The sequence below is a fragment of the Brassica napus genome, chromosome C3 (assembly GCF_020379485.1).
Source record: "Brassica napus cultivar Da-Ae chromosome C3, Da-Ae, whole genome shotgun sequence".
Lineage (NCBI taxonomy): Eukaryota > Viridiplantae > Streptophyta > Magnoliopsida > Brassicales > Brassicaceae > Brassica > Brassica napus.
In genome coordinates this window covers 73,041,889-73,108,895 of record NC_063446.1, presented here as the reverse complement: position 1 = coordinate 73,108,895, position 67,007 = coordinate 73,041,889, and the positions used below count along the sequence as shown (strand labels likewise).

The window sequence follows — 67,007 nt, the reverse complement described above, 5'->3', positions numbered from 1 at the left end:
TCAATGAGTGCACCATAATCGACTCATTGGCAATGAAGATGTGACTCATTGGCAATGAAGATGTCGAGATCAACTGGAAAAGGGAGAGGGGCATTCTAATTGGTGTCAAGCTGCTTCTGATCGATGAGTAGGTATGCCATCAACTACCTAAACATGAAAATTTTCTTTATGATTCACTTCGAGTTATTCATACAATATGAAATTAACTTGCTAAAACGATATTGTCTCTCATATAGCTTCAGTTACCCTTACTAACTAGGATAAGATATGCGTTTTACGCAGGGTAAGTTTATTTGTATATATTATCGACAATTTTTTTATATATTTGATCATTTTATTTATACATATACAATATTTTTTGTTGTTATTATATCATTTCTTTTCCATGGACCGGATCAATTTTTATTAAAAATTATGGAACAAAACTATAATTAATATATCATGGGTTGATCGGATTGGACATTAAACAAATTATGACACAAAAACCTTATTTTTTTCCACCGAACACATTCTTGAAAAAAATGAACAGTAATGTTTCCACATTTGAAATATTTTGACATTTATCTTCTATATGGTTTTGAAAGGTTTCAGATCAACCATCGAATTGATACATATCATTTTAATGCTTTTAGTAGTATGCTTAAGGAAAACTTACATTTTTTTTAATATAAACTCGTTTAAAAAAAATTCAAAATATAACATATAAGAAAAAAATCTAACATATAAGAAAAGTACAACATATAAGGTTTCCTCATTTTTGTAATTTAAAGTCGTTTTTAAAAAACTAAAATATAACATATAAGGTTTCCTCATTTTCTAGTTTAAAGTCATTTAAAAAAATTCAAAAATAACATATAAGAAAAAATATATATTTTTATTATATGGTTAATGTGATTGTTTAATTTTTTTAATAATATAAAATTAAACAAAAATGAAGAATGATGCAAAAATTGTTATCAAATCTTTCTTATTCATAGTCATTAATTGCTATATATGTTAATCATATTAGGTGATTCCGTAGCTTTTATTTAAAGAAAGAATACACGCTTCTTATATTTTGTGTTAATATAATGTTCCCTAATAATTGGATTTGGACCAACATTTTTTTCAATTGATTTTTAAGCTGCCACGTAAGCTAAATTATCATCCTAATAAAGTGAAACCTAAGCATGGACTCTTTTTGATTAATACAAACTTAAGGTTACAACTTTTTAAATGATTCTCAATTAATATACAGTGGATATCTTTCATCGACAGAGTAATGTTGTACAGCTCACCATATGTTTGTTTAAGCGTGGAACCGTGATCAGTCTTACAAATTCTAACAACGAAAAAGAAAAGAAATGTATCAGTCACCGACCAGAATCTCACCATATATTTGTTTTCTGTGCTTCTCGTAATAATCTTTTTCTTTAATTTGAGCATAGTTTAGAATGGAAAACTAAGGTTCTATGATCTCATGTTTGTATCTACGATTGCAGTTTAAGTTTAGCTTTTATTAGATGCGAGTTTGTCAAATACATGTGGGGAATGCAAGTTTTTGTATTGAATATTACAAAAGCATATGATGATTTTTGAGAAGAAATCATTCTTTCAAGAAGCAATCAATCTTGCATTGCTTATATTCTCATGTCTTCTCGGTTTTTGCTTTCCATACTCTTGAAGATTAGGCAAAGCCAATGTTATATGTGGCTTTTAGTGGCTCACACAGACATCTGTCTTTGTGGCTTTTAGTAGCTCACACATCTTACTTACTTGCTCATCGAACAGAAGAGCCTTCAATTATTCCAGGTCACTGGCGTATGGAGAATGATGATGTATACATAAATGTTTTTTACGTAAGAAAATTATTATTTTTTGTCTATTAACAACACAAGACACTCTAGTGATTAAAACAAACAGTAACTCCAACACACAAGAACCTTGAACATTCTTTTTGCAAACTAAGAATACAAACCATGTGATCTAACATGATTCCAATCCTTCTAATGGAGAATGCAGTGATCAGAAAAAAACTTGCATCATACATATCTACCTTTGTGACAGCAGTGGAAACACACCAAGTGCCAAAACGATTGGAGTCTTAGGCGTTGATAACACAATTCGGAACACACGACCGTAACCCATAACTGAATCTTTTCCGATCATATATGTAAATATATAATAGTAGCTCTTATTGTCTCCACAACTCATAAACAGATAAAGCAAGTTAAAGTCCAAAGACTAACTTCATAAACAGATAAAACCATGTTAAAGTCTAGGGAAAATAAACAGTACACACACAACAACACAACTCATAATCTAAAGCAATATCATTATAAGAAAGCAACACATAAACATTTATTCATCTGGCCGGCTTGGAGGTGAGGACAAACTCAGTGGGTTTGACGAGATCGAAGGTACACATGTCATCAAGCGATAATGGGTACTCTTGTGCGAGTTGACTCCATCCTTTTGAGAAGGTTTCCTGCCACTTCTTCACCATGCAGAGCACATTATGAACATTTTCCTTCTGCATGATGTATCTTGAACATTACGTTGGACTCACTTTTTATGTACATGTCCTGAATTTTTTTTGGGATTCTCAAGTACAGAAAACAACAACAGAAATTCACATATCAACCAATAGATATGTTGTTGAGTCTTTGATATTAATCTTACCAAATACTTAGAGGTATGCTTCCCCAATGGAGATTTTGAATCTCTTCATCTTCTTCATCTTCTTTTTCTTGGATGTTTTGGATTCTTCAGCTTTCTTCTTGGTTGTTTCGAACTCAATTCCTTCCATGGATGCATCTTGTTCTTGTCTCTTGATACGGGACACTACAGCAGAATCCAACTCATAATAGCCCCTGGGAGCTCCACCTCTCTCACTAGTTAGCCGGAATGCAGGAACATAGTGTGAAAACCTCAACAATTCAGACCTCAGGATCGTTCTCCTCACATTCATGCCTCCTTCCACTTTTTCCTTGAACACTGAAATAAACCCATGCAAACGTCCAACATCATAACCTCTATATTGCTCTCATCGTCGTCAAAAACATCAACAACCTCGTAAGCACACTTTTTCAAGCTTCTCACCTTGATTGCATCACTCCAGTTCGTGTACATTGCCCAAATATCACCAGTTTGAGGAGGATAGTGTACTACCTTTTTTTACTACTCTCTTGTGCCTCCATCAGATGTGAAAAACCAATCACCTTAGTGTGTGTTTCGCTCTGGCTTTTCTTCGAGGTGAATTTTCCACAGCTCACCGACATTCTTTTGTCCATCCACCGTGTAGCATTCTCATGAAGTGATTTCAGCTTTAGCTTGCTAATCTACCGTTTAAACATTGGCCTTCACTCTATCTTCTGAATCTTGGTGTAGTACTTAGGCAAGCCTTCTTCTTTACAGTTCAGTGACAATATCTGACCAGCAGTGAACTTCCGTTCTGATCTTTCCTCGCTGAAGTCATGGAACTCGAAGTTAGGAATGATAATACAGTCTGGCTCTGATGAAGGTGGAGAGCGATGATGGGAGGGATTGGTTTGACTTGGCAGCTTCTTCTTTCATCGTACGTGGTAATGCAGATACACTATCTAAGTCTCATGCGTTCCCTGAACTTGAACACTTACGAGAGCCTCCCACTTGATCATCTTTTGCCTTCTCCTTCATGTTTCTCCCATTAGGCAAGGTTTTTGCAAAGACATTGTTTTCTTCTTTCTTGCCATCATCACATTCATTCTCTTCATATGAAACTTTATGCTTGCTACGAACTGACTTCCGTGAATGATGTCCACCAGTTCCTGCAACTTCTTCAAAATAATAGTTATCCTAGCTGAAAAATCTGTCCCAAGATTCCACAATCTTCTTCTTCTTTCCATTTCCATTAATCTTCTCAGCACAACTGCCAAAGCTTATTGATTTAAAAGCCTCTTTCTTTGGGAAACTCAGACAGAACTCCTTGTTTCTTGAGTTTGAATCTTACTCTGTTTGTAGAAGGAGAGCGTCGGCTGAGCTGGTGAAGCAGAAAAGCAGTTTGGCTTTCACTAAAACTAGCTGGTTGAGGAGCTTGAGGTTTTGGCAGGTTTGTGAAGCAGTTCCTCGACACATTAACATTAGTATGAGCGCAGTGTAAAAGCCCTGGGAGGAGGAGCTTATTGTGGGTTGTAAGAAGGTACATGTGGTCCATGCCTCTTGCGTTTCATGTCATGGAGTATAACAATATCAATAGAATCAGAAAAAAAAAATCAAAACTGGGTAAGAGATTACAAAAAAGACGAAGGAATTCAACCGGAGAGCCATAAATTATCTCCGGTCACTGTCGTATGGAGAATGATGATGTGTACATAAATGTTCTTTACCTAAATTTTTTTTTTCTATCAACGACATAAAACACTCTAGTGGTTTAAATAAACACTAACTCCAACACACATGAACCTTTAATATTATTTTTGCAAACTCAGAATGCAAACCTTGTGATCTAACAAGACTCGAATCCTTCCAATGTAGATGCATTGACCAGAAAAAAAAACTTGCATCACACATCTACCTTCGTGACAGCAGTGGAAACATAACAAGTGCCAGAACAATTTGAGTCTTAGTCGTTGATAACACAGTTCTAAACACAGGACCTTAACCCATAACTGAATTTTTTCTGATCATATATGTAAATATATAATAGTAGTCCTTATGGTCTCCACAATCATAAACATATAAAGCAAGTTAAAGTCTCGAGACTAACTTAATAAACAGACAAAACCAAGTTAAAGTCTAGGGAAAATCAACAATACACACACAACAACACATAAGCTAAAGTGATATCATATTGTCTGCATAGATTATAAGAAAGCAACACACATAAACATTCATTCATCTAGCGGTGGGCATATCGGTTTAGTTTTGGGTTCGGTTTGGATTGGTTAATTTGAGTTTTGCAAAACTCAACCCAATCAAAACCAAAGTAGCTTTGGTTTGGGTTTGGTTTGGGTTTATTTTGGTTCGGTTTAGTTCGGCTTGATTTAGATTTAGTTCGGTTCACTTTATTATGGTTTGGTTTTCGGTGTAGTATGATTTGGTTATGAAATATGTTGGTAACGAAGACTTGTAAGCATTCCAAAACTGTTTAACTATTTGAATCTGCTTTAGTCTTTCTTAATCTTAGAAGAACTTATGTTAGATAATCTTACTTTTAGACAGTTGAAATTGGAGAATCTACGATGAATGAGAGAGACGGCGACATGCCTATAGTTTTTAGGTTTTGTTTTTATTACAATCTTTAGGTATTACCTATTAGGATCAGAATTAGAATGTATATAATAGTATTATTTTCTTCATATTTGGGAACTTAAGAAAATATAGAAGTTAAGGAAAAAAGGAAAACATAACTCTAACTAAATAATTTCACAATATGTTAATATACATATATATATATATTATTTATTAATAGATAAAAACATACTGGGTTATCGGTTTGGTTCGGTTTAAAACCAAACCAAACCAAACCATTCAGGTTGAGTATAACATGAACCAACTGGGTTATGTAAAGAACGTTCTTTACAGTTTCGTATGGTTCGGTTTAACTTCGATTGGATTAGTTTGGTTCGAGTCGGTTTGTTTGTTTTGCCTGCCATCTGGTTGTCTTGGAGGTGAGGACAAACTCAATGGTTGACGAGATATAAGGTACACATGTCACCAAACAATAATGGGTACTCTCATGTGAGTCGACTCCATCCTTTTGAGAAGGTCGCATGCCACTTCTTCACCACGCAAAGCACATTCCATGAACCTTTTCCTTCCGCATGATGTATCTTGAACATTACGCTGGACTCACTTTTTATGTACTTGTCCTGAAAAATATTTGGGATTCTCTGGTAAAGAAAAAACAACATAGATTCACATATCAACCAATATAAAAACTGTGTAATATGTTGTTGAGTCTTTGATATTTATCTTACCAAATACTCGAGGTATGCTTTCCTAATGGAGATTTTGAATCTCTTCATCTTCTTCTTCTTCTCCTTCTTCTTGGATGTTTTGAATTCTTCAGCTTTCTTCTTGGTTGCTTCAAACTCAACTTCTCCCATGGATAAATCTTGTTCTTGTCTCTTGATAGGGGACGCTGCAGTAGAATCCAACTTAATATATCCCATGGGAGCTCCACCTCTCTCACTAGTGAAAACCTCAACAATTCAGACCTCGAGATCGTTCTCCTCACATCCATGCCTCCTTCCAGTTTTTCCTTGAACACTGAAATAAGCCCATGCACACGTTCCAACATCAGAACCTCTATATGGCTCTAATCGTCGTTAAGAACTTCAACAACCTCGTAAGTACACTTCTTCATGCTTTCCACTTTGATTGCATCACTCCAGTTCGTGTACATTGCCCAACTATCACCAGTCTTGGGGAGGATAGTGTACTTATTTTTTTATTACTTTCTTGTGCCTCCATCAGATGTGAAAAACGAGTCACCTTAGTGAGTGTCTCGATCTGGCTTTTCTTCCAGGTGAATTTTCCACAGCTCACCGGCATTCTTTTGTCCCTTCACTGTGTAGCATTCTCAGGAAGTGATTTCAGCTTTAGCTTGTTTATCTGTAGTTTAAACATTGGCTTCCACTCTACCTTCTGAATCCTGGTGTAGTAGTTAGGCAAGCCTTCCTCTTTACAGTTCAGTGACCATATCAGACCAACTGTAAACTTCCCTTCTGATCATTTCCCGCTGAAGTCATGGAACTCGAAGTTAGGAATGATAATACAGTCTGGCTCTGACGAAGGTGGAGAGTGATGATGGCAGGCTTGGTTTGACTTGGCAGCTTCTTCTTCTATCGTACGTTGTAATGCAGCTGCACTCTCTAAGTCTCATGTGCTCCCTGAACTTGAACAGTTATGAGAGCCTCATACTTGATCATCGTTTTCATTCTCCTTCGTGTTTCCCTATTAGGCAAGGTTTTTGCAAAAACATTGTTTTCTTCTTTCTTCCCATCAACACATACATTCTCTTCATATGAAACTTTCTGCTTGTTACAGACCGACCTTCGAGAATATTGTCCACCAGTTGCTGCAACTTCTTCAAATTCATAGCTACCCTCACTAGAAAAGCTGTCCGAAGATTCCACAATCTTCTTCCTATTTCCATTTCCATTAATGTGCCTAGAACAATTGTAGGAGATTTTTTCTTTAGAAGCCTCTTTTCTTTGGGAAACTCTGACAGAATTTTATGCCTCTTGAGTTGGAATCTTACTATGTTTGTAAAAGGAGAACGTTGGCTGATCTGGTGAAACCTGGAAAGCGGTTTGGCTTTCACTAAAACCAAATGCTTGAGGAGCTTGAGTTTTTGGCTGGTTTGTGAAGCTGTTCCTCGCCACATTAACGTTACATGGTGTACACCGTCGATGTGTACACTACGAATCAAAGAGAGCTGCAAGTTCAGAAAATTGTGCATTTGCATAATTTGGCAAACCAATTACCAGATGCGTTCACATATACGAGAAGGGTGACGAAATCATGTATACCCGCTGAAAATGTTTCATCCAGAGTTGATGTTCCGAAAAAATAAACTGATGGAAATAAAATGAATGAACCTAGGGTTCAGTTAAAGAGGGGGAGGCCAGCGGGTTCTAAAGATAAAAATTCCCGAAAGAAAAAGAAATTAGATGAGCAAAATAGTAAGGTTCCAGAAGAACTTGATATTGAAAGATGTCTGAAAGAAGACATAAATGAAAAAATTTCAGAAGAACATGTTACTGAAAAATGTCTGAAAGAAGGCATAGATAAAGATGATCCAGATGACGAGAAGGGAACAGAAAAGTATGAGATTTCCATCAACTACATTTAATTATCGTGTGCGTTGACGCGCTATCTGCCAAACACAAATCTTCATCCATAGTCTCAAAGTTTGGCATTTTCTCGGCTGGTTTAAAAACTTTCGGATTGATAAACTTCAGTTGGTCAGAGCTTCGTGTTGATAATGTGTTTTCAGAATATTGTAGTCGGAAGAGCTTTGGTGAACAAGTCAGCCGGATTTTCGCATGACCGTACATACTTGATGTCCACTTCTTTATTTTTCTCGAACTCCCTTATTTACGAGAAAAATCTTGGAGGGATGTGCTTTGTTCTGTCGTTTTTAATGTAGCCTTCCTTGAGTTGAGAAACACAAGTTCTATAATCCTCTCTCTCTCTCTCGTTTTGCTACACACACATAAAAACATCTGATCTCTCTTACTTCTATCGATCAAACACACATATATAAATAATAAATATAAATTATATTTCCTAAGTTATACTCCTTCCGTTTCTTATTGTAAGTAGTTCTTTCAAAATGTAATAGTTTTTAAATATTTAGATAACTTTTACATTTATTGGATATAGTGTAACCAACCAAATAATATTAATTTTTTTATAATTGATTGAACTAATTAATTAAATATTATTTTTCTTAAAGTACCAACTTTCTTAATATTAGTGATTTTAGTCTAAACTAATTACATTGTGAAACGGATGGAGTATTATATAACAAATAAAACATTAAGTTACTTTTTGGGAAACGGTATTCTTGAGCTATGCCTATGGGATACATAGAGTTAAACACGTTTTTACTAGTTGATTAATCTTTCTAACAAACAATGATCAAGACGTTTCTAATCTTTATGGTAAAGTGGTTAGTTACTGCTAAAGTCTCTATTATTGTTAGTTTCTTTTTCTTTAGAATTGCTGTCGACAAATTACAACCACAACGAATATGAAGAGAAAATAATATTAATATTTGTGTGTACTTAACTTCGTTTTCTTCTTTGGCGACAAAATTAATAATTATATAGATAAAGATGAACTTGTACTGATTTATCAGAAAGGATTAATTTGGACTGCTCTACTAACACAAACAACGGCAGCAATTTTTTTTTTTAACACAAACTTACTTTCATTCATACTCAGATTTCTTCAATACAATAATATGAGGGAATTATTCATCCTCTTAGGCAATAAGCATAACCAAACACAGATAAATAAGCTAAATAAGATAGGTCTTCACATGAAGATGACAGCGAATTCGAGACGATGCTTGAATGCGTCGGGGGAGCTTTCACGACAAAGTCGAATAGCTTGAGCATAGTCACATAATGTGACGTTGAGGCCCAGACCCCATCTACGAAAATCACCGAGGTAATTTTGTTTGCATCTTCAGGTCCTGTAGAGACCGCTCCGCAAGATGACAAGACGATGAAGGAACTGAAGCAAGCATTCGGGAACAAGCCCGAGAGAACACCCCTTGCCACTGGAAGAGGATATGGTGGTAAAAATGTGGCCTCAGAAGAGGAGGATGATCGAAACAGAGTCTTGTCCGGTGAATCCACCGGTAAATTCTTCCCAAAGAAGAGATATGTCAATATATAACGGGGAGAGATCCCACTGGAAATCTCTGAAAAGCTAAACCAATCACCACCCTCCATTAGGAACTGTATCACGTTTTCTTCTAGATAATTGGGTTTTGATAGGTAGCTTCTTGGGCTGACTTGGTCAATTTCACACATGGGCCAGGCCCAAGCATAAGGGAGCATCAGCTCACCAAGCCTTGCCAGTACGGACCAAGAGGCAGTCCGTTCGTCGGCGCCGAAAGAGTGGTCGCCGGAAGAGCTATGCCGCAGCAGAATCACTTTAAATGAAAGAGAGGCTGAAGCGTTACCGAAAAGATTCGGATCTGAACTTATGATGTGTTTGGATCTTGTGACGGTTATATGAGGAGGAGCACCACTCGGTGGCTTGTTGGACTCAAGCCTCCCCGGAGATGGAGAGGTTGAGCTCGTCGATTTAGAACGCAACTCCATAAGCGGTTGAAAGATTTTGACAGAAACGACACCGTCTCTTGTCCTACGGCAGCCAGAGGAGGGTACGACGGGATCTGAACCCGAGGACCAGAACAAAGCGGCGGTGAGAGAACCCTCTCGACTAATCGCTGGAGGAGGGATCAAACGAAGGAGAAGAATCGCCGGGAGTAACACAACGAAGAATCGTCTTTGTCGTAGCGTCAGTCGAGATCTTCCTTCGAGATTCCACCGAAATCGAACAGGTAACAGACAGACAGCGCAGTGAACCATGAAGCAGAGAATGTGTGAGGTGAACAGCAATAGCGAAGAGGTCCAGCGCCGGCGGGAACACGCGACGCCGGCGCCGGAAAACATAGATCTTGGATGAGTCTCGAACTTCGTGCCTGGGAGGCTAGAGTAATATTTGTATCCCAAAGATTTTTGGTTTATATTAACAAGCCTTTGCTCACACTTCTTGCAAAACAGAGAGAATCAACAGCAGCAACTATTATTGGTTTCCTGATCTTTCCAAAGTTGATGTATATGGTCAGGTTCCGTTTTACATATTTAGATATTTAGATGCCGGAAATACGAAAATACTCATAACATATTATTAATTTTTTAAAATTATAGAAAATTAATCTATCTCAAAACTATCTTTTAAATATGATATAACATAGGGTTGACAAAAAAAAACATGATATAACATAGTTAATTTAGGTTCTACTTTTTTTTGTCGTGGAAGTTAGGTTCCAACGTTCGATCTATGTAATGTAACGTTTTAACTTTTAATCGTGGGAAAGTTAAATAACAAATGTTGGGATCAATGTAAGAATCTTTCTCCGATATGAACAAAAAGACGAGAAGAATGTGAGACGATAGGGACATTGATACGACGCCGTGTCCTCTTTCAGACAAAAGCTGCAAGTCAGTGGCAATCATCTTCGTGGGCATCCAACAAAACATTCTTCTTTTTACTTTGTTTTTTTCGGGTTTAGCATATGTCACATTTTCACCTTTTTCTTTTACAAATATCGATATTTCTATTCTTATCGCAATTTTTATGGCAAGATTTTTGATGGCAAGTTTTTGTTTTGTTTTTTTTTCTTCCAATACAGCAGCATTTGCATCAAATATTCAAACTCCAAACTATTTAACCACGACAAAAACTTCTGTTTCTTATTTTATTGATTAAATTAAATTTTCAGTTAATTTCAAAAAATAGTTTATTTTATCTTTTATTTTTCATGTACTTTAGCTGTTGAAAAGAAAGTTTAATTTTTTGAATTTTTATTTCAGTTAAATATACATGCATATCGAACCAGTTTAAGAAATGTAAAATAAATAAAAACTTTAACAAAACTATTTCAAACCAAAAAATACTAATTATTGTGAGTAAGTTAATATGAAACAATAAAATAATAATACATATTTAAATGTTTTAAAAATCAGTAAAAATATTTATCTAAATTTAATAGTTATTAAAATTTACTAGCTATATGAAAATGTTTTATAATTTTAGATATAATTGAAACAATTTTTAGTTACAAATATTTTAAAATTTCATATAATTTTTACATCTTTTTAGTTTAAATTGTGTATTTTTAATATTTATATGATAAATTAGATTAGTTTATTCCGTATATAAAAATATTTATCTTGGATCTTGTGGTCGAATGATAAGATGACAGTTTGGGATGCCAACAAGTTTCAAGTTCGATCTATTATATTGTTTTTAGACATTCAAAAATGTATAAGTCCTCACTTGAGACCCATTTGTATCTTTGAAATAGGGTTTATCCTTAAGTTAAATTCTAATTAAAGATTAGTAAGTTAATTCACGTGCATATGATACATACAGTTTAACAAATAATATTTTGTAAATTTTATCTGATATAAATTGTAACTAAAACAAAACAAATTTATAAAAATTAGTTTTATAAAGTGGTTTTTTTTTGTTTAACAATTTTCTAATTTGGAAAAAAATTATATGTAATTAAATTAGATTAGTTAGTATTTTATATTGTGTATAAATTTTTAAGTTATACTAGGTAACGATCTTTTATTCACACATGAGTATAAATATTTACAAAATATATAATTCAAATAGTTGATTAATATTTTATTTTATTTTAGTGAGTTTTAAATAGTTTTGTAACTTATATATATATGACAAAAGAAGATTTAAAAAAAAACAGACATTTGATTCTGCTTATAAATTATTAGATCATTCAACTATTTTTTGGATATATAGAATTATAAAAAAAGACTTTTATAACTTGAACAAATAAATAAATTTATAAAAAAAGGACTATTTTAAGTAATAATATGTAGCTGGCTTAATTAGGCATTTGATTTGAGTATAAAAATCAAGATCAATTCACTTACTTATTGTTTGGATATATTGCATTGTATATACAAATTTAAAATAAAAGCAAATTTTGGTCTAAATAGATTAAATTTGATTAATTTTGTTACATTTATGTAGTTTTAAGTTTTATATTTGAAAATATATTATTTTCTTTTAAATATAAATACCTACATTACTTTTGCGAAACTATGCTTTATGTATAGAATCTGTATATATTATAACTTATATATATTTCCTTTTTTATTTATGGTGGTTTACAAAAATAAAAACACGTTTAAATTTGTTATTTAAATTTAAATTTTATATATATTATAGATATTTATTTTTGCTATTGGTGTTAGTTTTTTCAAAATTAAAATTAAAATTAATATCCAATTAGAATTTTACTAAGTAGAAAGGAAAAAAAATTTAATATTTAAAATTTTGTATAATTATAATTTATTAAGATTATTTTTGTAAATGATTATGAGCGTAAAAACGACTTCTCAAATAATTTTATATAAATTTTATTTTTGAATTTTTATTATTAATAGAAAAATAAGAAATCTAAATATAAGTATCTACACTAAATTTAATGGTTATTACAACGTTTGTTTTTATATTTTTTTTCATTCCAACGTTTTAAAAACCTCTAACTAATGCAGAAACTACCCATATAATACACATGAAACTATATACTTTTGATCCTTTTCAAAATTTCCCAGTCTATAACTGGGGCCACAGGTGACGTGAAGAAAAAGAAAATGTCATAGGGATCAGAATTTTTTTTAAAAAGAAGGGTTCACACGTGTGCATGCGCGACAACCAGTAAACATAAGAGCCCACCCGTCACGCGCAGGCTGAAGTCATATCCACTTCTTTTGGTGTGTACCTGACCATCCACGTGCCCCTTTGAATTGAAATCTCTTCCTCTCCTCTGTCTCTTTCATTTATTTTTTGAACGATGCCCTTCGGTGTCTTTCATTTTTCTCCAATCAGAAACACATGGCTATATCAGATATGTTATGTTCGTAAATCGTATTACACACAGACCATCTCATTTAAGACGCAATTGAAATTGAAAATAGCCTGACAGACACGTTACACAGATAAGTTGTTTTTCGTTTATTCACCATTAACATTGTTTGTTTAGTGTTTCTAATTAACTCTATTGGTACGTGCTACTGTTATTGTTGCGTCACCATCCAAACTCAACACATGCAATAAGATTATCAGCAAAAACACATATCTTCTGCGTAACAAAGCAAATTAATAAGCTTTTTAAAAAAGCAAATTAATAACACCAAAGTCAATACGTACTAGAAAAGCAAACCAAACTTACCTATTAAATTCAGCGCCGTCCCTACTAATTTAGTGGCTTAAAGCACATTAACTTAGTGTGGCCTCATATTTTTTACTATCAACTAATCATATATTAGAATAATTTTTTTTGTAATTGAATAGTATTAGAGCTATATATTATAATAATATTTAAAATATGTTTTTCAATGATGAATCATTATTTAGCAAGATAATATTACATTTATTTTAATTTAGTAGGAAACTTATAATTATGGCAGTTAAAGTTAGTAATATATAGCTTTAAAAATTTAAGCAGTAGTATAATAAAACAAGATTAAGAATTTAATTTAAAATAAATAAAACATATGATATAGAAAATTATTAAGGAATGAAAATAATCTAAGAGAGTCGTATTGTTTTGTTATTTGTCAACAAAAGAATCATATTGTTAAGTAAGCAATATATTATATGAAAACTGACAGAAAGAATAGTGAAAGGGTACGTATGTTTTAAAAAAAATGCATAATAGGAGTTGAACTCTCGTATATCACGAGTATTAGCAAACAATCTGAAACTACTACACTAAAACATCTCTAAAGTTTTTTTCAAAAAAAAAAAAAAAACATCCTTAAAGTGTGGCCTCTGAAGCTATTTATTTGGTTGTGGCCTGAAGCATATGCTTCATGAGCCTTATGCAAGGGACGGGCCTGATTAAATTCATTAAAATGTTTTTTTTTACTGATGAATCATTAAAGTGTTGGTTGCAAGAAATCTGGTTCTGCTCTTGGTTCAAATCATTAAATGTATATAAAATTATTTTCTAAATCAGATTCTTATAAATTAATTTCAATGAGAGATTATGGACCTAAACCCTCTTTCTCAAAAAAACTAGCTATTAATTGTAACGGTGCACTATTTTTTAACTATATTTAAGCACATCTAATTTGGATATCTGAGAAGCTTAGTATTTTGTTCATAATATACGTAAAACAGGGTTTATTGGTCTGATACATACATGAATCCTAACAAAATGTTAAGGTATATGATCCGTGTATATGCGAAGTTAAAATCCGCTATATTGTTTTATTTTCTGAAGTCTGAACAAGTCGACAAGATTCATACGAAATCCTGACCAATCTCCGTCTGCGTTCCGACTGATCAAGGCACAGTGAGAGCGTGAGAATGACGAGTCATGCATGGTTGTTATGGGACATGGTTTGCCCCTTGACTCCTCTATTATTAGATACACGTAAACTTATGGTATAAAACTATGATGTGTACGTGTAATTTGTCCAGTTGCTTTTAATGATTGATATGTTCACCAACTTATTGCCTATTACGTTATAGTCGTCCACCTGCTATATGTAGAAAGACCGAACAACTTTCATTTCATTTATATAATATATTTCATTGTTTAGGGCTAGTTCTCTAAATTTTCTTGATATGAGAGATCATAAATACTGTTCGACATGTTTAGCATTAGCAGTTTTTTCTGTATGGATGCCACTCTTAAACATGAATTTGATGTAGAAGTATGTGGATTCTTTTTGGCAAAAAAAAAAAGTATGTGGATTCTAATAATCAAAACTAAATACGCTTGAGTTATTGAATATTTAACTAGTTTGGTATGTTGAGTGGTGTCGGTCCAACTATAAGGATGCATGATTTAAAGAAAACTATTTTGTGTTGTGAAAATTACAACTGATTAGTTATGTTAACTAAGATCTGGCTATGCTACAGATTATCATCCTTTTTTTCTTTGTACCTTAACAAAACTGTACTTAACAAATTAAAAATGTTTTAGTTGCTTTACTAGTGTATCGTATCATAAGGCTATGATTAGGGTAATATTAAACCTTATTTATTTATATGCATATACGATGAATTCATATTTGGAGTTCAACTGCTGACAAAAAAAAAACATATCTGGAGTTCAACTTACGTGAGTTAGAATTATTTAAGATGCATAGTACAAAAATCATTTGTTGAATTTTAACATTCATGGATCATGGTAGGTTAGTCTTCAAATACAGATTTATATGGAAAACGACGGTAACTTCTATATATAAAACAGTTTTTTTCTTATGACATCAAACGGTTTTTCTATATATACAAGAGTTAGTATGTGTATAAATGACTTTCTTATATTATATGGTATAATCCAATTTCAAGCTTAAAGTCGCACTTCGGACTAAATCAAGTCAATTAAAATCAAATAAATAGAAAACAGTAAAAGAGAGTCAAATTATTGGATACTCTTGTCTATGACATTTGACAGACGAGACCATGTCTCTTTCACTCTTGTCCCCTTGGCTTATTTATCATGATTACTAGTATTTAGTATCATCAAGTCAAATTTTTTACCTATTTTTAAATTTAAAGTAGTTCCAATGAAAGTAAAACAACAGAAACATTGGTAAGTGAATTACATTAGGAGGGAGGGAGTCTAGATTGAGGAAGGCCATGATCGTTTATGTATCGCTGGTCGCTCGTCGCTGGTCGCAAGGGTCGTAAGTTAATGAACAATAGTTAGTCACAAATCATAATTAGTCACAAATCACAATTAAGATCGCGAGATGACAAAACGGATAATACTTCATCGCCTGTTGCAGTTGCAGAAATGAACAAAACCCATGTGCTACAGGTTTGGTGAAGTTTAAATGATATGGTTTAAATTTGAAAAATTAATAATATTATTTTGACATACATTAGTATTATTTAGAACTTAGAAGTTTGGCTAGTGAGATAGGTGAAGACATGTCACAATTCAAAATCTATATACCAAGACATCATTATTGATTGGTTGGTAATTCACTAAAACTATGTATAAATGGTGTAGTTAATTATTTGTACCAAATATTGAAAATAGAAACCATTAAAAGCCATAATATTTATTTTATTTTATGAGTGGATCCCATCAGGTGACAGTAAGAAAAAAATTTCAACCTCCTTTTGCTATCTAAATTAATGACAAATGTCAAATAGTAGAAAAACCGTCTTTTGCATTTTTTTTTTCAACTCAACTTAAAAATTCTACGTTCTTCGTCGCAGGCGCCTCTTAATTTCGAAGTTTGTTTAATTGTCATTAACACATCCAAATAACAATTAGGAGCTAATAAAGCTAAAGTATTAGTAATACATAACTTACAAGTAAATTTTAGTTTTACATCGAGAAAACTGCGAATAAAACCATGAACTTTCAAATTAAAGCAAAAAAAACTCTAATTTGTGTTTGAGCCAAAAAATATTCCTACTTTTAAATGTTAGTCATTTTAACTTTTTTTTTTTGATTGGCCATTCGAAAGTCAACTATTAAACTGTAAACGTTTGTTAACTTGCTAAACGACATCGTTTTAAATACTATTTAAAATAATTTCTTTGACACCAATACCATTATTCGCAGCCTCATTATCATTCTCATTAATTTCACTATTATTTTCACTATCACCTTCTTCACCGACTTGATTTGTTGTTCATTCGTAGATTCTCTAAGAATTCCAATTAAGATCTCTCACTACGACGAATCCGAAGTGATCTTATTGTCCTAGCCTTCCTTTGCATTATTAATGGTTCAAGGTTTTAGAGATTAGAATATCGAGAGATTAGAGAATTAGAAAATTTAGGTTTCGCGAAAGAGGAGATGATTTAAATGTTTAAAGATGTAAAACGACATTATTTCATTAATATTTAATCATTTTTTAAAACGACGTCGTTTAACGAGTTAACAAATGTTCACGGATTTAACAATTGACTTTCTAGGTTTCTAAAATGGCTTGATCAACAAAAAATAAGAGTTAAAATGACCAATATTTGAAAGTTCAAGTATTTTTTGGTTCAAACATGAGTTCAAGGTTTTTTGCTTTTAATTCGAAAGTTTAAGGTTTTTATGGTTTTTTCCGTTTTAAATCCATAAAAACTTTTTAAGTGTTAACTTAAGTAGAACTAGATTTTGATACGTGCAGCCGCACGCGTGTTTACTTTATCTTTTATATAAATATATATATTTGTTGTAAGTAGAGAGTTTTATATAAATATATATTTTTAGGTAATTAGATTATACCATTTTCGTATATTTTAAGTCTGACCCAGATATATAGTTTATATAATGGATTTCTATTTTTCTTAATAACTTAAGTCCATTACTTTTATTAATATACTGCTATCTATGTTTTGAAACAATTTTTTTAACTGTTATCTATGTTTCCAAACATTTTTTAAAGGTACTTCTACTTTAATAAGATAGATGTTGGGGGTGGCAATTTAACGCGATCAAACAACACGGCATGCAAATACCATCACTCAGACAACTGTATAATCCAAAACCAATTAATCCACCCTTAAACCAGTAAGTAGTTACTACATTAGGAAACTAAGCAATTAGTTATACATAATTCGAGAATAATTAATTATTCATCTGGAGATTATACGGTTCGTGTTAAAACGAGTCGTCTCGTAGACGGGAAGCTCTTCTCGATAACTACCGATTCCAATCACCGATAGATGATCCAATTCGAACAGATCGGAGCTCGCGCAGCTCGCACCATCGTCATCGTCGTCTTCATCATCATCTTCTTCTTCTTTGCCGATGATGTTAACGACGTCTTTATTCTTCTGGTAAGTTCTGATAAGTTCCTTGGCTGCTTCAATCACGCGACGATTCTCCTCCATCACTCGGCTCTCACGCTCGTTGTTTCCGTACAATTTGTTGTTGTTAATGTGGCCACTACGCTTCTTGGAGTCGTCTTCGTCGAGGACGACGTTAACGGGACAGAAACGCACAGACCGTTTCAGTTTTTCACTAGACGACGGCGTTTTACTCAAGCAAGATTTGGAGAAGGAAGAAGCTGAGGAGCAAGTGGTGGATGATGACGTGGCGGTTTTATTCGGTTTCTTCGTGTTTCCGGTGAAGATAGAGTTAAGGAAAGTGGCGAGACGTCCGCCTGGAGAATTCGGCTGTTTCACTCTCTTCAAATCGCTATACATCTCCAACGCCTTCGATTTCACTTTATTATTATTATCGTTAGGTCGTTCGCGTCTCTCGACGGTGGTTCGAATCGGCTTCGGATGGGGAATCTCCGGCGGAGAACGAGATCGCCTGTAGAAGGAATCGGAAGAGGAAGAGGAGAGTCCGCTTGAGTCTGAGGAGCTGGAGGAGCTCGAATGCTTGGAGAAAACTGGCTCAGCGGTCTTGAGATTCCTTGATCTAACTGAATCTCCGGGGACTGCGCGGCGGTTAACGAGGATTTTCTCGATTTCTTCCACTGCACGGTTTTGCTTCTTCCTCATGGAGACGTCGGAGAGAGAGGAGGAGTCGATGGAGTTGTAGATTTGGTCGAGGAGAGTGGAGGAGAACGAAGGATGGCGATGATCTTGGCGACGGTGGTGGTGGTCTAATGAGTTAGTTTTATCCCAAGGATCCATGAGTATTGATTTTTTTTTATAGAGAGAGTTAAAGGAGGAGGAGAATGATTAAGAGAGAGAGAGGCACGCTTTGTTTCTTCTTCAGTTTGCTTGGGAGTTGAGAGTAGTGTGAGTGTGTTATGTAATATGAGGAAGAAAGAAGTGGACTTTATCAGCCAAATGGTATTAATGCCACGTGTCTTATTTATTTTTCTTATAAAAATATTATGTATTTACTTAGGTGGAAATGGGTGCCAGACTGGAAAATAGTTGTTGGCAGCAATTTATATTTAAGTATTTGAACTCTTTTATTTTTGGTAACACATATATTTAACTCTTTGGTAAATGAGTAGTTTAATTAATTTTACTTTACCATTTTTTACTGCAGATTTTTTTCAATATAGTTTTGTGGGAAATTAGTTTCCACACATCGAAAAGAAAAGAAAAGAAAAGTGGAAGTATCAAAGCACCGAGAATATGATAATTGGGGATTCTTAAAATGAATTTTTTAGCGGAATATAAGAACATAACTCTTAATTTTTAATAAAAAAATTAAGAACCGGTTCTTAAATAAGAGTTCTAAGAGACGGTTCTTAGTTTTTTTAGTTAAAAATTAAGAAACGAGTTCTTATATTCCGGTAAGAATCTCACTCTAAAAACTTTCCAATAATCAATAATCATGCTATAAAACAAAGGTATAATTTGTAGCTAGTTTTTAGATGTGGACTTAAGTGGAAAGCAACCTTTTAACTATCATTTCGTATATCAATTTATTTTATTTTTCCTAATTCCTAGTTACTAATTAATTATACATCAGTCAGATCCCTCATTACTTATTTTTGTTTAAATAATTTACAATTCACACACACTTGTCCTTATGTTTTATGAATTGGAAAAAAAAATTTCGAATTGTTACATAACTTAGCCGTAGTTGAAGTTTGGTTGCTCACTGCTGGATTGAATAAATTAATCACATACTTGCTTCTTTATTTATATATTTATTTATTTAATTGTGTTTATAAACCAATGACAAGTTTTTCTTAATTTTCTTTGCAAATCAAAGTCGTACTCATAATTTCATTACATATAAAAAACTCCTTGAATTATTACAAAAAAAATCCAGTATTGATCCTTGGGTCCATTACATCTTTTCCTTTTCTTACTTTTATATATTCGTGAGTACTATTAAATATTACACACTAAACTATTCTAACTGAAATTGGCAATTACAGATCATTTTAGTAATCTCAAAAGACTTTTTCTTGGGTTCACCCCCTAGGGTGAACTTTTAGGTTCACCAACTAATAAAAAGTTGTCATTTTAGATCTAGTATCTTTTAATTAAGGAAACAAAATAACTTGCCAAATTATATTATGCTTTTAAAATAAAAAATTAAAAATTAAATAAATAAAAATAACAATAGTTCTAAAAAAATATTTATTTTTAAGATTTAGAGTTTAGTGTTTAAGATTTAGAATTTAGAATTTATCCAAATGTTTAGTGTTTTTCCAAGGGTTTAGGGTTTACCTAAGGGTTTAGGGTTTACCCAAGGGTTTAGGGTTTACCCAAGGGTTTAAGGTTTTCCCAAGGGTTTAGGGTTTAGGATTAGAGTTTAGGGTTTAGTGTTTTGTTGACAACATGTTTAGTGTTTTTTCAAGGGTTTAGGGGTTTACCCAAGGATTTAGGGTTTACCCAAAGATTTAGGGTTTAGGATTTGAGTTTAGGGTTTAGTATTAGAGCTTAGGGTTTAGTGTTTTGTTGACAACATTTTTTTTTTTGAATTCGTTTTTTATATATTATTTTTATTTATTTTTAAATTTTATTTTGAAAAAATAATATAATTTGCAAGTTATTTGGTTTTCTTAATTAAAAGATAATAGATTTAAAATGACAATTTTTTATTGGTTGGTGAACCTAAAGGTTCACCCTAGGGGGTGAACCCAAGAATAACTCATCTCAAAAAGAGATATATATATACATAAAATTTATACTATATATATGTATATATCTTTTTAGTCTCTTAGACATAAAAGTTGTCGTTTACATTCTTTGAGAAGCTTAGGTTTCCATACAAACACATTCAGTTAAAGTTTTTTAAAAACACACATTTATTTCTCCAACATTTTCCCGTGTTTTTGTTTTGTTTATGGCTTACTGTAGTTGATGACTTCTTTTTATGTAAACTAGTGTAGTCAATCCTTTAACCAAAAAAAAAAAGTAAACTAGTGTAGTCGAAGACTCAACCAAAAAAAAAAAGTAAACTAGTGTAGTCGAAGACTCGAAGCTGCAATAATCTATACTAGATCCTGAGCGCGGATATGAATTTTCAGTTTTTAATTATTTATTTTATTAAATGATGTATTTGTAAAATTCATTCATATTATATTCATTAAGTAAATATTTCATTTTTGCATCTTAAACTATGTATTTTTTTACGAATGTGTGATATCATATAAAAAATATTAAAAAAATGAGTATACATAATTAATTAGATAATTGTAAAAACATAAATTTTTCTTTCGTTTGCGATATCATATAAATAATGATCCGTCCAGTTAACAAAAATCATGATTTTTTTATGTGTAATTTTTTTTTTGACCATTTCCTTAAAACTATATTAAATTTTACATATTTTAATTAGAATATTTTTAATATCTTTACCGTTTTATTTGAAATGCAACTCGATATTTTTTAAAAAATTATAACAAAATATTTAAAAAATATTTTTAGAATTTGTTTGAAAAATATGAAAATTACATTTTAAATTAAAATTATCCTAAAATATGATAAGTTTTGATGTAAACGAAAACTCAAATTATGTCAAAATAATTATATTCAATGATAATAACAATTTAAATTGATTATTTAAAAAAAAAACACATTTACAAAAATATTGTTTGAAAGAAAATTCATTTCTCTTTCAAATATAAAATGAAAATATTATAATTAAATAATAAATAATATAAATAAAAACCATAAATTTAGCAAATGACAACTGAGTTTTATTATGCTAAAATTTTATTTCTAACAATTTAGCAAATGACAAATGAGTTATTAGCAAATAATACCATATAATTTTTAAAAACATAGCCATTCTTAAATATCTTTTGAATAAATAAATATTTTTTAATTTAATCAACTGAAAATAATATCCGTACAATTGTGTGAGTCAAATTCTAGTTTTATTGATGCATGTTATTTATTAGTGCTGTATGTTTTAGGTAACATTTTAATGATGCACGTTTTTTAAAATCTTCATTATTAAAATTATGCACGTAAGGATAACTCATGAGTTTTTTTTTGTTGATTAAATGACATTATGTCCAAATTTATTTAAGCATATTTCATTAATGTAATTGAAAAGACAAGTAATAAATTAGGCAGTTTTATTCGTTTTATGATATTTCATAAATGCAACTGAAAAAGACAAGCAAAAAAATAGGGAATTTAATTAATGAAATAAAAACATTTTCAAATGGGTACTTCTCTTTTAATAATATAGATGATCATAAATTTGTATACATATATGATAGAAGTTCCCATTTCGTAACCTCAACCTTCATTTTGTTTACATTCTTACAAAAAAGGAAAAAAAGAAGCGTATAAATGCATATATATAATTACCAAAAATATGCATAAATGCAAGGCCGTCTCATAAGGGCATGATTAACTCCGGTCTCTTAGCTGGGATTCTTAACTCATGATTTGACATTTTTTTGTTTTTTTTGTTTTTTTTTTTATAATTTTTGGTTAAGAGACGGTTTTTAACTTTTCTTAATTAACCGTTTTTTAACCGAAGTTAAGAATCCAAGTTAAGATATCGGAGTTAACGATGGTCTAAATGATAAAGTAGACAGTGTAACCCTCGGTAGATTCAAAACGGAAGCACAATTTGTCAAACTTTGAAGAAAAAGATAGCTAGGGTAAAGAGACAAAAATATTGTAGAATATTTAGAAAACCTTCGAAATAGGAATACCTATATATGATTTTTCCTTAAAATTTTATATACATGGGCATGAAAAGGAGCAAGAAATAGTGTGATGTGAATCAAAATGGCTAAAAGAAAGACTTTAGAGCATGAATAGTCAAGCAATGCGGCTGAGATGCTCGATCACATATATAGGTATATGAAATTATAACACCAACAGTCGGACACTTCTCGTATAAAGAAATTATGTTGCAAGCCACAACCTAGCTACACCGTTTCTTCCATGTAGTATACTTTGTTTAGCATCGAAATTCAGATTATGAGTTCCATAAATGCTGAGTAATTCTTAGTTATGCTTTTAAACGCCTACAATGACTAATTCATATACACTGATTACTTTATTTTATTTGAATAATTGAATGTTTTCAGAAACGATGTTAGTCCAACTGATTCGCTATTTTCTTTTCTTTTCTAAGAAAAACAAGAATTAATTTTATGACTAAAACAGTATTAACCTGGATGTCGTAGTGTTTGTTGGTTTAGTATTTTTTTGTCAACCCTAATGGTTTAGTATTTATTTTAAAATAATTTGTATTTTTACCAGTAAAATTAGGAAATTGTTAATTACTCTTTTAGGTTTCACATATTGTCTTGAATTTATATCTCCATAGTGCAGCGGTGAAATACGTAGTTTCAAAAAAAAAAAACTTAGTACAGACAGCTAATGTGAAATTCGTTACTTTTTAGTTTTTAGTTAGGGTTACGATTTAATAAAAGTGGAAATGGTTATTGAAGAGTTTCATAATTCTATCCTCGTTTACGATAATGATAATGGAAATGGTTACGATTTAAGAATTTTATGATAATGTATGTTGCATGTTGTTATTTTATCCTCATTTACCATATCAAAAAGAGAAAGTACTAAAATAGAAAATGACATTACAAATTTTAACCTTATAATAAGTAGTGTTCATGATTTTTTTGCCAACTTAATACTATCTCCCTCTGTTTCAAAAATATCTATATTTTAGAAGAAAAAAATTGTTTCAAAAAAATATGTTTTATATTTTTAATGCATAAATATTTTATTGGTAAAAAATTGTAGGGAATAGTTGATAACGGAAAATAATGCATTGAAAACTAAATTTTGATATGCTTTTTTAATTAGTGTGAAAAATTTTAAATATATTCATACATCTTTTTAAAACGCAGGGAATATATAAGGTATTTAATTCCGTGTAAATATTTTGGACAAAAAGGCATTAACTTAACAATAAATGTTAACTAGTACGACAAAACAATGAGCCAACAAAGTAATGGTGGAAAATTGGTATGTAAACCGGAATGGAATTACAAGACATAATAGGCATTTATCAAACGATAAATACCATGATTTGTTTAAAATTTGCAATATAAGAAAGTCCAATTTAAATATATAGTCAAATGAGATATGACATATGCAACTTAACCCTACTTAGTAGATTATTTCATGCGACTATTAGAAAACTATGAACAATCGAAAATTTGAAGGTTGAGTAACTAAATTTTCAAATACAACATATAAATGAGTTACCTACTTTGATTAATCAAAATCTATATCTTGCCTTTTATTTCCCCAAAAGTAATTATTAATTCTCACCGCACGATCATGCTTTTGAAATCATACGAAGTGAAACACTATATTTCTTAACGTTTCTTAAAAAAATTACTATTTATGAGGAATATTTTTTTTCCTTCGTTTCTTCTTATTTTTTTTGTAGAGAATTATAATGCAAATTTGTTCTTTGTTAATTTTGATAAGGAACCATCATTCCTCATCGTTCCCAATTTTTTTTTTCATATTCATTATTTTCCTATTCGTTCCTAATGTTCCTATTATGGTTACCGGTCACACCCTCTATTCCCCAATTTCTTTCACCTCCGTTATTCCCCTTTCATATGCTAAATTAATTAATTATTATTTGGCTCATCTTAATTTATAATAATTGAGTTTACAACACTAACTCGTTCTTGGTATATGGAGAAGCCAAATGACTCTTCCGAGAAGAGTCAGTTAATCATAGCTTATTTTTTAGGAAACAGAGGAAGTCTACGTTATAAAGTTTCTGGGGGGGGGGGGGGGGGTTAGTGGGAGATGAATTTAAGTAGAGTTGATTGATTTGACGAATTAAGAGATTTGTTAAAATTTATAAAAAGTTCTAATGAGTCTTTCTTATTTAAAAAGTTTATGAAACTGATTTTAAGAATTTTTGAGTATATATGCAATATTTTGGAAGTCTTATTTTACATCTTAAAATCTTAAATGGCAATTGATAACGGGTCAGGTGGCAGATGAATTTAAGTAGAGTTGATTGATTTGACGAATTAAGAGATTTGTTAAAATTTATAAAAAGTTCTAATGAGTCTTTCTTATTTAAAAAGTTTATGAAACTGATTTTAAGAATTTTTGAGTATATATGCAATATTTTGGAAGTCTTATTTTACATCTTAAAATCTTAAATGGCAATTGATAACGGGTCAGGTGGCAGTAACGAGAAATTTAGTGAGACGGAATATGAGGTGCGATAATTATTGTCCAAGGTGTGGAGAAATAGAAAAATCTGTAACTCATGCAATATTTGAGTGCCCTCCACCTCTACAAGTATGGTCCTTATCAGCAACTCCTACATGCTCAGGTATATTTCCAGTGTCAAGCGTCTACACAAACATGGACTATCTATTCTGGAGGAAGAATGATATCTTACAACCAGACCTAAGACAGGGATCCTTATCCCTGGATAATTTGGTATATTTGGAAGGCTCGTAATGATAAGCTATTCAGGGGAATAGACAGAGACCCTTTGGAACTAGTTCGATACGTAGAAAGTGAATGTCAAGCATGGTTTAATGCAAATGAGATGATACCACCGGTAGTACAGGCCAACGATAATGAGGAAATCCAAGTCTTAAGCTTGGGTAATATTTGCATGCTAGATGGGTCTTGGACAACTTCAGATCGCTTTAGTGGATGTGGATGGGTTTGGATGGATAGCGGGGAGAACATACAACTTATGGGAACACGGAATTTTACTCGATGTGAATCAGCATTGCATTCGGAGGTAGAAGCTCTGCGATGGGCGATGGAGAATATGCTTCAACACTCGCCATGCTAGAGTTTTGGGACTGACTGCAAGGAACTGATTGCAATGATAAATGAGCCCCAGGAGTGGCCAAGATTCGCGACAGAGTTAGAGAAGATAGAGACGCTTCAGATTTGTTTCCCGGAATTCAAAATCACCCATGTGCCACGAGCGCGCAACCAGATGTCTGATTTTTTAGCTAAGACTGCTAGGACCTTTCACAGGGAGTTACTTTTCATTGGTTGTTCTATTCCGGTCTGGTTACCCAGACCACCTCAAGCTTGAGTAATAGAATGGCAGTTAGACGTCAAAAAAAAAAAATGTTAAGACTCCAAGTTTCAACAACACTAGATTTTGATAGAATTAAGAATCCTTAAAATCCAAACTTTTTAAAACAATGGATTATATATGTCATTAAAGAATCATCAAACAAATAACACTTTGGTTTTATAAGAATGTTAGGATCCATTAGTCAAAAACTATAGATTTTTAAAATTCTAACAATTATTATAAATGTAGTTCCCACTAGTTCCCACTAGTTCCCACTAACACCTCCTTATACATGTTAATAAATTCATCTTATACACATATTTTGTATATCTATCTAACATTTCTAAACGATTAAATACACGAAATTATACATGTTAATAAATTCATCTTATACACATATACTAGGTGATAACCCGCGCCTTGCGCGGGATAAGATTATTAATTTCGTTAATTATAAGATAAGAAGACATTAGAAATTTTGAATGTGGACATCGATTTGGTTATAGAGTGAAATTTTTATAAGTTTAATGTGGATATCGATTTGGTTCTTAAAATATAAAAAGTCTTATAACTAAAAAGCTTGATTTTATTAAGATGCATAATTATAAAACTTATAATAAATAGTTCTTTAGCAAAATTCTGAACGGCAAAACAACATTATTAGGTTAAAAGAAAATAGGGTATTAAGCAAACGAAAAAAGTCTTTAAGCTGGATCAACTCTCCAAGTCTAATTGGAGAATATTTTCAAGAAAAACCATAACGGATTAATCAAAGTAAGTTTATTAGAATTGGTCGGTTTTGCCGTCTCATTAATAATTTGTATAAGAAAAACCATAACGGATTCAAATATAACTATAATATTGAGAAATATCTCTCGAAAGTAAGAAAAACATTGTTGCACACTAAAACTAATTGAAGCTCATTGAACCCTCTATAACACAAAATTTGTTTTCAACTTTAAAAACCCAAAAGTAAAATTTGACATAGAACTCCTATAATTCTAACGTCAAAGTTGATTGATTTGACGAATTAAGAGATTTGTTAAAATTTATAAAAAGTTCTAATGAGTCTTTCTTATTTAAAAAGTTTATGAAACTGATTTTAAGAATTTTTGAGTATATATGCAATATTTTGGAAGTCTTATTTTACATCTTAAAATCTTAAATGGCAATTGATAATGGGTCAGGTGGCAGTAACGAGAAATTTAGTGAGACGGAATATGAGGTGCGATAATTATTGTCCAAGGTGTGGAGAAATAGAAAAATCTGTAACTCATGCAATATTTGAGTGCCCTCCAGCTCTCCAAGTATGGTCCTTATCAGCAACTCCTACATGCTCAGGTATATTTCCAGTGTCAAGCGTCTACACAAACATGGACTATCTATTCTGGAGGAAGAATGTTATCTTACAACCAGACCAAGACAGGGATCTTTATCCCTGGATAATTTGGTATATTTGGAAGGCTCGTAATGATAAGCTATTCAGGGGAATAGACAGAGACCCTTTGGAACTAGTTCGATACGTAGAAAGTGAATGTCAAGCATGGTTTAATGCAAATGAGATGATACCACCGGTAGTACAGGCCAACGATAATGAGGAAATCCAAGTCTTAAGCTTGGGTAATATTTGCATGCTAGATGGGTCTTGGACAACTTCAGATCGCTTTAGTGGATGTGGATGGGTTTGGATGGATAGCGGGGAGAACATACAACTTATGGGAACACGGAATTTTACTCGATGTGAATCAGCATTGCATTCGGAGGTAGAAGCTCTGCGATGGGCGATGAAGAATATGCTTCAACACTCGCCATGCCAGAGTTTTGGGACTGACTGCAAGGAACTGATTGCAATGATAAAGGAGCCCCAGGAGTGGCCAAGATTCGCGACAGAGTTGGAGAAGATAGAGACGCTTCAGATTTGTTTCCCGGAATTCAAAATCACCCATGTGCCACGAGCGCGCAACCAGATGTCTGATTTTTTAGCTAAGACTGCTAGGACCTTTCACAGGGAGTTACTTTTCATTGGTTGTTCTATTCCGGTCTGGTTACCCAGACCACCTCAAGCTTGAGTAATAGAATGGCCGTTAGACGTAAAAAAAAAAATGATAAGACTCCAAGTTTCAACAACACTAGATTTTGATAGAATTAAGAATCCTTAAAATCCAAACTTTTTAAAACAATGGATTATATATGTCATTAAAGAATCATCAAACAAATAACACTTTGGTTTTATAAGAATGTTAGGATCCATTAGTCAAAAACTATAGATTTTTAAAATTCTAACAATTATTATAAATGTAGTTCCCACTAGTTCCCACTAACACCTCCTTATACATGTTAATAAATTCATCTTATACACATATTTTGTATATCTATCTAACATTTCTAAACGATTAAATACACGAAATTATACATGTTAATAAATTCATCTTATACACATATACTAGGTGATAACCCGCGCCTTGCGCGGAATAAGATTATTAATTTCGTTAATTATAAGATAAGAAGACATTAGAAATTTTTAATGTGGACATCGATTTGGTTATAGAGTGAAATTTTTATAAGTTTAATGTGGATATCGATTTGGTTCTTAAAATATAAAAAGTCTTATAACTAAAAAGCTTGATTTTATTAAGATGCATAATTATAAAATTTATAATAAATAGTTCTTTAGCAAAATTCTGAACGGCAAAACAACATTATTAGGTTAAAAGAAAATAGGGTATTAAGCAAACGAAAAAAGTCTTTAAGCTGGATCAACTCTCCAAGTCTAATTGGAGAATATTTTCAAGAAAAACCATAACGGATTAATCAAAGTAAATTTATTAGAATTGGTCGGTTTTGCCGTCTCATTAATAATTTGTATAAGAAAAACCATAACGGATTCAAATATAACTATAATATTGAGAAATATCTCTCGAAAGTAAGAAAAACATTGTTGCAAACTAAAACTAATTGAAGCTCATTGAACCCTCTATAACACAAAATTTGTTTTCAATTTTAAAAACCCAAAAGTAAAATTTGACATAGAACTCCCATAATTCTAACGTCAAAGTCTTGGACGCTGTTGCTTTAAAATCAAAATGGATACAATAGAATCATGAAATATAAAATATAATATTAACGTCAGCAGTTATTATATAGCACCGATATTTAGTAAATATAATAATATCACTCATACTAAACTCACATTGATTTGAAGTACTGTATTTCAGGAATTCGAGGATCAAATAAAATATCCGAACATTCTTCAAAATTTGTGATATAGCTCAAGCAACCTATAAAAATCAACAATTCAGTTCCATAACAAATCTTTAAATAGTGACCTATAAAAGAGTCTAAATTAAAAAAAAATAACTGACCTTCGCCCCACTCAATTTGCCATAGCTCCAATACACAAACAACAACCTTTGCGGTTGATAAAAACCAGTTTTCGTATAACTTCTCTTCTACAGTTCCATAGGCAACACAATTGATTTCAACAAAACTGCAAAAAATATAATGTGTGATGTTATCAAATATGAACTGGTGTAAACATTAAAAAAAAAAAAAGAATAGCACTCACTCAAAATTCATGATGGAAAATTGAATTCGACTTTGGTGTCCAGCATTAACCTGGTTGGGTTGCACTTGAATTAAATCTTCGAGAGGGCCTACATGAACCAAAGCTCCGCATAGATCTAAGTGACATACTAAAACGTGGTTAGACATTAATAGACTATCGAATTTATATGATACTACGAAATATGGAAATAACAGAGAGAACAAAGGATGCGAGATTCAAATCTGACACAATAGTTATAGCAGCCATTATAGAAGAATGAGTGAACATTTAGGTTTTGCTTTTAGGAACGTGAGTAAGAAAGATGGGTTATGATATGTGTCTTATATAGGTCTTAGTTAACCTAATGCAATCAACGCCGTATCACGCAGAAAAAACGAATTACATGTCAAATATTTTTGCCTTGCTCAGCACAATACTATGTATATATTGCCACAAACCAAAGTTTTGAAAATATATGAAAATCCCATATCATTAATAAACCTTGCCAATCACTCAAGGTAGCAAAATCGATTTAAATTGAAGATCCAGTGTTTATTTATGTGTTATAAAAATAACAGATATTGAATTCCGGTTTAAAAGTGTTAACCAAAATAATAGGGGATTTCGGATTAATCACGGTCGTAAACTTGAGCCATACCTGATACTAAACGAATCCTCATGGAGATGGGTTTATACGTACAGAAAAACACATATTGGTTGGACTCTCTTTGTGCTCTGTTCTAAGTAATTTAAGTGGTGATAATAGATGTTGCTTCAGATAAAAGCAATCCGAAAAGAGAGTACTCGAAAAGGGCAAGGCGGGTTATCATTTACGGCTGAGGCTATGAAACAATATAAGACTTATATGTTTTGGTATGTATATCACACAATGCCGGCACCGCTGCTAGCTGCATTGCCCACATTACATATGGAAACTGAGTTATTATCATCAAATTATTCAGATATTTGGGATGCTTCGATAGCACCTTAGCTACTGACTTATGTTGAGACCACTCTCCTTTTAGCTTTGGATCAACACACTGCTTCACTTTATCTTCACTTAGGAACGTGAGTAAGTGAAGCTTCGATTTAACGGTGTAGCCTGATAGAAGGAATCGAAAAAGCATTCCATAAAACAATAACAATCATTGTTTTAAGAAAACTAACTAAATCATCAATGCTTACAGTACGAACGTAAATCATTTAATCTATATCGTATAGACATTTATATACACACAATCGTTATAGCTGTACAAAGTTGGATAATACAATGTTATAGCTATGCACATCACTCTTCTGTGTCAACTGTCCCGTCATAGCATATCTGCAAACAGAAACACACGTCTTTAGTTGCTATAATTTCATCTCGATACAATACAACAGAGGTTTAAGGTTTTACAGAAACGTTACTCAGGAGCGTGATAGCCAAAGGTACCCAATGAAGAATTCTCGTAGACTCATCTCTTGATTTCACGTACAACAACAATAACTAAGCGAACATTACTATGGATCTTCACAGCCAAAGCTTCCCAATAATGAGTTAACGTAAACAAGTCTCGTGATTTATACAACAACAGTAACATTGTTAACACGTCTTGTGAGTTAACGTAAACAACAGTAATGAAGCTTGGATTTTGATAAGAGAGGGGATGATGAGTTAACGTAATTTTCTAACGAAGTAAACACGTCTCGTGAGTTTACGTAATGTCCTAAGTTCTAAGAATAAAAGGAAACAAATTTTTGAGAAGCTCTATTAAAGCGACACGTTGGCGAATTTTTTTTTAAGTTATTGTGAGAGCGTCATGTGGCAAAGGTACTGCGAAAGCATTAAAGCTAATGTTTCTCTTTTAATATATAAATTTGTATATCTATCTAACATTTCTTTGACCAAAAAAAATCTAACATCTCTAAACGATCAAATACAAGTAATGTGTTCGGTTAAAAACATGTAGAAAATTTTAATAAGGCTATGATAGAGAAGTATTTAATCTAGTTAGTCTTTCGCATGTGATTCTACCTACATGTAGGCCTGAGATTTTTATCCGAGATCCGGATTCGATTCGAGATCCGAAAATCCGGATATCCGGAGGGGCCGAATTCGGATCCGGATAGTAAAATGTTGCCGGATCCGGATATCTTGATTTTTTAGTCTGGATATCAGGATCCGTAAGTTTTATTAATAACTATTTCAAAAAATAGTAATATCTATATATAAAAACTAATTTTATTTAATATATTTTCATTTTTATAATAGTATATATAAATTTTATGTAAATTTTGTAATATTATACATAGAAATAATTAAAAACATTCTATATAATTTTATTTTTAAATTATTGTTAATATTTTATGTATATTAATATTATTATTTATTTATTTTAAGGATCCAATTCTGAATCCGGATATCCGCCAGATATTACAATTTTTAGAAGGTATTAATATTATTATTTATTTATTTTAAGGATCCAAATCTGAATCCGGATGTCCGCCGGATATTATAATTTTTAGAAGGATATCTGACGCCCGGATATCCGAGAACCCCGTATCCGGATAAAGATAGTAAAATTATGGATCCGGCGGATAAGGATCTGGATCCGGATACCTTAAAATTGTCCGAATATCCGATCCGTCACAGACCTACCTACTTGTATTAAAAATCCAGTTAGCTAACATGAGGAACTTTCTCTATTAAAAACATTTCTTATAACTTTTAGCCGCAATATTTGTGTAAATTTAGTGTGCCTGACCCTGCTGACCTAATAACAATTAACTGAATCTTATTAGATAACGATTTGTAATGGGGAATCATAATAACACCAATGGGTACACCTTGCATGCGTTACGCGTATTCGTACTATTCAGTTATAATAATATAATCGTAAATTTGTGCGTTGTTTTTTTTTCCTGGTTGAGATACCTTTTCCGATTAAAATAAGTAAAAAATTTAAATAAGAGTAATTAAAGGTTAATGAGATTATATAAGCATGTTCAAAAAGTTGATTATGATCATTTGTTAAATGATTACTCTCCTGGGCTAAGTTTTAAGATTGGATTTTTTTTTCAGTGACACAAAATGAGAAACAAGGATAAATTAATAAAAAAAAAGTACATTAGGCGGTGCGTACTAAAAACAATGCACAAATAATTCTATACTCTTGTACGTAGACAACCTAGAAAGCTTCGAATGATTTAATGAGACCATCAACAATAGGCATGTTAAATCATTTCTTCAACTTTTGAAACTAATGTAAGATGAATGTTGAATTGAGAAAAAACATATGTGGATTCACAATACTTTCAAATAGTTAAAACTTGAAAGTGAATATATAAATTGGAGTTCACTTTAACACATGTTCTATTATTATTAGTTATCTAGTTTTTATTACTTTCTATTTTCATCCAATAATTTAAACTTAATTATTTTATAGTAAAATACTTTTCTAAATAATAAAAATTATACCAAAATTCATCATTTGTAATGATCTATAAATAAAGACTAGTTTCATTTTATTTGGATATAGAATAAAAATATTTATTTTTTATAGCTTTTATTTTTTTATTAATATTAATTTTATCAACTCAGTTGAAAATATGTCATTTTTAATTATTGAGTTTAATTACAATTAATTTTTAAATTAATATATTGCTACTCGCTTTGTTTCATATTAAATGTTACTTTAATTTCTTTTCTTGTTACAAAAAGAGTGTTATTTTAGAATTGCAATGCAACTTTCAGCGAAAACTTAATTACATATACATTGATTTTATAAATTATTTCATTTATCTCAAATACTATTAGTTGAATATGTGTAATTAATAAGAACTTTAATGCATTTCAATCATTTTCTTAATCTGTGAGAAAAATGTCAGAATAACATTCGTTACGAAAAGAAAAGAGTATTTGGCATGGAAATAAAAATATAAATTAAGATGTTAAATTTAATTAAACACAATCATTGCAGAGAAAAAAATTATGTATGTGTTGAATTAATAGGTGGAAGAAAGAAAAGATGATGTGGATTATAAAAAAATGTTTATGAAAAGGAAGGAGTATTTGGCATAGAAATAAAAATATAAATTAAGATGTTAAATTTAATTAAACACAATCATTGCAGAGAAAAAAATTATGTATGTGTTGAATTAATAGGTGCAAGAAAGAAAAAATTATGTGGATTATAAAAAAATGTAAATTAGAGTGTTGAATCCAAATGATCATTGTACATAGTCTTATAAGAAAATGTACTAACATTTATCAAAGAGAAAAGGTATTGAAAAGAAGACACTAATAAATGTATTGAAAAATTTTGGAAAATAAAATATATTAACAGAAGTTAAAACATTTTAATGTAATGTTTAACATTTTTATAGTTTGAGTCGTCAGAAAATTAGGCATATTAATTTTTCTAAAATTTGAATACCGAAATGAAAATTATATTGAGTTATATCCAGAACCGGCTTGGAGATTAGACAGGCGGACGCAAGTGGTGAGGTACGGGGCACGTGCCCCCATCTAATTTTGATTTTTCTTCAATAATTACTACAAGACACTAGTTTAAGAAATGCAATTTAAATCTATTATTAGTACATAATGAAATAAAATGATGTGCCCCCATCTAAATATGATCCTGCATCCGCCCATGAGTCACATCCAAGTATTATACATATATATTAGAAAACAAATAAGTTCAAAACAAAAGAACAATTCCCTGACAGATTCGAAAACTCAGTCAGATAAATTAGTTCAAAACTTTTAAACAAGTTTAAAAATGATCATCCCTTCGAATCCACGAAACTTCACACTCATAACATTCTCTTTCTAACCGGACCCATCCTCGTTACACTTTTGCTATTGTTTTTCCATTTTCTACAAAACAGTATTTGCTTTTCTTATACAGTTTAATCTGTCGAACGATATTAATTCTGTTCATATCTTTTTTTTTTTTTTTTTAAAACTGGCCTTTCTGTAATTCTGTCGAATCATATTATAATAAGATATCTCATATGTGCTTAGCGTGTACAATTACATAAACAGGCTCATAAAACACATACAGTAAAATAGATTGGGTTTTAAATTTCACTTGAGAATACGTTTTCCTAGTTCAAATACCATTCACAATACACAAAGAAATATATTAAGCACGTTTACTATCTAGATTAGTTTTCGAAAAGTACAACCATTTTGATAAAACCAAAAGAAAACGACATCTTCCATCTATTATCACAATATACTCCAATTATAAGAAAATATCCTAATATATTGGAAATATATAATTACTCTGTTGCAGAGATTGCACGCATGTGTGGACTGCAGTTATTATAAAATGACACCTTCTCCAAAATCATGTGAGCTTGTGCATGCAATAAAAGGAGATTCCATTTAATCAACTCATCAAGAGAAATAGTTTATTAAAAAAATCATAAGAAAATTTCAACAAGTTCAAACTAGGGTTTAGGATTTAAGGACGTAGGGGTTAGGGTCTTTTAATCCAAAAATCAATCATCATACTTTCTGCTTCAATAACTTGTTTTTAATACATAGAAGTGACTTAGACTTAATATTCCATTACATCAAAGCTTAAAATTCTCTAATGAAGATGGGGTCAAGAAGAGCCTAATTGCCTATCATTTTCCCCTATAAATACTTAATTATTCAAAAGGTAGCGTCAACTGTCAACTAATCTAGTTCTTGACATGAACACCTAGTCTAGAAGCCTCTCAAACATTTCTGAGTAAAATATACTCCTTCTCTTCCTAAATATAAAATATTTAGGAAAAAACAAACATATTAAAAAAATAATTGTATTTAACCAATTACAAAATAGATTATTAAATATGATTGGTTACACAATTTTTAATAAAGTAAAAGTTACCTAGAAAGTTGAAAACATATTGTATATTGGAACATCAAATTTTTTTGAAACATCCTACATTTAGGAACAGGTGGAGTACTGTAATTCATAGACTCAACAAATTAAGATTCTCTAATATAATCCCTAGCCCGTCATTAATTGCTTTTAAGACATAGTAATAAGACTACTATATTAAGTGTCGTTTTGGGTTTGTGCATACGAATTAAAGAAACAATTAATTTTGTATATTTCCTATATAAAAACATAATTACCAATACATCTAGCCATATTTCAACCAATAGAAAAAAGTTATTGAATAAAATTAATAAATTTTACACTGAAAATCGAAAACGACACTTATTTTGTAACAAAAAAATTTTCTACAACTACACTTAATATGAAACGGAGGGAGTATGATCTTAGCACGTATCATTAAAGACAAGGAAACCATAGATGAACTTGGTGAAAGATGAAACAAAAAGAGTACTCCCTCTGTTTTTTATTGTAAGTAGTTTTAGATGAATGCACAAATATTAAGAAAGTTATTAATTTTTCCAAAAGTAGCATTTGATATATAAATTATGTGTAATTAAACTAATCATAAATAAGTATATATTATTTGATTGGTAACACTATACCCAATAAAAGTAAAAATTACTTAAAATTATGAAAGCTATTTATATTTTGAAACAAACAAATTTTGCTTAAGCTACTTACAATAAAAAACAGAGGGAGTATTAGTTACTCCAAATCACTAAAGGGCAGTAGTTAGAACTTAGAATTCCATACAGAGCAATCATTTCTCAAAAGGGTAAGTGAGAGAGGAAACAAATAGGCACTTGATTAAGAGTCTAGACCAGCTTCTTAAACTAACTCCAAAATTTTCGATAATGTCAATAACACCATCAATTAGATTCTTCTTGGCATGTCGTCATAATGACTTAGTGTAAAATGTTATATACCAAAAAAGGCAACTATAAACAAAGAAATCAAGAAGATAATCAAACTTATGAACGTATGAATGTTTAGTTAAAAAGCGGTCCATTTTCTTGATGTAGACGAAAGCTGGGTCAAGCTCAGGAACCAATGGTTCTTTATGAAAATCCGGGAGAGTATATGAAAGAAATGTTTGGGGATCCCAAGAAAAGAAAAGAATGACACAGAACTCAAAGAAGAACAATGACAACACAATCTTTTCCTTGAAACAGCAGTCTCTCTCATTTCAAATCCCCAAACCACTCTCATCAAGAAAAGAGAAAAAGAACAGGTTATTCCAAAAGAAGCACAACACTAAAACGACCACGCACATGGCATTATATGATTCTCTTCCTCCTTTGCAAAATGATTTTGACTTAAGCCAAAACTAACACACATTGATGGTATAAGTAGAGACTGGACGCGTTACAGAAGCAGACAGCGATTCATAGAGAACTGTGAGAACTGAGACTTTTATGCATTAAATAAATAAATAAGCAAAGTTTCAAAAAATTAACAAAATATTTTCCTTGGGCTGTACTTTGATTTATTTAACATATAAACAGGTTAGATTTTGTTCATAAGTATACTGGCCAGTTAAGATGACCAAGCTGTGGATGCTGATAGGCACCTACTTGAACCGGAGAAGGAGATGGAGCAACTCGAGCCCAATGATATCACCCAACCAATAAATAAGATAAATCATAAGTTTAAAGTTCGAAAAGACGAAAAAGATGAAAAAGTATATGTTCAGAATTACTAATAAAAATTGAATTTTTATATTTGATGTAAAAATGTAAGAGATATGTATATACTCCTTCCGTTCCAGTACGTATGATGTTTAAAGGAATTTTATTGTTTTATAATATAAGATGTTTTTACATATTTAGGTAATTTAAGTTTCATCAAAAACTATGTAGCTAATTATCTTTTTCCTACTTTATTTACAATTAAATTAATTAATTTTAAATTATATTTTAATGATATTCATTCCTCACAGAGCTAAATGAAGCAGAGTCTTCTTGGTCCTGTATTTAAAAGGCTCCCATTTTTAAGACTAGGGATCATTACCCGCGCCACGGCGCGGAGTTTTTACATTTTAATCTTTTTTTGTCTCTTGCTTACTAATCTAGCATTCAGTTTTTCAATGCATTTTATCTTCACCCTCTCCTCTTGTCTTGTTTACATTTGTTTTCACGTTTTGTCATTTGATTTGTCTTAGTTTTGGCTTATGTAATAACTTAACCCTGCTCATTCTTTTTTTTATTCTTTATTGATTGATATTTTTATCTCGCTTAGCTCTGTGTTGCCACTAATTTGCTCGAATCATTTTTCATCATCTGCTTCGTATTCTTTTCATACTCATTAAATATTGTCTCCAATCTCTTTAAATCCTAAAAATCCTACGTGTTCTTTTGTTTATTAAATCACATATTAAATATTGTTGAAACTGTTTATTTATTCGAATAAATCTTTACGTTTATAACTAAGATGATAGGATAAAAGACAAATTATAATTTAGTTGAAATTAAAGTCTAAAATAGAAGTTATTAAACTTGCAATCCTTCTTTTTGTTATCCAAGATAGCTTTAGTCAAATCAGTTATATTGATTTAGAAAACCCATAAGCTATTTCAATCCCAAACAACAAAAAAACAGACGCATTTGTTATTGACACTGCGACGGGTTTCCTTTACTATAAACATAATTGCTTGTCACAACTGTTAATAAACCCAAATGTGTTTACAAAAGCTACCCATATAAGAGATTCATACTCATTTCTCTTTCTCTAGTCATTTCCTATGTTAGTAGCTATCATAATACAATCATCATACAAAGGATATATCTCTTGGTTCCATATAGAACATGCAAAAGGACTATTTTCTGCAGACCCCATGATCACTGAGTATTATAAATATCAAACTCTGTCTATGGTCTATTTATATGTTGAAGAAATGCCTCGAATGTAGCTTCCAAATAATGATTTCCAGGTCAACACATTGCATGTTAACCTCCACAATGGGATCATCGGATCTGCATATACCGCTACATGTCAAGTCGAACGCAGCTACACATATGTTCCCTGCTTGTGCCTTTCATTCACAATATGCAATTCTCCCAAGAATCAGAATCAATATTAAATGATGTAAAAGTTTTAGAGTCACAACAGACTTTGTATCGCCAAGCCCAATAAACCAAGCACCCAACGTAACATCCCCACTTGCCTATTTGTGCAGAAAATTACTTGATCATTATATAGTAGCACCGAGAAATTAGATGGAGAATGAGGTATGAATGCAAAGTAGACAAAACAGTTAAAATCTTACTAATTATGGGAAATATAAGAAATCAATTCTCTTGAAATGGCGTATAACTGTCCAATAGCGTGACAGAAGTACTTGTTCATGTTCTCACCAAACTTCCAATTCTAAATGTATATATAAATCTATTAGAGTTATTGCCAGCGCTCTGTTGCGATATTTGTTAGCTAAAATAATTCATCCAACATAATAGGAAAAAGAAACCAACGAAATTGTAAAGCTAACCATCAGCTGAGATGCTTTTGTTGTCCTGACACATTGCAAGCTTAGTGATTTCACTGTCAAAAGCAACAAACTCAGCAGTCATATACATCCGAGACATTTATTTACAAATGGTTCCTAGCACAGAAAAAACATATTATTATGTTACGGATGATAAGTTTGATGCATAAAAACTGTTTAAATATTTTTCAACTGAACATTTTTGCCTACTGAATTACCTTACAACACCCACTGCATTGTGATTTTGGCATGTTAAAGCTGAGAATCAACATTGGAGCTTCCGTTAGCATTTGGAACATGAAATATATCATCATATTCCATTGACAATAGCTGCAAAAGAACTCTGCTAGTAAGGTAATCGTGATTAGTAATTCTTTACATCTTAGTGCCGTGTAACTTCAAACGATAGACACTTACAATCGACGACTCTCAAAGATGGACCGCAAACCATCTAATGATATGTTTACCTTGTCGTATAAGTAATCCATGTCACTTCCTTCCCACGGGTAACGTTGCTGGTGCAGATCAATTCCATCCACCTCTTCCTCGTCATTAGGATGCTCTGCAATATACCCTCTGTAAGGTTCAAATTTATGTCGCTAGGATTATCAGAGAAAGAAATATAAAGTACCCTCCAAATCTTCTGGAGCATCGACATTTTCTTTATTCAATGATCTTCATTTAACCTAACAACCATCAAAATAAAAAGAATGCGAGGCACATAATCTTCAAAATCCAAGTTTAATGAATGAAAAAAAAAACAAAGGAAGACAGAAAATGTCAAACACTTCTTCTTCTTTTACTTCTTGGCTCCCGTAAATGAACTGTCAAAGCTATCATTATTTGCAGAAAAAAGATTAAACAAAGCAACTGGTGAAAAGAAACAAATATGTTTCACAGCACATAAACTCTTCTTGAACAATCAGGCAACGGATAGTATGTCTCCCGTGTGACTCAGCTGAGTCCTCGATGGCATCCTGAACGACAAATGTCTTCTTCTTCTTCTTGGTTTGATCAAAGGGTGCAAGCTAAGGATGACCAAAGAAAATTAAAACCATACAATCATGATTTATCAGGCAAAATAAAAGAACCGATGATGAATTTATTAAAGATGGGGAGATGTAGAGACTAAAGAAGATAAACTGATTCATGGAACTCAAAGAGCCAATCTGTGTTTCTTAGATGAGTCATGAACCGATGATTAAAAATTGAAAACCCTAAACTTCCATTGAAGAGAACGCTTACGGACCAAAGAGGTCTATTGGGCCTTTTTTTTAACGAAGCCCATTTCAAAACGTGAGTTATAAAGTATTTATTAAATCACTAGATAAAAAAAATTAAGTGTGGGTCCCACAGAGAGAACCGAAGAAGCAAAGATTTCCGACCTTCATAAATATATATTAGTTTCGGCCATCAATGTACAAAGTATCCTTTAGTTTAGTGGTATAAATGTTGGTGTTTATAACTCAATAACCCGGGTTCGAGCCACAGTCTTGACACTTTTTAAAAGTGGGACTCACTTACCTGCTGACGTGGCGGCTCAGGAATGAGACAACTGCCTCATTATATTATAGATTTAATAGAAATTTTAGTTAACTTTAATATTTATTCTTAGGTAAAAAAAAAGAGAATAACAATGTAGGTTAAAATAAAATCATCTCCAGTGGCCCACTATTAATATGTCACTGACAAAAACGAAAAAAAAAGAAAGAAAACAACTAAAATTAAAATTGATCCACAATTAGACAGGTCCTCCATTTTTTTATAGCACTATATCTGCAGGGATGCCCCTGATGATAATTTTAAAAATTATTTTCTTAAACTTTTGTGCATTAAGATAAAAAATCATATAATTTAAAACGGAGAGAGTATATAAAGTAACAAGAAGAGGGGACACGGGGCAATAGGGTTATGTTGTTTAGAAAGATTTTTATAAAATTAATTTAGAAGATTTTTATAAAATTAATTTAGAAATTAAAATTAAAAATAAAATTTTATTTTTCTTTTCAAAAAATAAAAACTCTTCCAAAATTTTCTAAAAACTTAAAAAGATCTTTAAAATTCCAAAAAATTGAAAAAATAAAGAAATTTTTTATAAAATTAATTTTGAAATTAAAATAGAAATTTTTTATAAAATTAATTTTGAAATTAAAATAGAAAATAAAATTTTATTTTTTCTTTTCAAAAAAATACGAACTTTTCACGAATTGAAAAGAAAAAATAAAAACTCTTCCAAAATTTTCTAAAAACTTAAAAAGATCTTTAAAATTCCAAAAAATTGAAAAAATAAAGAATTTTTTTATAAAATGAATTTTGAAATTAAAATAGAAAATAAAATTTTATTTTTTCTTTTCAAAAAAACACGAACTTTTCACAAATTGAAAAGAAAAAATTTCTTTATTTTTTCAATTTTTGGAGTTTTAAAGATCTTTTTAAGTTTTTAGAAAATTTTGGAAGAGTTTTTATTTTTTTAAAAGAAAAATAAAATTTTATTTTTAGTTTTAATTTCTAAATTAATTTTATAAAAATCTTCTTTATTTTTTTAATTTTTTTGGAATTTTAAAGATCTTATTAAGTTTTTAGAGAATTTTTATATATATATTTAATATGTACCAAATAAAAGTAAACATGTTAGTAAGTACATTGAAAGTGCATGTAGCCCAGTGGTAAAATACCTTGCCATTTGACCAATCAACCTGGGTTCGAATCCAGGGGTCTACATATTTTTAACTTCAAATCATGTGAAAACGACGTCATTTCACTTAACGCCAACAATAAACGACGTGAAATATTTCAGCCCAAAAGTTCATGTTTCTTTTGTCAATTCGTGCAAAGTTAAGGTTTTTTTTGGCCGAATTCTCGTTTAGGATTGGTGTTTTCATTTCTTTTTCTTTTCCTCCTAGAAAGAACACTGAGATCTAACAAAATATAGTTTTATCATTCATAATCATATCTAGAGTTTGTATTCTACGGTGAAAATCAATTGTGAAAGTTAAAATATATTTTTCTTATGGAACATCATTTGTAAATTGATAAACGCAAACAGGTATGATAAAATATCGTGAAAAAGAAAATAACATATTATGTGATTACTGATAAATATTATATACTATTTCGTATATCATGATATCCAATTGTTTTGAAAATAACATACGTAACTATACTCCCAAGTACAATGTCGGTTTCGTAAGAAGAAGAACGTGTCGTTTTGCTCTCAGGCCCGACTACCGATGCACGCTTCAACCACTCTCTCGAGAACAGAGCTCCGCCTTCTAAACCTCGTACGGACGGTGGTTTAACCTAGATCTACTTTCCTCCGACGATGGTTTCTACAATTTCAGAATTTTATCTTCAATTCCTACCGATGATTCACCTCCTGTAACCCACTTTAGATGTTTCAAACCATGAAATCCTTCAACAATCTAAGGAAAAAACCTAACCAGAGCATGGCTTCCAATATCTCACCTCAGTTCAACTTGATAATCTTCTCAGACCGTTGCGTTTAGTTCGGTTCTGACGAATATTTATTCAAAGTTGTTCCTCTCTATACTGGTACCTCCTATATTTCTCCTTTGCTAGGTCCCAACTCTTACAAAAGACGGTATGCCCGGTGTATCTACAGACCCCCAACCGACTTTTTTCTCCTCACTATAAGCTGCTTCAAAGAACTACTTCCATCAAGCTCAGTGTTACCCCAGACCTCAAAACGTCTCTTGGTAATTTTGAAGATGGCTAACCCTAGTAACTCTCTCAGCTTGAACAACACGCTCCAACTGGAAGAGGAAGATGATGACCTGGTTATCCTCCCTGACGTTGACAACTCTGAGCTCATTGTTCGCTTTCAACTTAGCTTAGTGGGTAGGCTTTTCAACAAAGAGAGAAGGAGTGTGGAAGCCCTCATTGCCCTCCTGCCTTGACCCAACATATGGGATGTTGAAGGCAAAGCTAGAGGTGTGGACCTTGGGAATCACAGATTTCAATTTGATTTTGAGTCGGAGGCTGACCTACAGAAGGTGCTCAGTAAACGACCCTGCCATTTCAACAAATGGTCTTTTGCTCTGGAACGTTGGACTCCTCAAGTAGGTGACTCGTTTCCTCACAAGATGACTTTCTGGGTCAGTGCCACTGGAATTCCGACACACTTCTGGCTTGAGCCAATCTTCAAGGCCCTTGGGAAGGGACTCGGGCTAGTTGGAAAAGTGGAAGAAAAGGCGGCAAAATTTGAACTAGAGCTGGATGCAGAGCGTCCCTTAAAATTCAAGCTCCGTGCGCAACTACCTTCGGGTGAGATCGTCCCTGTAACTCTCGAATACTCAAACCTCCATCGTTGGTGCCACCACTGTCGTCTCATATCCCATGAAATCGATACTTGCCCTCAACTAACTGATAAACAAAGAGAACAGTTAGCAAAAGAGAAAGACCTATCAAGAGACCAAGTCCCCTTTCCTAGAATGGAAGTCAACAGAAATGGAGAGAATTCAAGGAGAGCAACCGCACCTGTCACAAAGGCTCCATTGCCACAGGAAAGGCGACAGGGAGATCATCCTCAACGAGACAACAGGGACAGCGTTTGGAAACGCATTGACTCTCGTTATGCTCCTAGAGAAGACTACCGCTGAGACCACCGTCTAGCTCCTCGTGAACAAGAGAAACTGCCACACCAAAAAGAAACTTACAACAAGAGAAGATATGATGAATCTTTTGCTTCAAGTAAAAAAAGGGAAGAGGAAAGGAAAGAATCGAGCAAGCACCTACCCTCAAGAAGAAACTCGAAGGAAGATCAACTCCCTAAACAACCTGCTCGCTCCCTTGCCCTGCCTCAGCCAGTGACTGGCAAATCCTTAAAGGAGAGAATCAGTACAAACTTGTCTCCTGAACACGTTCGGGAACGGCCTTTTAAGCTTAATCTACGATCAAAATCTATTGAGGATCAAAAGCTGAAAGGAAAAGTGGCTGATTTGGAGAATGTATCTGATGAGGGAAGCTCTGCAAAGAGGAGTTTAAAATTTGATGAAGAAAGGCCTCGGTCTTCAAGTAATCTGCAAGTCGGTCCACTGAAGTTCCAACCTTCAAAGGAAAAAGAAAAGAGTTGGTATGAACAGACTCTAGATGAGGAGGAAGAGTCGGTGGATCGGGAGACTGTTAAACAACCTGCCTTGCATGCGGAGAAGACGAGGGAGAATGTAGAGGACCCTGATGCAGAAAAAATTCTAGAGGAAGAAGACTGGATGGTGGATGAGGCTAACTACGATGACGATGACCTGTTAGAGGAAGACGATCTGATGGAGGAAGACGACCTATTGACGGAGGATCTGGAACAATTGGAGGCTGTGATCGCGTCTGTACCGTTGATCCGGTTGGTAGAAGTGGTGGACTTGCACTTTTCTATATGGATGATCCCTCGGTTACTATTTTGTATACGGACGCACATATGATTGATATTGAAACTAGACTTGAAGGACACGCTATCTTTATGACCTTTGTGTATGGTGACCCTGTTGTTGGACATCGGGACTTAGTTTGGGAACGATTGTCACGCATGAGTACCAACCGTGGAGGAGCGTGGTTTATGATTGGAGATTTCAATGAGATTACGGGAAACCATGAAAAGAGGGGAGGAAGACGTCGTTTTGAGAGCTCTTTTCTCCCCTTCCGTACCATGTTAGAAAATTGTGGAATGCTCGACTTTCCATATAAAGGAAACTCATTCTCGTGGGTGGGAAAAAGGCGATCCGGGAAAGTTAAATGCAAATTAGATAGAGCAGTGGCGAATGAAGAATGGCACGCCTTATTTACCCATTCAGTTGTAGAATTTTTACAACTTTGGGGCTCAGACCATAGGCCGGTCCTAGCGCGCATCCAATCCAATAATCGACGAAAAAAAAACAAGACCTTCAGATTTGACAAAAGATGGATAGGAAAACCAGGTTTCAAGGAGGCAGTGGTCTCGGGATGGGGACAATTTGATGAAATTCCAGTTAGGAATTTTCACCAAAAAGTTACCTCATGCCGAAATAAGATTAGCTCTTGGAAGAATTAAAACAGAAGATAGATCAAGCACAAGATGACGAAAACTCGACTACGGAAGAAGTGGAAGACTTGAGGAAACAATTGATTTTGGCCTTTCGAGAGGAAAACATGTTCTGGGAACAAAAAAGCAGGGACCAGTGGCACAAACACGGAGACAGGAACACAAAATTCCATCATGCCATTACAAAACAAAGGAGAGACCAGAACAGGATAATCAGTATAAAAGACAAACATGGGCGGCTGGTAGAGAGTGAGATCGAGGTAGAGAACGTAGCTGTTCAATACTTTCGAGACCTTTTCTCTACCTCCTCGCCGACAGAGTTAGATGCATCTCTTTGCTTTATTACTGAAAAGGTGTCCCACGCCGATAATAGGTTACTCTTGGGAGAACCGACGGAACATGAGATCAGGAGAGCTCTTTTCGACATTAACCCAGAAAAAGCACCCGGACCGGATGGCATGACTAGTAAATTGTTTCAGAAATTTTGGAGTGAGATGCATCAAGACATCATCAGACTTGTACAAGATTTTTTTGCGACATGCAGTTTGACCCACTTTTGAATCAAACAAATATCTGCCTCATCCCCAAGACGAAGAAACCTCGAGAGATGTCTGAGTTCAGATCGATCAGTCTCTGCAACGTGAGCTACAAGATTATTTCTAAGCTACTATGCAAGAGACTAAAGAGGGTGATCCCACACTTGATCTCAGAGACCCAATCTGCCTTTGTGGCAAAACGTTTGATTACTGATAATATCTTGATCGCGCAAGAAAACTTTCACGCCTTACGGACGAACCAAAGATGTAGGGAGGAGTTTATGGCCATCAAAACAGACATGAGTAAAGCGTATGATAGAGTGGAATGGAGCTTCCTAGCAGCCCTGATGTTGAAGATGGGCTTTGATGAAAGACTGGTTGACCTTATTATGTGTTGTGTCACGTCGGTCACATATCAAGTTCTAGTTAATGGACAACCAAGAGGACATATCCTACCAAGGAGAGGTTTGAGGCAAGGAGATCCCCTCTCCCCCTTTTTGTTCATCATGTGCACTGAGGCAAAACAAAGATTTGGGGGGACTAGGTTTTCGAGATCTTCATGACTTCAATATAGCGCTTCTTGCAAAACAATTATGGAGATTAATTCATTATCCAGATTCCTTATTGGCACGAGTTTTAAAAGGAAGGTACTACAATAATACCTCCCCGTTAGAAGAGCGACGCATATACTCACCATCATATGGGTGGCGCAGTATCATGGCAGATAAATCCCTACTCATCTCAGGATTGCGAAAAACGATTGGTACAGGTCGAGACACAAGGGTTTGGAGTGAGGCATGGGTTCCAGACTCTGTGGCTAGACCCCCCAGACCTGCTAACCATATTGTCTACAGACTACCCCAACTTCTTGTTCGTTCCTTTATTAGGGATGATGATAAGGAGTGGGACATTCAGCTTCTGAGAGAATTCTTTCATCCAGATGACATCCCACTGATTCTTGGATTAAAACCATCTCGCTCCCTTGTACCGGATGGATATGTTTGGAATCATACAAAATCAGGAGTTTATTCAGTTAAAACCGGTTACGACCTACTCCAATCAACTAAGCTGAGCCATAGAAAAGAATGGGCCATGGAACCCAGCATCACGAGCCTTAAGAGTCATGTCTGGAGGATAAACGCCCCAAGTAAGATGAAGTATTTCTTATGGCAGGCTTTATCGGGTTGCGTGGCGACGACAGAAAGACTTACATACAGACACCTGGGCACCGATAGGAGTTGTCCTAGATGTACCGACCCAGTGGAGTCGATCAATCATCTAGTTTTTGAATGTCCTCCTGCCCTGCAGGTTTGGGCTTTATCGGACTATCCGTCCCTTCCGGGTTACTTCCCGAGCACATCTTTATACCAAAACATGAATTTCCTGTTTTGGAAAAGAAAAGAAGTGGCTCCTTTGAGACCACAATTCGACACCTTCCCATGGATCTGTTGGTACATTTGGAAGGCAAGGAACGACAAACTCTTTAATGGGAAAGTCGTATCCCCGATGGATACTCTTCAACATGCGTCTCTTGAGGCAGAATGTTGGAGGAAGGCTAACGAAAAGGAGGAAGCTGACGAGGTGCAGGACGAGTCCCATACTACGGTGATCGAGTCAGAACCCCCTTGGATACCTCGAATCCCTACCTGTCAAATTGATGCGTCATGGATCAATAATGGCAGTGTAAGTGGCTTAGGGTGGACTCTGAAGGATCAAATGGGCTCTGAACTCTTTGGTTTACGGGCGTGCAACAGGAAGCTCTCAGCTTTGCATGCTGAGATGGAAGGTTTACTATGGGCGACCTCATGTATGAGGGATATGAGTATACTTTCGATCCGCTTTGAGACGGATTGTTCGGATCTAGTAGACATGATTACTAATCCGATGGAGTGGCCAACCTTTGCGGCAGAGATGGAGGAGCTCCAGAAGCTACACGAAGGATTCGAGGATTGTGAGTTTATCTCATATTCCTCGGCGTAGAAATGGCCGAGCAGATGCGCTCGCAAAAGAAGCACGAAACAGAGGATACATCTTTTTCCATATAGATCAGACCCGGACAGACGGAGAGACTCCTCGGAGAATCGGCTCGTCTGCCACCATTTGATTTAGCATTCATGGATAGCCGACAAAAAAAAAAAAAAACTATACTCCCACGTATTTGTTCAATCATATGTTTTTTTATTTTTGAAAAGTTCAGTCACATGTTCGTTCAACTATTTATCATATGATTATATATCACGTATTATAGAACAATTAGAAACATATATTGTTACTTACCTGTGAAGAAGAGTTAGAAAACATGTTTGGATATTGCGACAGTGCAGAGGGGCTGATGCTCTCTGTCTCCAGTGGTGGAGAGAACTCTGAAATGTTACGAGATACGTACATACAAACAAATAGATCGTCAGAAACGGAATATCTGTAAATAAATAGTTTATTTATAAATGAAAAGGAAAAACCTTTGATTTAGAGGAAGCTAAGCTAGCCCGAATCAAAGAATACGAGGAATTGAAGAAGATGATAAGAGAAGAAATGTGTGTATTGTATAGGAGAAAGTTGGTATTCTTATAGTAAAACTCTTACCATTTTTTGACCGGGTTACTGTGGTCGAGTGGTAAGGAGATGAGACTGAGACGCCAACACGTTTCAGGATCGATCTACCTGCTGCGCGAAACTAAGTCACAATTATCCTGGTCACCTAACATGGATATGAGCCTATGCTTTAGGGCCCATTAGAATACCCGAAGAGAGGGTCTATCCGTGGACTGCACCTCCCCTTGGGGATTAGTAGGCCTGAGCGTTCGGGTACCCGTTGGTATTCGGGTCGGGTTTTTCGGGTTTTCGGATTTTCGGGTTTACGCTTCTAGGTCTCATACTAAAATTTTATTAGTACGGATCGGGTTCGGATAATAACACTTCGGGTTCGGTTCAAAATTGTATTGCATCATAAAACTCATAAAGTAATCATATATCGTACGGATTCGGGTTATATCGGTTCGGTTCGGATATAACCAAAATAAAAAACAAAATTTTTGAAGTAAAACATAAAGAAAAACATCTAAATTAAATAAAAATTAATCTATCACATATAAAATTGATAAAATAACAATAAAATGTTAAATCAAGTATGAAAACAAACATCATTTGTAAACAATATGTATTGCCTTATAGAGAGTAGACTTTTTATTTCAATGAGTAAATTATAAAATATTTATTTATAACTAATTGTGTACTTAAAGCATTTATTAGAATTTTAATATTTATTATTATATATAATATTACCACAAATATTGAATTTAATAATTGGAATACTTATATATATTTCAAAATATTTATATTGACTATTAATTTTGGATTTTTCGGGTTATCCGTTCGGGTTCGGTTAATAACACTTCGGGTTCGGATATTTTTTGCACCACCCTACAAGATTCGTTCGGATATTTTTACGTTTCGGATCGGATAACGGGTCGGGTTTTTCGGTTCGGGTTCGGTTCGGATTTCAGGTTCCGGATTTTATGCCCAGACCTAGGGATTAGTCTGGGCCTCTCCATAGGCCCGGAATACCTCCAGGTTAATCAAAAAAAAAAAAAAAAACTCAACCATTTTATTCTGGAAACAATAGATATGGTCAAACTTTCTATCATCCAAGTGTCAACAATACTTTAAGAGGTTTTTTATTAGATTTCTTTCGTTTTTGATATTGAGCAGTGTATATATTTTGGTTTGGGTTTATCAAAAGAATACCGAAAAGCTAACCAAACTATACAAAATTCAATTTTCTTTTCCTTTATTTTATATATATGAAGACAAAACTTTTTTCCTTAAAAATAATTAAATTAAGTAAATTAAATTATATTTGGCTAACTTGAGTTTATTTTTTGAAGACTAACATAATTTTATAATGATGTTTTAAATCTTTTCATAGGGAATTTTATTACATTGATTGTTTTATTCCGGTCTAGTTATCCAGACCACTTCAAGTTCTTTGAGTAATAAAATAGTTGTTCGATGTCAAAAAAAGAATATGATCATGTTTATGTTTTTGTTATGCTATATAATAAATAAAATAATTAATTATAAAAATAAATCTTTAGGATAATTATTGAAATATTGGGTTTACAATAAATATCATTGTAACTGGAACATTAAACTATTTTACTAGATTTTGACCCGCGTTTGGAAAGCGCGGATTTTTTGGATTATATTATAATACAAAGTCTTATTATATAAAAAAATATAATTTTTAGCAGTTATATAATCTACGAATTAGTTTATCTGAGATTTTATATGTACACTTTTACGTAAGTTTCTTTTAGGCATGAAAATTATATCCGGATAAAAAAAAACGAACCGACCCGACCTAAAAATATAGGTTTAGTTCAGGTCCAGAGAAGATAACCTATTGGGTTTTTTTTGGACCCGCATGTCTTTGTTTGAGTTCGGGTCTTACCCTAAACCTGATCATAAATATGTTGTGTTTATTAGGTATATTTGGATATTTCAAATATGTTTCCGGTATTATGAATATTTTTTTTAAGTTTTTGGTTTACGATTATAGTTTTTGATTTCAGGTAAATTTTCAAATTAAAAAAAATTGGGTATTTTTCAGTTCATCGTGTCAGATTTTGAATAAGATTTTGAATTTTTTGGTATTTGAATTTTTTGGGTATTTGTTTGGAGTTTCGAATATTTAGCAGAATTTTTAGATATTTCGATTTTTTTTTAGGATCCTAAATACCCGAACATATGTGGACCCATTATTGATATAGATTTTTAACGTTATTGTACAAAAACATGGTTGATGAGATATTTTTCTGAGTAAAGGTATCTTAAGGAATAATATTAGGATCTGTTAAAAATATTTAAAATATTGTATGGTTAGAATGATTAATGGTATTACCAAAAAAAAAATAGTTATACTTTTTAAAGACTATTTCTTTTGTAAAAGTATTGATTCGTTTTTAAGTGAAAAGTATATAAAAGTATAATATCTAAACCAATAATTTTCAAAATCGTGAATAATCAATACTAATATCGTGAAGTTGGGTTAGCTTTAACAGAACCAATGAATTTCTACATTTTTGTGAAGGTAACATGAATATTCAGAAAACTCATTTTTAAATATGAAAATATCTATCAAACTATAGAAGGTTGAAACTTTAGTATATGATATGATATTTTAGTGGGAAAGTTTATATATGATATGATAACTTTATTATAAAGGAAAGAGGAAGTTATAATGTACACATATATGTCGTGTAACTTCTCTTGTTTTAAATCATATATTATATGATAAAAATGATAATATAAAACATTAGTTTCAATGTTTTTATAATTAAAAATAAAATGGTAAATATAGTAATAGTAGTGATTACGATTTAGGAGTGAAATTTGAATAAATAAAAGAATTGAATAAATTATTGTTAGAGAAATATATGGTAACATATTGTTAGTCTAAATTTAAGGTAAGACCAAAAAATAATGAGATAAATAAAATGGTCCAAACAACTTTCATAGGTATATTTTTTAAGACTCTTTCCCTTTTAGTAGTATTGATATAACTAATATAACAGATTAAGCTATCTAATATTATTTATTAATAGTTTATTTTTAAAAAACTTAGCCTAGGTTATGCGTACATTTAAATCAGTTTTAGATTATGCGGTTTTAAAAGTAAAGATTAACTATTTATACAATATACAGTAAACTCTATAAATTAATACTCGATAAACTAATAAACACTATAAATTAATAAATGTTTCATATCTTAAGTTGGACCAGTATAAAATATGAGATAATTCGATAATATAATAAAATTTAGAAAAATCTTAACTAAATATATGGTCTCTTTAAATTACTAATAACCATATATATAAATTATAAGTAAACAATTTAGGGAATTGTTTATTTGTATTCAAAATGAATTTATCTCTAATTTTATTTTTCATTTTCAATAAATTGGTGTCACTTTATCTAATTACATATAAAACACAAATGTTATCATACATATTTAACATACATATAATATATCAAATAATATAATCCAAATAAATTTAAATTTATAAATTTTAAATAATATATATAATATTGTACAATAAAATACTTTTTGCCTTTAAAAGAAATATTTCAAAACTATAAATATAGAAAAAGAAAACTTTATTTAAATTTATAACCGTATGAATTAATAAATTATAATTTATATAGTTTTTACTGTATATAGCTAGTACAACGTTAATTTATGTTTATTAATAATTAGGTGTTTTGTTCGCGCATACATACATAATTATCTTAGAAATTTTTATAAATTGATTTATTACCAATTAAAAGACCATTAAAATAAATTATTATTAATGCATTCAAAATATTTAATAATAAATTATTTATATATAACAAAGCTTTTCAGCACAACGTAAATATATTTTATTACGTAAAATAAACTTGAAAACACTCATATGTTTGAAATGCTTAATAATAAATGAGAGAATTTCATGTTTACCACTTTCATATTACCATTATTCATCTTTACCATCACTAAAAGAACATTTTCAAAAATACATTCTTCATTAAGTGGCAAAAGAATCTTATACATTTGTTCTCTATATATATAATAAATAATTATTTAATTAAAAATTTTAAAAATATAAAATATATTTTTTTTTATGTTTTCGAATTTTACATTTTCAAATTCAATCTTTTTTATAAATTTTTGTTTTTTGAGTTTTTTTTCGAAATTGTTTTTCAAATTTTTTTTTGAAAATCGAAAATTTTGTTTGAAACTATTTTTGAAAAAAATTACATTTTTTCAGTATTTATTTATGTATTTATTAAAATCTTAAATTTCATATTCCAACAACCATACACCACCCTAGGCATGGGCGTTCGTGTCTTCGGATCGGGTTCGGGCCGGTTCTTTTCGGATCCGGATCCTTCGGATCTTAAACATTTAGACCCAATAGATACTTAGAAATTTTCGGTTCGGGTTCGGGTCGGTTCTTCTCGGGTCAAAATATATTCGGGTATATAATTAAAATATCCATAAAATACCCGTAATTTTTTGGATCCATCTCAGATCCGTGTCGGATTCGGGTATTTAGGATTTGAAAAAGATACGACATATCTAACTTCATAAAAGTTTACAAATTTCACCATCGGTTGAATAGCATTTGTCACCGTTGAGGGGCTCCTTTGCCACTCTTCAAGCTCAGTCGACTGATCTTCTAAAACGTTGATTCGTCAATCCTTTAGTGGCAAGCCACACGTAAATTAAAAGGGGATATATACTAGGTTAATCATTACCTTCTCCCTCAATTATCTTTTAAACCAATTTAGCCTCCTTTTACCTATAGATTTGAAAAACATTTTTGTTATTATTATTGCAAATGAATAAATCGTGCCTTTACTAATTATTGTTCGTCAAGCAGCAACCCAGAAGATCTCTCTCACGTTTCCATCTATCTCACTTTCATCCATCCAAATCCATGTGTCTTTTTGGCAATTATCCATCTTTCTCTCACATTTGTCTTGCAAAAATAGCTACGTGAGGAATTTGATTGTGTTTTTGAAAAAAATATTTCTATAGGTTAAGTCTCATCATGAGTTCTTCAATATATTCACAAACTTCAATAGGTATGCTTTTAAAAAATGGAAGTTAGAATCCATTTAAGATAAAGTTCAATTCTATCCGGTAGAATTCAAATGATATCCTTTCGATTTCATTATTACATTGACGTGGAGTTAGAATGTAAATAAAATCATATATCCAAATTATCAAATGAATCAAAAAAATTGAAAATCTGAGCAATTTTAAATCTATTAGGATTGGCTTGAACTTATGTAACCAACAACACCCCCTTAGTCTTTTTATATAAAAATAGCTAGGCAAACATGTTTCTTTCCATATACGTGTTCATATTAGATTTAGGACAGTGGTTTTAGTCATTTTTTTTGTCTTAACTGCTTTGTATTTTCGTATAAATTTTTAATCTTCTCGTGATGAGTTTTAGATCGAGGGTAGGGGAGTTGGCATATTAATAGCTGTCGTGTTTAGAATATTAGTATTATTATTGAATTTTTTTTTTAAGTTTTAAAATAAGGTTAAAATCAAATAATTGAGTTTAAGAACTTCTAGATTCCCTCAACGATGATATTATAACATTTTATGTTAACACCTGTTACACTTCTTTGGAAGCATGATGGTTACGTTGCACAGTTACACTTAACTTTTTCTAAAGTATTTGTTAATTGTTTTTTTTGTCAGTAACTAAATACAGACTCATCTAGACTCGATAAACCAAACTGATAGCTCCGAATCTATATAGACGACAAACGACGTTTGCTTTCGTGCACTTTGTGCAAGACTATCCGCCATTGTATTATGCGTCCGTGGTATATGAATGAGTTTTGAGCTGTTGAAACTTGTCTTCAAGATCGCGATATCCTTCAAATAATTTGCAAATGATGGTCACTCTTCTGGTTCCGAAATCATCTTCACCAACTGAGAATAATCAGTTGCAAATGTAACATTAAACTGTCGTAGATTCTTCATACATTCCATTGTCCAAATGAACGCCTCCATTTCCGAATGTAGCGATGACTGACTCGTCCGCGTATTCCTTGCTCCCAATAAACCCTCAAATCCTTCCAAAGTGCTATATCATCCTTGTCCTGAGTATGGTTCCTAATTTTTCTATGAGCCATCCGTAAAACACCATCTTCCTGGAATACTCGGTGTTATGACATTTTACTTGTAAGCGCATATGATCAGTCCCCTGTGTAAGTTTATCATGTGCCTCTGACCAAAGTAAAGACTCTGTTTCTGCCAGTCTAAAAGTATCCCTAGGATCAATATCCAAATTGCTAAATACTTTATTATTTCTTCCTTTCCAAATATACCATAAGATCCAAACAAAATGATAATCATCCATTGCCGGAGATACCCTCCAAAATAAATGATCCATGTTTGCAAAAAGTGATTGAGTGAGAAAAATATATGGGTTAGATGGAATGTGAGACAGTTCCCATACTTGCACCGCCGGTGGACATTCAAAAAATACATGATTTATGGATTCCTCAGGGTCTCCACATCGTGCGCAAACTGTATCCCTCTGGATTCCTCTTGCTTTTAATTTTTTTTTAACCGCAATGCATCCTGAGACCAGTTGCCATAAAAAATATTTTATCTTAGGTGGGCAACATACTTTCCAGCAATGAGCCTTCAAAGGAGTGACCGAAGGACCAAGCTCTGGTATGTTCCTTTCTCTATCTTGGTATACTCGTTCTACTTGATATCCAGACTTAATTGTGTATCTCCCATTGTTAGTAAAATGCCATCCATTTTGATCCTCTGTCGCCACTCTACTTAAGGGTATACTTTCAATTATTTTCACATCTCGAGCATCTACCAGAGTCTGAATTACCTGTAAATTCCATGTTCTCGATGTTGCATCGATGAGCGAGTCCATTGTAAGGTCCGTATAAGAATTATGTTGATTTTTTTTTTGCTGGTCTCGGACGGATGAGAGCTAGAGATCATTCCATACTGAGATGGATGATCCTGATCGCACCCTTTTGATTAGTCATTTGTTAACCAGAAATCTAGCAGAGACAATACTACGCCAACCATAGGATGACGAGTACAATCTAATGGATCCAGGGGTGATGCATTCCTAAAATATCGACCCTTGAACACCCGAGAGAATAAAGTGTTCGGTTTCTCAATTAATCGCCAAAATTATTTTCCTAGCATAACTGTATTAAAATCTATGGGTCTTTAAAACCCAGACCTCCATCCTCTTTAGGGATACATATTTTATCTCATGATTGCCAATGCATACCTCTATTATTTCCCCCTGAACCCCACCAAAATCGTGCCACTGCACTCGTTAGCTTCTTCGTTACTGTTTTGGGTATACGAAAGCAGGACATTACATGATTTGGCAAAGTCGTGACCACATATTTTATAATTACTTCCTTTCCATCTTTGGTAAATAATTTTAAAGTCCATCCATTTATTCTATTATTTAATCGATCCTGAATGAATCCAAAAACTTGTATTTTTGACCCTCTCAAGTTTTCGGGTATTCTCAAATATGACCTCATTCCTCCGATATTTTGTATCCCTAAAATGTCACATAGTTCCTGCCTAGTAGGCTCAACGATCTTGTGGCCAAACTGGATTGATGATTTGTCAAAATTTATCTGCTGGCCTGATACCACTTCATATTCTTTTAAAATCTTGAGAATTGTCTGGCACTCCTCCTTAATTGTTTTACAAAAGAAAATGCTATCATCTGCGAACAACAAGTGTGAAATTGGAGGACAAGCCCTTGCAACCTTAATACATGTCAGCTGTCTTTCCCTCTCACAGCTTTCTTAATATTTGCAACCAATGCTTCCATGCATAAAATAAACAAATAAAGAGATAATGGATCCCCTTATTTTAATCTTTGCCGTAGAACTATGTGTCCTTTTGGTTGACCATTCAATAACACCATGTATTGTACCGACGATATGCATTCCATCATCATTGTTAATTGTTAAACCATCTAAAAAATACTTAACAAAGAGTTTTTATATCTCACATTAGAATACTTTTTTTAATAAAATGTCACATTACAACACGAAGTTTTGGTTTAGGGAAGCATCTCAATTAAAAATGTTTCTATATCAAATTTTATTTCCTTTTTGATATATTTTATGTTTTTTTTGTTGTTGTTATTACTATTTAGAGTTCTGGTGGAAAAAATGTGGAGGGATGATACAGAAACTTCCAAATTACGATTCGTTTCTTGTGTTGAGAAAGCTGCATCAAGAAATGTGAAAAGAAAATTGAAAAAGACTCTTGCTTTACTTGACTTGCAATAAATTTTAATTAGCCCAACTGGAAAATTAAAATATTTTAAACTGTTCGCTTAAATGCACATAAGAGATGTTGACACCATTCCACCTATATTTTTGCTTTTAAAAACAAGTTTTCTGAAGAAAAACATATGGAAAAGAAAAAAAGGTATGCATTCAATAATACTACCTATATTTCACTATGAACTATGTTTCAGAATACTTAAATTATCTTCCCACTACAAGGAAACATAACATATTCTGACCAAAATTCCTGACCACATAAATTAATCAAAAATATTTACAATCACAAATTAACTATTTCATGATGATTTTAAAAAATAGAGAAAAGATGGTCAGAAATTACCAACGAACCGAACTGGTTACAAAAATGGTCAGTAATTTGTGCCAAGTTTTGACCACTTTATTATCATCATAAAAATAGTCAGAAATGGATCGGAAAGTGGTCAGATTTTTCTATAAATATTTAACCATTTCTTCCGGTTTGTGTAGTGGTAAGAAAATGGTGAAAAATATCAATTGTTTTCATTTTAAAACTATTAAACGATGTCATGTAGTGGGCTTGTTTAATAAATTCAGATTATATTGAACCTAATCTATATATATTCCTCCTCTCACCTTCAGCGGCGCATATCTCCCCATCGAGACAGATTCTCAGATGATGGCTATTGGTCATAAATTCGTCAAGCAGTGATTAGGAATTATTGACCATTTTTCTGATGACATTTCTGACGACATTCTTGACCATATATGTGGTCAAAAATTCTTGACCACTTTTTAATCAAAACTCATTTCTGAAGAAGCTTTTTTGACGACTATAAATGGATAGAAAATAGACAAAAAGACTTGTTTGCGACCAATTTCTGTCTGATAAAGTGGTCAAAATTTAAACTCTTTCTCGTAGTGTCCATACTGAAATTAAAATGTTTGTAACTTCAGCACGAATATGAAACATAAGAAAAATGTAAAACATTGTTTTAGTGAAGTGGATGAAGCATTTCTCATAGAAACTGCACAAAACATTAAAATATAAAACATTACTTTAGTGAAATGGACGAAATATTTTTCATAGAAATTACACAAGACAAATACGTAGTAGGCTAGTAATATGATAGTTGTCATACAAAATTTGTATATAATTTAGGTGATCTAGTGTTAGGATTAATTTTGTATTGTCCAAAGCGGATTTCACTTAAGAGCTGTCAAATTTACAAGGAAAGGACCGTCAACTAGATATAGATAGACATGTCCTATAACCTGATTGTTGAAGGTACCGTGAGACTATCAGAGAAAGATCCCAAAATTCCCAAAATACAACCATCCCAAAATTCGGAAAGCTTAAGCATAAAAACTAAATTTATGGAGAAATTCATGAAGAATCCAAGAGAAGTTGGCCGAAGAGAGGCCATCAAAAGAAAATGACATTTAGAGAGGAAAAAATGTAAATCATCTATTCACTTAGATAACGTAAAAAGAGAGTCTCAACTACATTCCTTTTGTTGTGTTATCCAACTGATTTACCGTAACTAAACATTCAACAATATATAGGAATACAGGTTCGTCTGTTCCACTCAATCCCATTTGCTTCTTGAATGTTTATGTGACACTCCGATTTACATAATAAAATGTTACGATAAATAAATATAGTTCTGATACCAAATTGTGACACTCCGATTTACATAATAAAATGTTACGATAAATAAATAGCTCTGATACCAAATTGTGACACCCGCCACTTTCAAAATATAATAAATTGATAAAAGCGGAAATAAAATAATAATACAACTCAAATAATAATAATCTTCATATCATAATATAAAAGTCAATACGGTACCAAAAGGCCTAAAAGCCCAACATCGATAACATCCGAAATATAAAATACGACATAAACCGAAAATCTGAAATAGGAATAACATAAACGATAAAAGTCCAAAGGCCTAAAGGCCCGATAAAGATAAAAGCGGTAAAAGCGATAGAAGCCCAAAAGCCCAATACACCGGTCCGATAATCACTCCTGCTCGTCGGTCTCACCTAAAAGGGGGAAAGAAGGAGGGGTGAGCAACAGGGGAGTTGCCCAGCGAGGTATGGGATGCTAAACCGCAAACCACAGACTGAGTTCATAGCACTACTAAAATGTAGGCCTAGCTCTAGCATGAAACAAACACGGTGCCTATTACACCACACATAACAATCAATATCCGGCTAGAGGACTAGCCGTTACAACTCATGCGCTTATAGTACATAGCTACTCTCTGCACCACGCATCTCCTCATAAGGATATATACATATACTCGAAGCGTCGCTAGTACAGTCTGTCTCTGTACCCCCGCCCATCATAGCGTCGAATGCAAACGTCTCTGCACCACGCCCCAAACAGTAGCGTCGAAGCTCAAACGTCTCTGAACTCACGCTCATACCACACCGTAGCGTCGAAGCTCAGACATCTCTGAACTCACGCCCTCATCACATAGTCCCTACTCATAACTATGTATATACATATATATAGCAGTTCTTAGCATCAATCATTTCACACAATCGTTGAATCCTCTATTATCCTAATTCCAGTTAACAATCAATATCAATAATGAACAAGCAAGACTCTCAAATAGACTCGATTCACAAAGACGGATCATGTTTCGAAACTAAACTTTCCATAATGGTAGTACTAAACTAGCTCGGGATTTAACGGAATAGCCCTCACCTTAGCAATAGGGAAAAGTGGTATCTATGAACTCCAGCTGCTCAAATAGACTCTAAATCTGAAATCAGGGCAAAAAATCGAGTTAGAATGCCTTTCGAACGGTTTAAAACGGGACTGGTCAAGGTTTGCGGAAAAGTCAACCCGCTGGTCAAAGTCAACCCGGTCAAGCTTTGACCAGAAATCGATTTGACTATGACCAGCGGGTTGACTTTTGATGAACATAGATAGAGCCAAAAGCTCACCATTCTCATAAAGTCAGCTCCTTGTTTGGGCAAAGATCTTTCCAAAAGAAACCGGTGACCACTTGACAAATGAAACAGAGTCTTCCATCCACTATACATATACTGCAAACACATCAAATTGAAAAACAGATACACATTAGAATGCTTCCACTATGAGATATACAATTCGTTATGCAGTCTCTCTTCTAAGCAAGCACCAAAGGTTAAGCCTTTATAGAGTAACAAAACGGATTGACACTAGAATGCTTCCTCTACAGACTCTGTTCAAAGCAAGCACCAAAGCTTAAGCCTTTCTATATATAAACGTACAGTTTGAGTTCTATGGATGATAAGAGCTTTCTCTCCAGTCTCTTGAGAGATTAGCACGTTATTGTCGTTGTTGTTCTTGTGACTCCCATCGCCGGTGACTTTAGCTTCGACGGTTCCGCGAACCACCACGACACGCTGATTAGCATGGCTACTCTCGCCATCAGACGGCGGAATCAGTGATCGGAGGTCGGAGACGGAGACTTCGAGGGAGTCTTTGATCTTATTCAAGGCGGCGGAGGTGGAGGCGTACTTGGAAGCAGCGCGAACGGCAACAATAAGTGGAGGTTATTGGTTAGGGTATTTTGATGGATTTGAAAATCCAAACTAAATGCAGTGTTATTGGTTCTATGATTTTAAAATACGTATTGAAATCATGTGTTATTCATTTAATGATTCATAAATTCTAATTCAAATCAAGTGTTATTCAATCATACGGATTACTAATAGATTTGATTTCATAATGTATTTGAATGGATTTGCATGAATTTCTTTGTTAAAAATACAAAGGACCAAATCCGAGGGAAAACCACCAGATTTGTAAATACTAATCCGAGAGAATTTGAAAATTTGTATATTTTACTTAGATTTATAAATATTGTATGGATTTCTAAATCAATCAAAATATATAAACCAATAACACCTCCTAAATATCATCAATTAATTTAGTACTCCCTCTGTTTTTAAAAGATGCATATTCTAGACTTTTCACATATATTAAGAAAACTCATTAAATATGCATTGTTTTTTGTGAATAACAATTTTTCATAATTTTTAGACAATAGAAATTCAATAAACACCATTAATTTTTTTGAAACTTACAATTTTTCATAAAATCATACATTGAAAAAGTAAAAAATGTATCTTTTTGAAACAAATTTTTTTCCCAGAACATATATCTTTTAGGAACGGAGGGAGTATAAATTTAATTAACTAGCCTCGATATTGACCTGTATACGTGAACTACAAAGTTTAGAGAAAATGAAAGTTTATTAAACATACGACGGATTCTTAGGAAGTCGTCATTTAGATCATTTTTGCAATTGAAAATTTACAAAAAAATACTTAGAAGTCTACTCTACAACAGACTTCTTTGGAAGTCTTCATTTGTAAATATTGGCTTACTTTTGTTTTCAAAAAAATCTCGAAAATACCAAAGAAAACTTTCCGGTAAATCGTCTAAAATAAACATGTTAGTTTTGCATTTGACCAAATTGTTTCAGAAATTTAACTTTTCCTAGACAATTTACAAGTAAGTCTTCCAGCGAAAAACAAAACTTAAATATTTAATTTTTACTAGACGACTTATATGTAAGTCGTTTCATGTTACTTTTACAATTGAAAAATAAAACTTAAATATTTTAATTTTAATTAGACGACCTACGTGTATGTCTTCCGGTAGACAACTTAAATGGAAGTCTTCTGTGATATCCAATATTTGACCAGAATCTCGGAATAAAAGTTTGGAAGACTTTCGTGTAAGTCGTCTCCTGAAAGACATACACGTAGGTCGTTTAATTAAAATTATATATTTAATTTTTATTTTTCAATTGCGAAAGTATCATAAAATAGCTTACAATTAAGTCGTCTAGGAAAAGTCAAATTTCTGACATAATCTGGTCAAATGAAAAACTAACCTGTTTATCCTAGACGACTTACCGGGAGGTCTTCTCTGGTATTTTTGAGATTTTTTTGTTAACAAAGAAAAATGGAAGACTTCCAGAAAAGTCGTCTCTAAAAATACATATAAAAGTCAATTGCAAAACTAACATTTGCATTGATCAGAAGACTTCCGCGTAAGTCTTACACTGCCATAACACTTACACAGAAGTTTTTTTGGCGATTAGATATGAAAAAAAAACTGATTTCATACTTTAAATTAGTGAGATAACTTCCTTAGCACACATAAGTCTTCTCCAAGCACACATATAAGGTCAAACGAAAGCGACCCACCAAGAATTGTAAGCTTGAATCGCTCTATGAACCATACAAATTTTAGAATCAAAATCTTGGGGTTTTTTTGGATGAATATAGAGAGAAAGTGAAAGAGATGTTATTTTTAGTTCATTAGAAATGAGATAGAAGAAGCGTAAATCGATTTTAGATGCATTAAGAGCTTCAAAATTGGTTGTTCATGGTGGTTGGTGTATTGATGGTAATGACAATATTGTAAATACTTGATGGTAATGAGGAAGATAGAGTAAAATACTCATTTCGTAAAAAAAAAGGGATTTTCGTGAATAATCTGAACTTTTGGAATGAATAGGACAAATGAAAGTTCCAAAAAATCGTGGATTAGTTTTGTGTTTGATTGAGTTTTGAATCATATTTGCAAAAAGTCCATAAATATATGTGGTGCATTACTTTTAATATTTAGTTTACTTTAATAATAAAAACTAAACAAAAATAATAGAAGATACAAAAATTGCTATTAAATGTTTATTATTAAAAATTATTAATTGTCGTATATGTTTTAATCAGAATAGGTAATTCCGTAAATTCTATTTAAAGAAATAGAAGAATATTTTTTATACATTATAATTAATTTTATAATTAGTTTAATGAAAAGACGCAAATATAAAACATAAATGTATATCAGAACACAAATTAACATATAACCATAGTATCAGTTATTTTAGACGACAAAATCACCCCAAACTTATTTTAAACACAAACATTAAATGCAAAGGGAACAAAAGAAAATCAAATACTACATTGTAAATAAAATATCTGAATACATTGCAATATAGTGTGGTGCTAATTAAGTCAAGATCAACTCCAACGAAAGTATGAAATATCCGAGAAATATATAATTTCAGAATTTCTAGTCACCACACATTTCTTAAAGTGACATCTTTTCATTTAAATGTCATTAATATAAAACATAGAAGATTTTGAAATTTCCACATAAAAACACACTTAAATTGTAAGAAAACACCACCATTCGCGTATAAAAGACATGTAAACAGAATTGTTGATTAGAACATACAAACATATAACCACAATTTCATTTATGTTTAGGCGACAAGATCACCACAAACTTATTTTAAACACAAACATTAAATGTTTTGCTTTAAAAAAAATCCAGAAAATCAGATATCAGTGAAAAGAGAATATCGAAATCCATTGCAAAATAGTGCGGTGGTAACTGGTAATAGGTTGTGGAAGCCCCTTTGGTAATAGGTTGTGGAAGCCCGTTGGTCCAGTGGTTTAACCAAGAGTTCATTAATGCTTTTACACCAGGAGGTTTGAGTTTCAATTCACGGAGAAAGCGTAATTAAGCGACTTAAATGAGAAAAGCCTTACAAGGCGGAATTCTCATAGTTGTAATAGGACAATTATCCGGCGTTAAAAAAAAAAAAAACTGGTAATAGGTTAAGATCAACATTGAAGGAGGAAATTTCCCGTCAAGTTGCGAAAGAAATATCCACTTGCGAAATTGCTAGATAACTCATATATCTGAAAATGACATTTTTTTTTCGCTCTTAAATAGAATTGTTATGTTTCTTTGACCCATCACCTCTCCTCTAATATATTTTGCTAGAATCACCGATGATTTGTTACTCGTAAAATATGTTTCCTCAGGTCGTTCTGGCTTCTTGTTCCTCCCCTTCTCCTCGCAATTGGTCATACGATGTGTTCCCGAGCTTCAGAGGAGAAGATGTCCGCAAAAAATTCCTCAGCCACTTTCATAAGGAGTTAGCAAGTAACTCGATCTTTGCTTTCAAAGACAACGAGATAGAGAGAAGCGAGTCAATCGCCCCTAAGCTTGCACAGGCGATTAAAGAGTCGAGGATTGCTGTGGTGGTATTTTCCAAAAACTACGCCTCGTCAAGCTGGTGCCTTAATGAGTTGTTGGAGATTCTTAAATGCAAGAAAGAGCATGGTCAAAGGGTGATACCAATTTTCTACGATTTGGATCCTTCTGATCTTAGGAACCCGTCAGGAGACTTTAAAGAGACATTTGAGAAGACTTGCGAAAATAAAAAAGAACAACTGATAAATCAATGGAAGCAAGCGTTAACCGATGCTGCAAATATCCTTGGATTTCATTTGAAGAATTGGTAAGTGTTTATACATCTTTAGCAAGGTTGACCGAGTGGTGAGGCTGGGCCTAGCCCTAACCAGAAAATCGGAGATGAAACGGGGATAATATAAAATTAGTTTTTGGATTATTTTGATATTTTAAATTTAATTATATAAATAGAATATTATTGTATAACTTTAATTTTTATTTTATTTATGGACTTATTCTTAGACCAAAATTAACTAATTTGTACAATTTTTATTAGATTTTATGGGTTAATTTTAGTGAAAAGTGTAACATGATAAGTTAAATAGTAAAATGTTTGAAAAATAGACTAGGAAGAAACTAATCGGATGACCACCGCCTAGCTGATATGCGGGAGGGTAATCAGTCAAGGCGGAGAGTTTTAGAGTAGAGATCTTTAGTAACAACTTCTACTTGAGATATAATCATTGATATTTATTGATTAATGTTTTCGTATTGATTTTGTCTTGTCATTAGGGATAGCGAAGCTGAAATGGCTAATAAAATCTCCCGTGATATTTTACGTAAACTAAGTTTAACTCCATCAAACAATTTTGAGGAGTATGTGGGCATTAAGTACCATATTGAAGTAATGAGTTCATTGCTTCAATTGGATTCTGAGGAAGTGAGGATGTGTGGGATATGTGGTACGTCAGGAGTTGGGAAGACTATCATTGCTAGAGCTTTATTTAATAACCTCTCTAGCAAGTTCCAAAGTAGTGTTTACTTAGATAGGGCTTTCTTTTCTAAGTGTGGGGAAGGTTATGGTCGACCCACTTTTAATGACTATAATATGAAGTTGCACTTGCAAAGAAAATTTCTGTCTGAAATTATGGATAAAAAAGACATGAAGATTGGTCCAATGGAAGAAAGGCTAAAGCACCAAAAAGTTCTTATTTTTATTGATGGTGTGGATGATCCACATGCGCTAAATGCCGTGGCCGGTCAAACTCGATGGTTTGGAAGTGGGAGTAGAATCATTGTGGTTACGAATGATAGGCGGGTTCTAGAAGCTCATGGGATTGGTTTTAGGTATGAAGTTGATCTCCCATCTCCTGAAGATGCTCTACAGATTTTCTGTCAAGCTGCTTTCAAGCAAAACTCTCCACCTGATGGTTTGAAGGAGTTTGCTTCTGAAGTTGTAGAACTTGCTGGCAGACATCCTTTGGGTCTTAACACTTTGGGTTTGACTTTGCGGGGGTTGAGTAAGGAGGATTGTCTGAAAAAACTGCCAAGTTTCCGAACATCTCTAAATGGGGGAATTGAGAAGACGTTGAAAGTCAGCTGCGATGGGTTAGATAGCGAAGACGAAGACGATAAAAAGTTATTTCATTATATTGTATCTCTTTTCGATCATGTGGAAGACGAAGACATAGAAGCTTTTCTTGACGATATTGAGTTGAGTATGCTGTTAGAGTTCCGAAGAAATCCAGATGGGGGAATTGAGACGACCTTGGAAGTCAATGAGACGACATTGAAAGTCAGCTGTGATAAGAAGGCGTTGAAAGTCAGCTGTGATGAGAATACGTTGGAACTCAGCTATGATGGGTTCTGCAGCGAAGACGATGAAAAGGTATTTGACTCTGTTACAAGTCTTTTTGAGGATGTGGGGGAAGACATTGAGGATTTTCTCGAAGATACTGCGTCGGTTGTTTGTGACTTTTGGGATATATTATTGGAATAAGTAGATTTCTTAATCCATGCATACAAATATGTAATTTTGCCTTATCTCCTAAAATTTAGGATTATTTGTATTGTATAAATATCCCTTAAACATTGTTTGTGAACCAAGTTGCATATATGTCACTACCAGATTCAATTTTAACAAAAAAAAAATGATGACAAGATTTAAAAAAAAATGATGACATCACATTTAATATAATCTTTTGGCAAGTTTTTTTTAATATGATAATGACTATTAACTCATACACAATTAATATAATCTTTTATATATATTTATTTTGGCAAAACTCTTCAAGTATATTAATAATTAATATCTCATATATCACCATTTAATATAGGGAGAATTGCCAAGTGTGACTCAAAACTTGGAGTAAAACCCAAAACAATACCCCAACTTGGGTCAAAGGCAAAAGTAACCTAAAAGGCTATTGAAATTACAACTATCCCCTTGTGACCAAACAAAAAAACGGAATTCTTTTTACGTTTCTACCCCTCGCAAGTCGTCTGTTTAGACGACTTGAAAATAAGTCGTCCAGACGACTTAACTTAAAGTCGTCTGGACAGTTAGTCTTAAACATAATTTAAAAATTTTGTAAAAAATATTTTGATAAGTGAAAAATGGGAATTATGTAATTAACATATGTCTTAGGAGGTATAAATTAAGATATAACAAATTTCAATTGTTTTCAGCATAGATGAGTGAAAGTAGTGAGTCATGATATTCTTAAGTTTATGTTTCATCAACATATGTTGTAGTATTGTATGTGTTCTTAGGGTTAGATTTTGGAAAGCATTAAAACCGTTTTTGAAAATTTTTAAAATTACTTATGCGTGTTCATTTCTGTGTATAGTAAACACTATTTAAGTATAATTTGATTTTATAACGTGGTTAGTTAGTTAATCTAGTCATTTTAGTTTAGGGGTTCATTTTAGGGTCTAGGACGACTTAATATTTTGTCGTCTGAAAACAGACGACTAAATATTAAGTCGTCTGTTGTACATTATCAGCCAGAATAAGTCGTCTAAACCGGACCAAACCTTAAAGTTTACCAATGTAATTTTAAAGCTAACCGGATTATTTACCCAATATATAAGGTGATTTTTTTTTTTTTTTTCATTTTTCGCGATATTCAGAAACCCTAACAGTTCTCTCTCAAAGGCGATTTCGAATTCCCACGATTTCCGAACAAACCATCGTTCTCAACATCGGCTATCTATCTCACTTCATTCTCACCGTTGTCGCCGCAGCTTCTTCTAACCCTAGCGCCGCCGATTCCTCTAAACCCTAGCGCCGCCGATTCCTCTAAACCCTAGCGCCGCCGCTTCCACTATTTCCGAACAAACCGTCGCCCTCGCCACCGTGGTCACCAACGTTCTAAACACTAGCGCCGCCGCTTCTTCTAAACCCTAGCGCCGCCGCTTCTTCTCTGTAAACCTTAGCGCCGTTTCTCTGTAAACCCTAACGCCGCTAAGTCATCAATCTCGAGGAAAAGATGAACATAAAACGTTGTCTCTATCAATTTACTCATTCTCAC

At 32.8% G+C, this 67,007-nt stretch overlaps 2 protein-coding genes, 1 long non-coding RNA gene and 1 pseudogene across 3 annotated transcripts; 2 read left to right on the top strand and 2 right to left on the bottom strand.

Moving 5' to 3' along the window:
* Positions 1-17,727: 17,727 nt before the first annotated feature.
* Positions 17,728-19,624, bottom strand: LOC106375018 (protein BIG GRAIN 1-like B). The gene has a single exon (XM_013814918.3). It carries the CDS (start codon positions 18,856-18,858, stop codon positions 17,848-17,850), a length of 1,011 nt encoding a protein of 336 aa, XP_013670372.2. The 5' UTR covers positions 18,859-19,624; the 3' UTR covers positions 17,728-17,847.
* Positions 19,625-42,793: 23,169 nt separating this feature from the next.
* LOC106355476 lies at positions 42,794-43,721 on the top strand (annotated as a pseudogene).
* Positions 43,722-58,277: 14,556 nt separating this feature from the next.
* Positions 58,278-60,153, bottom strand: LOC125583894. Its single transcript, XR_007320927.1, has 2 exons — positions 59,742-60,153; positions 58,278-59,534 (listed from the first exon to the last, which is right to left on the bottom strand). It is a non-coding gene; the product is annotated as an uncharacterized LOC125583894 (long non-coding RNA).
* Positions 60,154-63,183: 3,030 nt separating this feature from the next.
* Positions 63,184-65,580, top strand: LOC125583893 (disease resistance protein RPS6-like). Its single transcript, XM_048751451.1, has 2 exons — positions 63,184-63,802; positions 64,267-65,580. The coding sequence occupies exons 1-2, from the start codon at positions 63,312-63,314 to the stop codon at positions 65,471-65,473; spliced, it is 1,698 nt and encodes a 565-aa protein (XP_048607408.1). The 5' UTR covers positions 63,184-63,311; the 3' UTR covers positions 65,474-65,580.
* The last annotated feature ends 1,427 nt before the right edge of the window (positions 65,581-67,007 follow it).

Coding starts and splice junctions, on each gene's coding strand:
- LOC106375018 (XM_013814918.3), bottom strand. CDS start 18,858: ATGGATCCTTGGGATAAAACTAACTCATTAGACCACCACCACCGTCGC.
- LOC125583893 (XM_048751451.1), top strand. CDS start 63,312: ATGTTTCCTCAGGTCGTTCTGGCTTCTTGTTCCTCCCCTTCTCCTCGC. Junction 63,803..64,266: donor GGATTTCATTTGAAGAATTG/GTAAGTGTTTAT, acceptor TCTTGTCATTAG/GGATAGCGAAGCTGAAATGG.